This window comes from Oncorhynchus tshawytscha, linkage group LG13 (genome assembly GCF_018296145.1).
Source record: "Oncorhynchus tshawytscha isolate Ot180627B linkage group LG13, Otsh_v2.0, whole genome shotgun sequence".
Classification (NCBI taxonomy): Eukaryota; Metazoa; Chordata; class Actinopteri; order Salmoniformes; family Salmonidae; genus Oncorhynchus; species Oncorhynchus tshawytscha.
The window spans coordinates 53,327,962-53,388,909 of record NC_056441.1 but is presented as its reverse complement, the minus strand read 5'-3'; the positions used below and the strand labels follow the sequence as shown (position 1 = coordinate 53,388,909).

The window sequence follows — 60,948 nt, the reverse complement described above, 5'->3', positions numbered from 1 at the left end:
TGCTTTGTGACTTCTACCGCCTCCACCCTGGCGCTCCAGGTAGTCCGCCCGGTGGCGTTCGTCGGAGGGGGGGTACTGTCACGAATCCCGCTTCCTGAGTCTGTGTTTGCCTGTGTTTCTGTCCTGGAGTGTGTTTCCGGTGTCCTGGAACGCACCCTGTCTGGTTGCCGGGCGAATTAGCTTGTTGGGAGATCATGTTCACCCGCACCTGTATCCCATCAGTAATCTGCACACCTGTCCTGATCATCACCTCTCCCCTTCAAAAGCTCTGACCTGACATCCATTCCCTGCCGGATCGTTAGCCATGAACAGTATGTTGTGCCCACGAACCAGCCTCCAGTTTATAGAGTTTGTTTTGTTTTATTGTTTTGTACGTCTTGCTTGCCTTTAACTTACCGCCGTTTGTTTTGTCTACAGCCATTCACCCGGAACCCATACCCCATCCATGTCTGCTCGTCGCCAGTGTGTTGTTATCCATTGGATCTGCCTATCCACTCCCATCAACACACCTCCGCTGCCCGCTCCTCCACCCGGAACTATCTACCTCCACGTTCTCATTAATTAATAAATACTCACCATCTTTATACTCACCTTGTCCTGGTCTGCTTCTGGTTCCAATTCTGGTAAACCCTGACACAATTACAGGTACGTTTTACTTGATGCATCAAGAAAAGTGTCCTAAATTACATCAACTACAACTTCTGGCACTGTCTGTACTCATTAACCAAAACAGGAACAGTAACCAAAGGTATGAGTACTACAATGAGTCTCTGGTCAGGTGGTCACTGCGAGTCTGACATGATCTGCTGTGTTACAGGCTGGCTGGGCAGTTCCCAACAGATCCAGGTGTGTTAGGCACAGATAAAAACACAAGTTAAACAAGAAAATGGTGAGAGAGGGGGAAAAGGTATAGGCTCCCTCTGCCAGGTGTGACGTCACATACAGGGAAAGGACATGCATGCAGGGGAAATTTCCCCCTACTGAGGGGAATTGCGCCAGCTTTTATAGCCTTATGCCAGCAAGTGGGGTCTGACTCACCCTGTCATAAAAGAAAAAGTACGCAACAATGGAAGTCTCCATGGTAACCCCCCCTCCCCTCACCCATTTGCCACACTCACCTGTGCCTTTCACATTCATTAATTATCCCTCTGTCTGGTGACATCACCTCTGATATTCTGGGTATTTGATGTCTGGGTTCTCCTGCCCTCTACGCATGAACTCCATTTGACCCAATGGTTTGGAAATAAACATTCATGAGAACTTGAATCTACACCTCAAGGGCCACAGATTGACATTCATTCTCCTCCTACTCTGGATAGAGAGCAAATGTCAAGCCAAAAAGGAAAAGATGAGGACTTTTTCACTGTTTATAGGTGCAACAATAGCTGCCCGGACACCAATCCTAGGCTTTTAATAACACAAAGTCAACATTGTCTCCAGAGTGTACTTAGTATGCTTTTCATGCTTTTCATTTGGGCTGGACAGTCATACTGCTCCCACAAACAAGCAAGCTAATTGAGCTAGCATGTGCAAAGAGCCTATTGTAATAGTGTACACATTGCAGAGGCCACCTACATAAACCAGGTTACATGTACCACTGTGGAACCACCAAAAGGCAAAAATTTGACAGGTTTTTTTCTCTCCTGAGGTCAGTCAGAGATTTCTTTTGAAGCAGCTTTGCAAAGAGGGGTTTATTTGCCAGTAAAAAAAAAAAGTTTAATAAAGTGTCCTTTCATCTGTTAGGATATTGCATCAGTTATGGGGGGAGTTTGACAGTGGATGTGTTTCTTTTTAACTACACTGTTCTTGAGGAAGGTAGACAGTTTGAGCCTAATGGTTGAGTTTTAGTCTTCAGCCTAGATTATGGATATTTTTACATTGTGAGAAGGCATCCATCAAGTCAACTTTACCTAAACAACTGGATAACCATCTCTTGCAGAGAGGAACTAGTAATCTTCAGCAAATTCACCATCTCCATCCCTCCTCTTTCAGACTTTCTGGCACCATGTGGTTACAGTAGGTAGGCCTACTGTGGAAAGCCCAAACATATTTAGTGTCATATTAAGGGGTCCCACAGGGCTCTGTTCTGGGTCCATTCCTGTTCTCTATATACATGCTGCCACTCGGTATATTAATCATAGGATTTGGACTAAACCTTCATTTTTATGCTGATGACACACAAATATATGTGAGGACAAAAGGGGATACTGTAACGGTAACAACTAAACTGACAGACTCTCTAGATGCAATCAAGAGATGGATGCAGTTAAACTTCCTAAAACTTAATTGCAACACAACAGAGCGTGTGCTTATTGGCTCTAAGAGTGCACAGAGCAAGATGAGCACATTCTACCTTTCTAAAGGGTGATGCATCTAAATACATATGAGTGAACTATTCCCCAGCACACACACAATGATCATCAGACTCAAACAGCCTGGTTACACAAGCAACAAACCAGTGCAGCATGGGTGACAGAGCCTTCTCACATGTGGCCCCTCAGCTCTGGAATGCGCTACCTACACATGTAAGGGAGGCAACTTAATTTATATGTAATTTTTTGGTGTGACTCAACCAAATTCACATAGAAATCTAAGATATAGATCTACTTGAAAGCAAGTCACATAAGCGGTAGATCTGCTCTATGTGCGATATTTCTATGCTTTCAATTCTTAAGTTTAGTTTTTGCATACTTTCGGTTTGGTACACCAGCTACAAACAGCTGAAAATAAAGTATTTTGGGTTATTGAAAATATATTTCACAACGGTTAGATGGTACAATGATTCTCCACACTACGCCTTGCTTGTTTTGTCAGATAAACTGAAATTAGGCAAACTATTAGAAGTTTTACAACTAGTAAATGGCAAAGTTTATTTTGTATCAGTAGGTAGGTAATGGTTTGATGTATTGTGCTTGTTTTTTAATGTATAGTTGCTGAATTTAGTTTGAGTTTAGTTTTCTTCCTTATGCGCATTGGGTATGGGAAATGCACTTTACAAATAAAAATATATTATTAATATTAAATTGATTGGAAACAATACACCTCAGGATTAATTTGGTACATCATTGTTCTGATTTGTAAGCTACAATTTGTTATCTGAAAATAAACATCCTTTTGATCATAATAGGCCTTCACTTGTGCAAGTTGTGTTATTTTAATACCATGGGTCTGAATAACTGTACTGAAGGCCTACGAAATACATTCTTCCATCAGGAAGGAATTGGACAGGTAGGCTAAGCAGGTAAATCTCCCTTTACAATAGCAGGTGTTTGATATGGGTTAGGCTAGGCCCTAGGCTAGCCTACTTTGTAAAAAGTATGTCTTTCTAACCTGGAGTGAGTCTGGTTTGCCATTGGCTAAACAAATGTCAGGTCAACCCTTGAACGGGAAGTTATATCAGAATAGATAAGTCTAGTTTTGACACACAGACACAGTCAAAAACAGTAGGCACATTTTTTTTGGTGCCCGTTTTGGTGCCAGTCTCTGGGCTGTCATTAAAAAAAAATCCAAAATATTTGAATATATGACTTTTAACTTTTAACACAATAAAATGTATCTATTCTAAACCAATGATTAAAAACATTTTCATTAATACGTTTGCCTGGCAGTTAGCCTGCAAGGAAAAACGCAACGCAAGAAACAATAGGCTACATTATCAAACGTCACTTCCTTCAAATGCAAGTGATCATTATTTACTTATGCTTATTTATTTATAAATATATTTACTTTTTTATCGAAACATTTATAACTGGTCCAAGCGCAATCGAGTATATGGACCATGTCCATACCTACAGAATAGTTCATAGAGAAAGTAGAATTTCTTGGCATGACGGGAGGAGTTATTTATCGTATCCTGGATGAGCGACCGTTTCAGAGGAGTTATTCACCTGATCGTATCCTGGATGAGCGACAATTCCCGAGGGCCTCGCCCTTCAACGGCTGTCCCCTCCTTGGGGACGTTATTACCGCTTCGTTTTCCCGCACCTTGCCTCACAGCACTGAAAGACGCAGCAAATTACACAACACTTTATGATAAAATAAAGTAAACAGTGTGTGTGTGCGTATGTGTGATGATGATGTAGATTGTTATTTTTTTCCATTATTAGCATAAATATGCATATTGTTGATGATCAACATTAATCTGTGCTTGTTGGGGGTTTCTATCGGGTTTGTGACTAGGCTATGTGACAAAAATAAAAATACCTGCGCACATGACAGTGGGACTTCACTACAAAAGGGACTTACCCATTCATTGTAGGCCTGGGCATCACCTGCTTTTGGCATCAGTCACAGTATTTGTGGATTGTTACCATAATCAGTATAATCAGATCAAATTAATAAACCCAATAGGATTTGCTATGATCTTACAGCGCCCTCGTTTGGTTGTCAAACTACATGGCAAGTACAATGAGGGGCTTTTGGTTTGATGTAGCCATAGAGTATGATAGAAGCCTCCAGTGGCCCAAAGGCCATCTTAGCGTGGACAGCGCCATTGAAGGTCTTACACCATTTTTATTAATGTAGTCTCCGACATCGAGATGTACCGGTTTTCAGGGGAAATGGAAAGAGAGTCTGTGACGCGACTATCCGCTTTTGGCGTTAACGTCCATCTTAACTCCTCCACATTTACTGGATTGGTTAAACCGTGCAGAAGACAACCTCACTCGGCACTTTTGCATCCTTGTCAAGATCAGTATGTAAGGCATCTACTTTCAGGCGTTAGATGCGATGCCTCACATATGACGTTGGGTTGGATTCTCATTGGTTGTTTAGGCTTGGTCATATGACCACACGCTCGAGACGGCGTAGCCAATTTGTAAAGTATATGCTCTGGTATTTTTTCATTCTGGCAATTGCATTTTGTTTATCTACATTTAGTTGTTAAAAACAATAGCCTAATGTAACCGGTAAAAACATTAACGATAATTTACATTCGGTAATTTAATCCATGACGGATTTCACAAGACCTGGCCGCATGATTTCAGGTATGGATGTGAGTGTCTTGTTGTTTTACTCGCTTATATAGCCTTTGATCATCTAGGCACGCTCCAAACATCGAAACATTGTTGCAACCAGTGGTGGGAAAAGTACTAATTGTCATACTTGAGTAAAAGCAAAGATACTCTAATATAAAATTACTCAAGTAAAAGTGAAAGTCACCCAGTAAAATACTACTTGAGTAAAAGTCTAAAAGTGTTTAGTTTTAAATGTACTTAAGTATCAAACGTAAATGGAACTTCTAAAATGTACTTAAGTATCAAAAGTAAAAGTATAAAGCATTTCAAATTCAGTATATTAAGCAAACAAACCAGACAGCACAATTATTATTATTATTTTTTGACGGATAGCCAGGGGCACACTCCAACACTCAGACATAATTTACAAACGAAGCATTTGTGTGTAGTGAGTCAGCCAGATCAGAGGCATTAGGGATGACCAGGGATGTTCTCTTGATAAGTGTGTGAATTGGACCATTTTCCTGTCAAAATGTAATGAGTACTTTTGGGTGTCAGGGAAAATGTATGCAGTAAAAAGTACATTATTATCTTTATGGAATGTAGTAAAGTAAAAGTTGGCAAAAATGTATTTAGTAAAGTACATATACCCCCAAAAACTACATAAGTAGTACTTTAAAGTATTTTTAATTAAGTATTTAACTCCACTGGTTGCAACAATGTTATGGCTATAATGTAACCGCTGCAATACTCATGCAATATGATATCTAATTGATTGACAAGTTCAGCAAATAAAAACAGGAAATTGACTCATAGGCCTACTCTAGGTGTTCCACACAGAACACTTTCAATATGCATAGGCAATTGGTGGTTACGACACTCAATTTACTGACAAGGGAGAAAGAGGAACATAAACACAAAATCTGAAACGATATGTTTTATCAAGTCTTTATTTCACTGTACAATGGATATGGGGACCTACGCATAACTGTGTTTGTCTATGACTCAATGCCAATTACCATGGGGCAAGCTCCAAATGTAGCCATCTTATCTTCCATAATGACATGGTCATTGAAGATAACCATTTAAGGGTAAAGTTTGAAATAAGTAGCATTTTCTCTAACGCTGACTCGCCTCATAAGCATTCTTCCTCGTATTTACCCTACAAATGTAGTTATTCTTACAAAGAGATAGACTAGGCCAGCCACAAGACAATGTTTTGTGAGGCTCCTTGTTGAATTTAGCACTAACAATATGCCATTTGTTTGACTAAAAGCACTTGTTACTTGTGTCTTTGAGAACCAGTCATTAGCAAAGCAAACAATGGTCAACATGATTCTGTTAACGTCTTGCCTTTAAGTTCGTACAGCTTGATAGCCTATTCATAGTCACTAGAGCCCTGCCCTCAGTCGAGGCTTCCCACTCGTGACTTACAGCTCTGAAACAGCTCATTTAACTTCTCCTCAGAAACTGATATGTTTAAGCGTATCTAAGATGCTTCTGCTTTTCTGGAACATTTTGTCCAGAAATGGCGTATTATTTTATTGGAGTCATGAGCATAGGAAATGCGTACCACAAATTAAATGTCAAGCCACAAGATGTGCTCTGGAGTATCTCGTGCTGTTTGTCAAATGATACAGTGCATTCGGAAAGTATTCAGGCCTCCTGATTTTTTCCCCCCACATTTTGTTATGTTACGGCCTTATTATAAAATGGATTAAATTAATTTAATCTTCATCAATCTACACACAATACCCCATAATAACAAAGCAACAACAGGTTTAGACATTTTAGCAAATTTGTACAAATAAATAAATAATAATAAATGGAAATCACATTTTCATAAGGATTCAGACCCTTTACTCTGTACTTTGTTGAAGCACCTTTGGCAGCGGTTACAGCCTTGAGTCTTCTTGGGTATTACGCTACAAGCTTGGCACCTGTATTTGGGGAGTTTCTCCCATTCTTCTCTGCAGATCCTCTCAAGCTCTGTCAGATTGGATGGGCTTCGCTGTAGCGTCGCTGTACAGCTATTTTCAGGTCTCTCCAGAGATGTTCGATTGGGTTCAAGTCAAGGCTCTGGCTGGGCCATCAAGGAAATTCAGAGACTTGTACTGAAGCCACTCCTGCATTGTCTTGGCTGTGTGCTTAGCATCGCTGTCCTGTTGGAAGGTGAACCTTCGCCCCAGTCTGAGGTCCTGAGCACTCTGGAGCAGTTTTTCATCAAGGATCTCTCTGTACTTTGCTCCGTTCATCTTTCCCTCGATCCTGACTAGTCGCACAGTTGCTGCCACTGAAAAACATCCCTGAAGCATGATGCTGCATCCACCATGCTTCACTGTAGGGATGGTATTAAATCAATTAGTATAAACATTTCAAGGATGATTAATGGAAACAGGATACACCTGAGCTCAATTTCTTGTCTCATAGCAAAGGGTCTGAATACTTACGTAAATAAGGTTTTGCTGTTTTAAAACATGTATAAATTAGCAGACATTTCTAAAAACCTGCTTTGTCGTTATGGGGTATTGTGTTTAGATACATTTTATTTTTTAAATCCATTTTAGAATCAGGGGGTAACTTAACAAAATTTGGAAAATTCAAGGGCTCTGAATACTTTCTGCATGTACTGTATGTAAAGTGTGCACTGTATGTAAAGTGTGCACCATATAGGCCTGTGCATTATCTTGAACACCTGCCTGCAAACACTCCTGGCCTGTAGCTTTGAAGTCAGTCATTCTTCTATAGTGTTAATGACACCTTGAACTTTCTTTATTATGAATAGGTCTTGACAGAATTGGGGGTGGGGGGTGGGGGGCAGCAGAGGTAGTGTGGAGACGATAGTATGTCGTCGGTGGAATAACACTACTGACTGAGAGTACTGTATTCCACCATTCATTGTCATATAGGGGCTCAGTGAGTAAGGTCACTCATCAGGCACCATAGAGATACAGCTCAACACGTTTCCTGTCACTTCAACCACAAACAACAAGGCACTTATCCCTGATTGCTCCTGTAAGTCACTCTGGGTAAGAGCGTCTGCTAAAGGACTAGAATTAAAAACTATAGCTGGCTCTTAAATGATTTGATGTAATTTTCTTCTGTTCTGTTTAGAGCCTTTTCTGAGCTTCCTGAAGAACTTTGTCAAAAGAGACAGTACTCTGTAACCATGATTTCTGATATTCCCTACGAGAAGGTAAGGTTTTTGTCAGTACTGTTGTCATACGTTTTGACGGAATTTTGTGTCTCAGTTTTCAAACTCCTTAATATCTTCTTCTGGTGCAGATGTGTAATGTGGAGTCGAGGAGAGAAGAGTCCTGCAGGAAAGCACAGATGGTATCCAATATTAATGACATTTACCAAGCAACCTAATGAAAATGGTGTAAAAAGATGATTAGTCAGTGGCCAAGGTTGTGAGTTAAAAGGGAATGTACCCTTAATTAATTTTCATGTGTATTTCTAGTCATTCCACTACGCATATCATAATTTAGCATACAGTTGCATCATAGCTAACGAAACACCCCGTGTGTCAAAAAGTTGCATTTAACACTTTACACTTTTATCCTGCTCTTCTATGCCAGTGATTATTAGAAAGCAGCACAACTTACGTTGGGCATGTAATTCAAATGATCTTCTGTGACCAATGTTTAATAGAGCCCTGCCTGAGCCTTACCCATGCCTGCAACGTTCAGGCCCTACCCTCCCCAGGCCAGATTGCTTCTGCCTGAAATAATTATTAAAATCCATTAGCTGCTCCTCTCTCTATGTCACCCGCTCCCTGAGCACTGCTTGCTCTGCTCATGATGGCTCTGCGTGTGTCTGAGTATCCATAGCAACGGCTCTGCTTAGGCTGCTCATTGAAGAAACATGAGCGAGCACTGAGCATGGCTGTTAAGCTGCTTTTCTTCACTCTAAACTCCGACAAAACTCAAGGAACATTATTATTTTTTGAAGAGGTTGAAGCATTTTTGACACCTACACGTTGAACCAAGTTCAACCCACACGTCGTCCATTCCACCCAGTTAGAGAGAGGGGAATCTTGGGAGTTGTAGGAATTGACTCAAACTGGCAATTGGGAACATCAGGACTGGTCAGGACATTCAAAGCTAGATATCTACTCAGGCATAGTTTTGAAACTCAATTTTGTGTGTGAATGTGTCTACTAGGGACCACTGAAAATAACAACCACTGAATTACATGGGCAAAATAGTCCTTTAAACAGACAAACTCTCATGGGACTTATGGTGATTTCGATCACTAATGGCGCCGGAGGAGATGGCTGCTGTTTTACGGGCTCCGAACCAATTGTGCTATTGCGTGTGTTTTATTTTACGTTATTTGTAACTTATTTTGTACATAATGCTTCTGCCACTGTCTCTTATGACTGAAAATAACTTCTGGAAATAAGGGACGTAGGTCGGGGTGTCTTGTAAGGATCCGACGGCGAGTGGGTAATCCGCCTCTACCATCAGTCCTATTAGCCAACGTGTAATCATTGGATAATAAAATGTATGAGCTCCTATCAAGACTAACCTACCAACGAGACATTAAAAACTGTAATATCTTATGTTTCACCGAGTCATGGCTAAAAGACGACATGGATAACATACAGCTGACTGGGTTTTCCATGCATCGGCAAGATAGAACAGCTGCCTCCTGTAAGACAAGGGGTGGCAGTCTGTGTCTATTTGTAAATAACAGCTGGTGCACAAAATCTAATATGAAGAAAATATCAAGGTTTTGCTCGCCTGAGGTAGAGTATCTCATGATAAGCTGTAGACCACACTATTTACCAAGAGAGTTTTCATCTATATTTTTCGTAGCTGTCTATTTACCACCACAAACCAATGCTGGCACTAAGACATCACCCAACGAGCTGTGTAAATGCCATAAGCAAAGAAGAAAATGCTTGTCCAGAGGTGGAGCTCCTAGTGGCCAGAGACTTTAATACGGGCAAACTTAAATACATTTGACCTCATTTCTACCAGCATGTTACATGTGCAACCAGGTGAGAAAAAAACTCTAGACCACCTTTACTTCACACACAGAGATGCGTACAAAGCTCGCCCTCCATTTGGCAAATCTGACCATACCTCTATCCTCCTGATTCCTGCTTAAAAGCAAAAACTAAAGCAGGAAGTACCAGTGACTCGCTCAATACAGAAGTGGTCAGATGAAGCAGATTCTAAGCTACAGGACTGTTTTGCTAGCATAGACTGGAATATGTTCCGGGATTCTTCAGACGTCATCCCCACACTGACCGTACATACCCCAACTAGAAGCCATGGATTACAGGCAACATCCACACTTAGCCAAAGGGTAGAGCTGCCGCTTTCAAGGAGCGGGACTTTAACCCGGAAGCTTATAAGAAATCCCACTATGCCCTCCGATGAACCATCAAATTGGCAAAGTGTCAATACAGGAGTAAGATTTAATCCTACTACACCGGCTCCAACGCTCGTCGGATGTGTCAGGGCTTGCAAACTATTACGAACTACATAGGGAAGCACAGCCGCGAGCTGCCAAAGTAACACGAGCCTACAAGACGAGATAAATTACTTTTATGCTCGCTCCGAGGCAAGCAACACTGAAGCATGCATGAGAGCACCAGATGTTCCAGATGTTCCGTAGCCGATGTGAGTAAGACCTTTAAACAGGTCAACATACACAAGGCCGCAGGGCCAGACGGATTACCAGGATGTGTACTCCGAGGATGCGCTGACCAACTGGCAAGTGTCTTCACTGACATTTTCAACCTGTGCCTGACCGAGTCTATAATAACAACATGTTTCAAGCAGACGACCAAAGTCTCTGTGCCCAAGAACACCAAGGTAACCTGCCTAAATGACTACCAACCCGTAGCACTCATGTCTGTAGCCATGAAGTGCTTTGAAAGGCTGGTCATGGCTCACATCAACACCATTATCCCAGAAACCCAAGACCCACTCCAATTTGCATACCGCCCCAACAGATCCACAGATGACGCAATCTCTTTTGCACTCCACACTGCTCTTTCCCACCTGGACAAAAGGAACACCTACGTGAGAATGCTATTCCTTGACTACAGCTCAGAGTTCAACACCAGAGTACCCTCAATGCTCATCAATAAGCTAAGGACCTTGGGACTAAAGACCTTACTCTGCAACTGGATCCTGGACTTCCTGACAGGCTGCCCCCAGGTGGTAAGGGTAGGTAACAACACATCTGCCATGCTGATCATCAACATGGGGAGGACCCCTCAGAGGTGCGTTCTCAGTCCCCTCCTGTACTCCCTATTCACCCATGAATGCATGGCCAAACATGACTCCAACAGCATCATTAAGTTTGCCGATGACACAACAGTGGTAGGCCTGATCACCGACAATGATGAGACAGCCTATAGGAAGGAGGTCAGAGACCTGGCAGTGTGGTGCCAGGATAACAACCTCTCCCACAATGTGATGAAGACGAAGGAGATGATCGTGGACTACAGGAAAAGGAGGGCAGAGCACGCCCCCATTCTCATCGACTGGGCTGTAGTGGAGCAGGTTGAGAGCTTCAAGTTCCTTGGTGTCCACATCACCAACAAACTATCATGCTCCAAACACACCAAGACAGTCGTGAAGAGGGCACGACAACGCCTATTCCCCCTCAGGAGACTGAAAAGATTTGGCATGCGTCCTCAGATCCTCAAAAGGTTCTACAGCTGCACCATCGAGAGCATCCTAACTGGTTGCATGACCTCCTGGTATGGCAACTGCTCGGCCTCTGACCGCAAGGCACTACATAGGGTAGTGCGTACGGCCCAGTACATCACTGGGGCCAAGCTTCCTGCCATCCAGGACCTCTATACCAGGTGGTTTCAGAGGAAGGCCCTAAAAATTGCCAAAGACTCCAGCCACCCTAGTCATAGACTGTTGCTCTTTGATACCACACAGCAAGTGGTACCGGAGCGTGAAGTCTATGTCCAAAAGGCTTCATGACAGCTTCTCGCCCCAAGCCATAAGACTTCTGAACAGCTAATCAAATGGCTACCCGGACTATTTTCATTGACCCCCCCCCCTCCCATTTTTACGCTGTTGCTACTCTCTCTTTATTATCTATGCATAGTCACTTTACCTACATGTACATATTACCTCAATTACCTCCACGAACCTGTGCCCACGTAGACTCTGTACCTGTACCCCCTGTATATAGCCTCACTACTGTTCTTTTATTGTTGCTCTTTAATATATATATATTCATTCAACTTTATTATTTTTCAATGTGTATATATATTTATTTATGTTTTATGTCATTTTATTTTAGTAAGTACTGTCTTAACGCTTATTTTTCTTAACTGCATTGTTGGTTAAGGGCTTGTAAGTAAGCATTTCACTGTAAGGTCTACTGCACCTGTATTCGGTGCATGTGACAAACACAATTTGATTTGATTCTATTCAACCTCAGTTCCATAACCGTTATCTCATTCCTCTTTGGTCAGGATGGTCTGGTCAGGGTCACCTCTACATGACTATGCTCATGCCATCTCTGTGTGTAGTATTATAGGTGTCTGCTGGGTCTCACTGGGGTGGTCAGTCTGCTATTGGCTGCCGTGTTCCTCCAGACCCTGCTGCTTCCCGTGGTTAACTCCTCCCCAAACAAGCCCGGCTTCCAGCTCCCACTTCCTCTCACTGACACCTGCACCGACCCCTGCAAGTGAGTGGGCCTCTGTACAATGTCTAATTTCCCACTGTTTGGGTGCTCACTGTAAACATCTTATTCTGCTCATTCATTCTCTATCATTCTGCAGCTTTAACTCCTTTGTGGTTACGTGGTTAACCACCATTGTCATGTTTTGCAGAACAGGTGCTATCCTTAACTGTTCAAGGGTTTAGTAAAACAATGACGCTTCCTTTTTCTCTTCCAGAATCGTTCTATTGGAGAGCATCCCAGAGGGGTTAGAGTTCAATTCTAGTGTCACCAACCCATCCATCTACCAGGCTTGGCTAAACCTGATTAGTGAGGCTCGCAGTAGCGTGGACATTGCGTCTTTCTATTGGACGCTCACCAACAAAGACACAGGCTCTCATGAGCCAACGGCGGATAAGGTGAGTGTTTTCTGTGATTGGCAGGCAATGCGATGCAGTTCTAACCTGTGGGCAGTTGTGGCTTATTTTAGTCTAAACAGTTGTTTCGTCTATAGGGTGAGGATGTCCTGAATAGGCTAGCTCAGGTGTCTGGGAAGCTCTCTGTCCGCATCGCTGTAAATACACCAACAGAGTCCCAACATCACGAAGACCTCAATCTATTACAAAGTTCTGGTAAGGGGTTCTCTGACCGTGCATTTATGTTTTCAATTCCATTGAATTTGCATGAGTTAATTTGACCGCAATCAAGCTGCTAACTACAATTAAGGAAGTATTACTTTGTTTGCTTTTTGTGGTGATAATGGTAGCTCATTTTTTTAGGTGCTGATGTAAGAGCCGTGAACATGCGGGATTTGACCACTGGAGTACTTCACACCAAGTTCTGGGTGGTGGACAAGAAGCACATCTACATTGGCAGTGCCAACATGGACTGGAGGTCCCTTACCCAGGTGAGTCTCCTCTGTGCCTTCACACTCAGCCTCACCCCCATATTATTATTATTATTATTTTTTAAGTTAACAATAAAACAATGTGTTGTTCAAAAATGAAAATGTAACTACCGTAATTTCCAGACTATAAGCCGCTACTTTATTCCCACACTTTGAACCTCGCGGTTTCTACAATGAGGCGGCTAATTTATGGATTTTTCCCGCTTTCACAAGATTCATGCTGCCAAAAAACTGAGCACCGTCACATAATGTGACGTAAATCGAGCGCGCTCAAACATCCCATCATTCTGATTACGGTAGTAATTTTGTCACCCTCATCATGGTAAAGACACGGAGAAATGCATATGATGCCGCTTTCAAGTTGAAGGCGATAAATCTGGCTGTTGGAAAAGGAAATGGAGCTGCTGCATGGGAGCTTGGCCTTAATGAGTCGATGAAAGGACGTTGGAAACAGCAGCGTGAGGAACTGACTGCAGAAAGACAACAAAAGCTTTCAGAGGGAAGAAAAACAGATGGCCCAAAGTGTTTGCAGCCACTCGACATCAGTGTAAATCGTGCATTTAAGGTGGCGCTCCTTGTTCAGTGGGAGGCTTGGATGACAAGTGGGGAGAAATCCTTCACTAAAACGGGCCGCAGGCGAAGAGCATCCTCTGGTCAAGTCTGCCAGTGGGTCCTGACAGCGTGGAGTATTGTCAAAAAATCCACTATCATCAACGGGTTTCGAAAGGCTGGACTGCTGCGTGTTGAAGGGGCAGCATGAGCTCAGCGGGGTATTTGCCTCCGGATGAAAGTGACGAGAGCGACAATGAAAACGATCCAACATCGGATGAAGCAATTCTGAGGCTATTCAACTCCGACACCGAAGGAGATGACTTCAGTGGTTTCAGTGCACAGGAGGAGGAAGATATTGACCAATGACTTTCTTGGTAGGCTACTGTTTGAATTTTTGTTACAAGCCGTGTTTCGTTAAAGCCTATTTATTTTTGTTACAAGCCGTGTTTTGTTTAAAGGCTGTGTGAAGTTCATTTGTTTCAATGTACCGGTAGGCACCTGCGGCTTATAGACATGTGTGGCTTATTTATGTACAAAATACATATTTTTTAATAATTCAGTGGGTGCAGTTTATATTCAGGTGCACTTAATAGTCCAGCAATTACGGTATACAAGTTCCTTAAACTATGCGAAAAGTTATTCTTGTGTTTTTTTTGGAGGATGTAATCCTATTTCCTTGTTCTTTTAAAGTGTAAACATTATATTGCAAGTTTGGAGTGTCAGGGTATTGTCTAAAATGTACACATCAAGTGTTGGGAAAGTAGCTTTGGTTCGGTCTGTCCTCTGTTCTCCTGTTTAGGTGAAGGAGCTGGGGGCTGTGGTGTACAACTGCAGCTGCTTGGCTGCAGACCTGGGGAAGATCTTCGAGGCCTACTGGTACCTTGGGCAAAAAGACACACCCATCCCGTCCCCTTGGCCCAGCAGTTTCAACACTCTTTACAATAAGGACTCTCCCCTGCAGTTACCACTCAACGGCACAGCCTCCCACGTGTATCTGACGGTAAGAATTGACTCAACGTGCACATTTTCAATAATCCAATAATTTAATCATATAATACAAATTGTACCGGTTTGTGAAGTCTCGTTATGGAATTCCCCATCTTATTTTTCTCTGGTCCTATGTTAGACCAGACTAAAAACTATACTTAATTTGACTGTGCTGTACCTTCAGAGTTCTCCACCATCTTTCTGTGCTGCTGGGAGGACCGGAGACCTGCAGTCTATTCTCAGTGTGATGGAGGATGCACAGGAGTTTATCTACATCGCTGTCATGAACTACCTGCCCACCATGGAGTTCTCGCGACCCAAACGGTCAGCCTTCTATTTTAATGTATTAACCTCACCAAAGTTTACGATATGTATTCAGTTTATAATGAATAAAGCACACAAGGCTTAGAGCTCCCGAGTGGCGCAGCGGTCTAACGCACTGCATCTCAGTGTCAGAGGCGTTACTACAGTCCCTAGTTTGAATCCAGGCTGTATCACATCCGGACGTGATTGGGAGTCCCATAGGGAGGCGCACAATTGGCCCAGCATTGGATGGGTTTGGCTGGGGTAGGCCATCATTGTAAATAATAATTTGTTCTTAACTGACTTGCCTAGTTAAATAAAGATAACAATTTTCTACAAAAATAATAATTTGCCCATATGACTGGCCTAACCCTCTGTGTGGCGCCCTCTGCAGGTACTGGGCAGAAATTGACACTCAGATCAGACGTGTGGCATACGAGAAGCGGGTGAAGGTGCGTCTGCTCATCAGCTGTTGGGCCAGCACTTCGCCTGTCATGATCCCCTTCCTGAAAGCCTTGGATTCAATGCAGAAACCCAAGGCCAAGCTGGATGTCCAGGTGGTGAGTAGGACCTCTCGCTACTCATGCACTTTACTTATCATCATTGATATGGTAAGGTCCTCCACAAGAGCAATTGTTAAATATTAAACTCTTCTTCACTGTTTCACAGAAACTCTTTGTTGTGCCAGCCAATCCCAAGCAGAAAGAAATCCCCTTTGCCAGGGTCAACCATAACAAGTACATGGTGACGGACAAGGTCGCCTACATAGGTGATTCCACTCTCTCCTAGATAACACGTGCACCAGTCATGCTACTGTAAAATGCCAATCAACAATTGCTGATGTTAAAACCAGAGGTAACATCTCAGACGTTATGCACAACCTACAAAGTCAGATCCCATGCACTATAAAATGCAACGTTATTGTGTTTTCCATTGATCACCAGGTACCTCTAACTGGTCTGGAGACTATTTTGTGAACACTGCTGGATCGGCTCTGGTGGTGAACCAAACGGCTGCCCAGTCAGTGGAGCCTACGGTCCAGGCACAACTACAGGCCGTGTTCGAAAGGGACTGGGACTCCGGCTACAGCACCCCAATCCACCAGCACACCGACCTCAAAATGGTGTGTTAGATACAATACTACACTCTAGACCAGGGGTTCCCAACTCCAGTCCTGGAGTACCCCCCCAATAGCACACATTTTTGCTGTAGCCTCTGGTAAATTTGGGGGGGATTCAACTCCTTGAGGGCCTGATGATTAGTTGACAAGTTCAATCTGGTGTGCTTGTCTGGGGCTACAATACAAAAGTCTACTGTTTGAGATACTCGAAGCCTGGAGTTTGGAACCCCCACTCTAGAATGTTACAGGGCCTGTGTCCTCCAAGCCAGCATGGGGAGGAATGTATTCTAATCAGCAGGTGTTTCTGGGATGATTTCTTAAATTGCAGCACTTTAAAAAAATAAATAATTGCAGGAGTAGCAGGAGTTATGTACTGTAGCAGGTGTGTAAAACGATGCTGCCCTCTGCAGCGTCAATGGGTCTATCACATCAATGATCAAAAGACAAGCCTGTGTGTTAGCAATAAGGCATTATCAGCTTCAACTCCTCAGGAATAAATCCCAGTGAATCTCAGGGAGGTTGCTATATTACGTGTTGAATGTTTGGACTGATGTTTCTTGGCATGCTGGTTTGATCCTTTTATTCATTATAATGTATGTTTGGTGTGTTGTGCCTCGTTTTTCTATGCAGCCTAGACTCTAGGTTTTTTTAATTCAATCATTCTGAATCCTAGCTTTAAAACTAGTATGTTTCCCATAGGATTGTGCAGCAACTGATTTCATGTGTACAATTAAGTCCAGAATTTCTTTTTCTGGAATTTGCACTGCGTGGAGGGTCTAATATGAGTAGTACAGTGGAGAATGTTACAACAACTGTCAAAGTACTTAAGTGTTTAAAAGCACTGCACTGTGTATTATTTGGCGTGCACTGTTACTGTACAATATTGATCACATTTTGTACACACTTCTTCCTTTGTGGTAATGTCCCTAATAAATTGAATTTAAACAGTTGTCTGTCATTTCATTTTTAGCAGTTGTATACACAAGTGTTTAGAATAAGTAAGTCTATCCTCCCTCTCTATCTTATTTCATTACCATGAATAATGCATGCAGTCTTGCAAATTATACATTTATTTATCCACTGTGCAGTCAATATGAAACTCAAAATGACAACATTTTCAGAGGGCTGTTTTAAAAAGCGGGTCTACTTGTCTATTCAGGCCTGCTTTGCATTGGCAGAGTGTCTGTTTGCTGTATTGAGGAGATCACGTTGACCCCCTCCCACCAGGAGACTCAGTAGTGGAGGCATTGCTGCTGTGTATGGCTACAGCAGGCTGGGGGGCCGTAGCCCAGGTAGGAGGACACCTCTGGGTCCGTGGTCCACGCCGGCCACCATTGGCCACAATGACAGGTGTAGCCTTCAGGTTCAAAATTGAGAAACTGGATATCCTGTGGGAGAGTGGGACAGCAAAATGTAAAATGACAAAAATGTTCCAGAATTGTAAACCCCACACCATTTATACAGTATTATGCTTTGAATCTCTACTGACAATGATATTGTATCTCCAAAATGACATACTCTTACCTCCAAACCATAATCATGGGCTGCCTCCTTTGCCCCTGCCTGCTCCCTGGGCCCTGCAAGGTCCTGTTGGGTGGTGGGGTCCCTAGAAAAGAAACTGAAGCCTATGGGCTCACCTGCTTTGTCCACCTGGGGCACAGAGGTGTAGCTCAACCTGTGGGTAGGATCGGACCGCGAGGACCTGGCCACTGGCTGCCTCAGGCGCTGGCTCTCACACAGCCTGGTGAAATAGGACAGCATGGAGGCACTCTCTGGTTCCTCTCTGCTGGTGGAGCCTAAGTGAGGACAGTCTAGCTCAGTCTCCTGGAAGGCAATGCTTTCACTTGGTTGGAGGCCAGCTTGGAGATCTGAAGGTATCACAGAACTGGACGGATGGAAGGCACACTGGACATCCTTGTCCGCCCATACCCCCATGGTGGTCTCCAGGCTGGCCTCATCCACAATGCACAAGCTCTCCATCAGGTCTTCAATCAGTGCTGTGGGGGACTGAGGCACACTGGGGACTGGGGTCTGCTGGGAGAGAACCCCATTGTTACCTTGTAAACCCTCTGAGGATGGTGGATAGCCCTCCCGGTGGTCATGGTGATTTTGAACCCGTGGACATGACTGGTGGGCCTCCTTCTCCCTGGGGTACAGGAACCGCTGGCCCCTCTCTGCATTCAGATGGTGAGACCGACAGCTGTCTCCCTCTGGAGCTGTATCCTGAATCAGGGCTTCACGGAGAGCCTGAGCGGACTGCTCATAGTAGCGGTTGTAGTCTGGGTACATGCGTAAGTGGTGCATGTTGATAAAAGGATGGTGTAAGGCTGCATTGGGTAGGATCCTCTGGTGGGAGTCCAAGGTTAACATCCGCTTGAGGAGCTGCACCATGCTCCGGCGGTCCTCAACTTCTGCTGCCACGTCTTCGTTGCGGAGCTCTGGGTCGTGCTCCGTGAACTCCATGGTCTCCAGCTGGTCCAGGGAGGAGAGGATGTACTTCCTCCGATCTGTCGACCCCAGCTGCTTCCCCTGGGTACGGCCTTCTGTGCCTGAGGGGGGACGCCTCTTGTTGGGCTTGAGCTGCCATTTATTCTCTCCTCGACTGTTGGTGGTGAGCTTGAAGAAATTGTGAACCTTGCTGGCCATGTTGAGCAGATGGGCTTGCGGTAGTCCTTGCGTCTCGCAGATGTACCTTACTTGATCGAACTCTGAATCGCCGGGATACAGAGGCCATCCAAGGAACAACTCTGACATCACACAACCCAGAGACCACATGTCCACTTTCTCACAGAATGGAAGGCCCAGTAGGATTTCAGGAGACCTATAGAACCTGTGAGTTATTTGAAAAACAGGGTAAGTGCAAATTTAAGTAGTTATTTTCTTTCCCAAATGTTTTTTTTGTTTTTTGTGAAGTGATCATTTTGGGTTCACACATATACCCTGAATTTGTTTTAATGATCACAATCACAAATACAAGACATCACAAAGCATGTGGTGCAACATATGCTCTCTACCTGGATTGGATGTATGGCTCCTTAACAAAATGCACTTCACTGAAAATACTTGCAGAACCAAAATCAATCAACTTTACGCTGAAAGGATGGCGACAATGATCCACGATCATTATATTTTCCGGTTTCAGATCAGCATGAATGATGGCGAGTTCCTTCAGTTTGGCTAGTGCTTTTATCATCTGACACGTGATGGTCCTGATGTTGCGGACCGCCATCGGCTTGAAACCATTCTCTTTCTGAAGCTGATACAGGTTCTTCTCCAATAGTTCAAAAACCAGGTAATGGTTCGTTTGGTCACGGAAGGCCTCGTGAAATTGAACTATGTGGCTTGTCTTCAAATTATTCCGGGAAAGAGCACTTATAAGTTTTAATTCATTTTTTATCACTCGATTTCTGTGAACATCCATTTTCATCATTTTTACCGCCACTAATTCTCCGTCACTCCCTCTCCAGCATTTTGACACTTTTCCGAAGGTACCCTTTCCCACTACATCCAAAGTGTGGTAGACTTCAGTTTCAGAATAGATATCTCTCATTCTCAGCTTGCTTCCTGGTCTTTGTGGTGATTTTAATTTCAATTATAAACATATTGTCAATAGTTCTAAATCCATGGAACGTTCCCTGGGCGATCTAACAATTCTAAGCATTCTATTTCGAAAGTTTCATCAGAACTAAACTATTTGCAGAAGTTGCAATACCTTCACTTGTTTAAATGACCGAGATTTTGAGAAAATCACCATCATCATTATCATCATCATCCTCAACCATCATCGATTATATTAGTTGGCTAATACTGATAAGACTAAAAATGATAACAATATGCCTTTATGATAATACATGATGAACAAATAAGTATTACAGTATTATTAGTATTAAATGTATTATTATTATGACAATAATACATAGGCTAAATAAAGAAATACATTTGTTCACTGTTTTTGTTCCTGAAAAAAAATGACTTGGCCTAGCGAATGCATATATACAGTAGCCTATGCCCGTCTCTATGCAAAATCCTTGAGACTACAATTGAATTCTGATGTCAATGGCCTCCACCTATCCAACCTTTTCCACATCATCAGAAGAAGGAGGGGCATCTATTATGTCAACAGTTACTTTGGGACCGGGCGAAAATGACGGTATATAGGCCTATATCAAAAACAGTTACTTTTGCCCTACAGGTTGTAGTAAGATATCGCAGTCGTTTATTGTTTTTCTTTTTAGGAGTGGTTGGTAGGCTATAGAATTGTGCAGCTTATGCTCTATCCACGACAATCGTCCCGTTATCTAATGATGCCGGGCGCACGAACTGTGGAGCCCTTGGGTGAGGCTTCCGAAGTTTTTACAGATTGTATTTCGAACTTCTAGATCAGCGCCAAGTCATCCACCATAAAGATGAGGTAAGAGTACAAGTATTTCTGTTACAACTTTTATTTTATTGGTGATTTGGTAGCCTAAGTTTTTCACTAACCTTTTTGATCACACACACACACTTTCATATGAATGTATTAAATAATTCGAGATGTGACACTAATTTTAATTTATAAAATAATTTTCGATTGAAACATATAGGCTACTACAGGACTGAGTCTAAGACATAGTCATAGGCAAATTATAGGATGGATGTGGTTTGCTTTGACTTCATTGTAGACTCATCAATGACCTGCCAAGGTGACTTTGGGGTAGCCTAACATTGGTGGACTAAACATGCGCAGAACCAGTGTTGGGGAATAGTGAAGTACTAGTAATTTAACAACATTTTGCAATAGCTTGGTGGTTGTTGAATTAAATTCAAATCTAGGTAGTGTTATCAGTACTTAATAGCTTTGTTGCCATGTACCAATGTTTTTCTTAAGGGTAGGGTAGATTTTGTTAACAAGGAAATATTTTTGTTAAGATGGGCCGCGGCTTTTGTGGAGCGATGGGTAACGATGCTACTGTTACATTAACACGTAGGTATGTGTGTGGCAACATCCAAACTTTTTTCCAACAGATATTATCAATAAATCCATTCCAATAAGGCATAACATAAGGTATAGATACAACATCCTGCTGAAACAAGGTTCGTATCGCTCTGTTGTTGAATGGACCAAAAGATAAACAAATCTTTCCTACTAATCTTTCCCTGAGTCAACAGGGTCAATAGAAGGTAGGCTCTGAGGGTCAGGTCTTGACACGTTCCTGAATAACAGAGCACAAGGTTTTAATATTGTTCAGCTTTCCCCAATTTTAGTCCCGCCCAGTTCAGCTCCATCGCCCAATGCTCTCATCGCTCAATGGTCCCCCGCCCACTCGGCTTCTCTTGCTTTCCTTCCATTGAAAGTGAATGGCTTCCGATGTTTCACCGCGCGATGCCTCCTCCTGGTGTAAACTCACCGTTCGTGTCACTTCTTATTTTATAAAAAATGCTGATCAATCATGGCTAATCCCTTTTAATCTATGGAAATGATTTCCTTGCAGGTCCAGTTTTAACACCACGATTAGTCCTCATATCTCGCAGTGGAGCAGCTAATGGGGTTCTTAATACATACTAAATACTCCCAGAATTAAAGCTATGAGGTTGTCTTTTTCTCTCTCTGCGTTTATCACTTTCACAAGAAGTCATACTTTCTTTTCAAGTTTATTTAGGTTCATTTGAACCATTTCATCATTCAGTTTACTGCCTTGGATGACTGCTCCCAGTGCCAAGAGTAGAGCATTGCGATTGCAAATTATGGGCAGCTATTGTGTGCCGGCCATTTTAGACCCCCAGAAAGAAAATCTGTATGTTTTTTCCTTTGCTAGTTTGATCAATTACCTAATTGGCCATTCAGTATTTAGAGATTGAGATACATTTGAATGTTAAACATTAGTTTTAGTCCTATTAGTAGAGTGTATTGCAGTAGCAGCGTTTAAGCACTGGTGGGCAGCATTAAGGCAGTTTCCATAGCCGCAGTGATGTCACATGGCGTGCAGTGTTGCTTCACATTCTCATCAATCGCTCTAGGATACTAATCTCAGAGCCCTATCAGTCAGAATAAGGTATGCACTGGACTATGCCCATGATAAGGTACGGTATGCACTGGACTTTGTCGTGAACACACGTGTGTGTCACTCTCTATCACGATCAGATCGCAGAACAATTTCTGTAATGCCATGTAGTCAGGTGCAGAAGTATGCAAAGCATAGCCCAGAGTTTATTTTGGTTTCCCTGTGCCAGTGCCTCCACCCAGTGGGGAAGAGGAGGGAGAGTGGAGAGGTACTTGCCTACTGTCTACAGCCATGGTGGGCGTTTGGTGGCGCTGTCCTCTATCAGGACAGGATGCCTCTCTCTGAATGTCCTGTGTTGACAGAGGAGCTGCTGCTCCGAGCACCACCCTGGACACGCCCCCAGCCAGCCCACCCTCCTCACCCCTAATCACTCAGCCTACCCCCTACTTGCCTGCTCCCTGTCCCTTAGAGGGAGACAACTCTGCACTCTCCAACTTTCCCATCCAATGTGATATTGATTCTGTAGGGCTGAATACCTAACCACTGGTCTGGATGATATAGATGTCATATGGCTTTTCCCACACAGGTGCTGGTGTTACTGGACTCCTTAATGGAAAAGAAAGACCACAAAGGTGGCCTTTACATACCAGTAAGGAGGAAGGATCTTGGTTTGTGTGTAGGAACAGTAGCCTATATGTGTTTTCTTTTGACAGAAATGTTCCTACCAAAAGAACAAATGCACTTTAATTATAATCCTGTCGTGCCAGTGGGCAGGTGTGGTGACAAGGGTGTGTACAGTACTCATGGGCGTCACCCTCCTCCCTGCCTGGCTCTCCCCATGCCGGACCCAGGGCCTTTTGGAACTCCCTCACAACCCAGGGTGTCCACCCATCTGGGTGGTTCTATTTACCCAGGGGAGTATAGGCAAGGGGTGGGTTTGGGGCGTGCTCTTTCCAAATGGCCTGGAATGAGATCTCTATCTTAATTTATATCTAGCCATATACAGTAACATAGCATTAAGAAACCAAGCCTGATCTCTCCTCTTGACATCAATGAATGATTGCGTGTCCCTCTCTCTGGAAAGTGTACTGAGGAGTTACTGGACTGTAGTTTTTCACCCCATCTCTGTCTCTAATATTTTAGCTCTCATTTTCTACCCCTCTGATCCGCTCCGATCCTCTCCCTATCCAGATTCTTTAGGCTGGACCAGATGCAGACGAGGGGCATGCCTTTGCCGTGCTAGTGCCGCAGTCTGTGATGACTCCATCGGTGGTGTCTGGCTCTTCCGTGGGCAGCAGATGGCTTGAAGGTGGGTTCCTCTTCCACCGCAATTTGGCTTCCCTCTATCCCAACCCACAGGCCAGGAACCGCATCTCTCTTCCAGTTATGTCACTTAGTTCCAGTTACACAATTTCCAATCCACAACCTTAGACATGGTGGCTACATTTGGCCCCAATTGATTTGGGTTGTAGCCACAATGGTTTCTTTCATTATTTGATGAACTACTGTATGGTCATGGTTTGCTGCTTGCTGATGTTCCCTGCCCATTTTCACGTTTTCCTTAGTTGTGTATTCTGCTTTGTGACTATCCAATGCCGGTTATCTCATAACTGTAGGACCAGTGGCTGGAGGATCTGCAAGCAAGTGATGGCAGATGGAAACACCATCAAAGCGAGAGATGGCATGGCACTGCAGAGGACCCGATACCAAAGCCCTGGTCCAATCCTTTCTAACACGATGACCAGCTCAATCCATCATTGAGATGAGTAGCTCAGCTATTAAAAGTCAAAACACTATTAACAATGAATCCAGTTCATAGCAGTGAAAATGTTTACATTAGTTGTCATAAACAGATTGTTTTTGATCCGTTCTGGCACGTACAATATTAGTCATGATTATGGAAGTGCCAAAATCAAATCAAATCAAATTTTATTTGTCACATACACATGGTTAGCAGATGTTAATGCAAGTGTAGCGAAATGCTTGTGCTTCTAGTTCCGAGGTGAGTGCTATCAGAACTATGTATGACCCTTGGATTTGCTGCCAGGTTTATAATACACTGATGTGGGAAATAAAGTACTGTTTTGACCCTGAACTTCTGTTCCTTTTCTCCTCGTGCTTTTGAATGATATCATCCAATTAGGATACTTCCTTTTCACCACTTCAAGTGTTATTGGATTGTCTGTTGGCAGTTATGAATGGTCAGCGGCAACACTCAGATTTGATCACATTAAGGGGATAGTCTCATGACAGCAAATCAGGTAAGCGGTGGAATGGACTCTAACTCACTTCGAATTTTGATACCACCAGCTGAACGTTTCAGAGCTGATCAAGTGTGGATTTAAAAGCAATCTGCAATAGCCTTGTATTACTTCAAATGGATTCATTTTAGGGTGTAAAATAAATGTTATTACAGAATATTGGAATGTTTTTTACAAATGGTAATATACACAATTAGTGGATTCAGCTATTTCAGCCACACTCGTTTCTGACAGGTGTATAAAATCGAGCACACAGCCATGCAATTTCCATAGAGAAATATTGGCAGTGTAATTCCCAGTACTGAAGAGCTCAGGGACTTTCAACGTGGCAGCGCCATAAGATGCCACCTTTCCAAAAGTCAGTTTGTCAAATTTCTTCCCTGCTAGAGCTGCCCCGGTCAACTGTAAGTATAATGTGAAGTGAAAACATCTAGGAGCAACAACGGCTCAGCCGTGAAGTGGTAGGCTAAGTGGTAGGCCACACAAGCTCAACACTCACTACCGAGTTCCAAACTGCTTCTTGTCAGCACAAGAACTGTTCGTCGAGAGCTTCATGACATGGCCAAGCAGCCACACACAAGCCTAAGATCATTGGACTCTGGAGCAGTGGAAATGCGTTCTATGAAGTGATGAATCATGCTTCACCATCTGGTGAATCTGGGTTTGGCGGATGCCAGGAGAACGCTACCTGAATTGATTAATTCCTACGATGAAGCATGGTGGTGGCAGCATCATGCTGTGGGAATGTTTTTCAGCGTCAGGGACTGGGAGACCAGTCAGGATCGAGGGAAAGATGAACTGAACAAAGTACAGATAGATTGTTGATGAAAACCTACTTCAGAGAAGAAGAAAACAACTTCCAACCCGGACAACGACGCTAAGCACACAGCCAAAACAACACAAGAGTGGCTTTGGAACATGTCTCTGAATGTCCTTGAGTGGCTCAGACAGAGCCCAGACTTGAAACCGATCGAACATCTCTGGAGAGACCTGAAAATAGCTGTGCAGCAACTCTCCCCATCCAACATGACAGAACTTGAGAGGATCTGCAGAGAAGAATGTGAGAAACTCCCCAAATACAGGTGCGCCAAGCTTGTAGCGTCATACCCAAGAAGACTTGAGACTTTAATCGCTGCCACAGGTGCTTCAACAAGGTACTGAGTAAAGGGTCTGAGTACTTACAGTACCAGTCAAAAGTTTGGAAACACCTACTCATTCCAGTGTTTTTTGTTATGTTGACTACTTCCTACATTGTAGAATAATAGTGAAGACATCAAAACTATGAAATAACAAATATGGAATCATGTGGTAACCAAAGAAGTGTAAAAAAAATCTAAACATATTTTATATTTGAGATTCTTCAAAGTAGCCATCCTTTGCCTTGATGACAGCTTTGCAGACTCTTGGCATTCTCTCAACTAGCTTCATGAGGTAGTCACCTGGAATGCATTTCAATTAACAGGTGTGCCTTGTTAAAAGTTCCTTCTTAATGCATTTGAGCCAATCCGTTGTGTTGTGACAAGGAAGGGGTGGTATACAGAAGAGAGCCCTAGTCCATATTATGGCAAGAACAGCTCAAATAAGCAAAGACAAACGACAGTCCGTCATTACTGTAATGAAGGTCAGTCAATGCCTAACTTTTTTCAAGAACTTTGAAAGTTTCTTCATGTGCAGTCGCAAAAACCATCAAGCGCTATGACGAAATTGGCTCTCATGAGGACCGCCACAGGAAAGGAAGACCCAGATTTACCTCTGCTGCAGAGGATAAGTTCATTAGTTTACCAGCCTCAGAAATTGCAGCCCAAATAAATGCTTCACAGAGTTCAAGTAATAGACAAATTTCCACATCAACTGTTCAGAGGAGACTATGTTTATCAGGCCTTCATGGTCAAATTGCTGTAAAGAAACCACTACTAAAGGACACCAATAAGAAGAATAGACTTGCTTGGGCCAAGAAACACGAGCAATGGACATTAGACCGGTGGAAATATCTGTCCTTTGGTCTGATGAGTCCAAATTTGAGATGTTTGTTCCAACTGCTGTGTCTTTGTGAGATGCAGAGTAGGTGAACAGAAATAGAAAACATAGAACACAAAACATAGAATGCCCACCCCAACTCACACCCTGACCAAACCAAAATAGAGACATGAAAAGGATCTCTAAGGTCAGGGCGTGACAATTTCGAAGTGGCCCCAAACTTTTGAACGATACTATATCGCCAGCAAAAAGCGCCAGCAAATCAGCTCGAAGTGATTTTAGTTTTGGAAATCTGTTCCAAAGTATTCCCACGCAAAATAGAGAGATATTTGTGACCATATACAAAAGTAAGCAAGGTTTGAAATTATTATGTTTTAGTCAAATATTATATCTGTTTGGACTTCTTGCGGTCAATTTGCAGTCTACAAATTTGTTTGTGATTATTTTCAGGCCCCCTGACCATCCGCTCATGTAGAAATCTGCCCACGGGTGAATCTAGTTGATGATCCTTGGTCTACACCAAAGTAGAATAACTCAAACGGTGAATGTTGTGATGACATAGAATCAATGTGGGAAAATGGATTAGATTTGAAAAAAGTCATCAACCTAAGGGAGTTGAGTCTTCTTTTCACCAAGCTTTTAACCTAAATTCAATGACATTGTGCATTTTTTTTGTTAATTTTTACATGGAATAAGTTGACAACTCAACCAAATATACATTTTAAAAAAGAAGTTGAACTGACGTCTGTGCCCAGTGGGTATGCTTCAGATGACTTACATGATCAACAATGTGCTCGGGTAGTACTTCATTGCATTGATAAGTACTCTCGCTTCCACTGAAGTTATTACACTGTTTGGAATCAAGCATGAAAAAGATTGTTGAGCTCTTTCCCCAAGTTCTCAAGTTGTCCCTCAGCCTCAAAGCTCTGTTAGTAGTGGTAGTAGTGTGTGACTGACTGTACAGTACGATCATCTTACTACGATACCCGTTGGCCTGTTTACCACAGGCCAGGCAGGGGGAATGTGTTTTTCTTTTGATTATATTGTGGCTTGTTTTGAGGTCTGTCTGACACGGTGTCCATTGACCAGTTAACACTAAGCCTGCTCACAAGGCCGTGTTGGGCCGGCTAAAGCCGTCCCGCCACCGAACAAAAGAGCAGGGCTTTACCAGGGGGACACGCAAACTGCTGACTGTCAACTTGAGCTAATGCGGTCCCATTCTGTTCCGTCTCGGTCCTGTCGGCCTCCCTCCCTCCCTCCCTCCCTCCCTCCCTCCCTCCCTCCCTCCCTCCCTCCCTCCCTCCCTCCCTCCCTCCCTCCCTCCCTCCCTCCCTCCTCTCTCTCTCTCTCTCTCTCTCTCTCTCTCTCTCTCTCTCTCTTTCCCAGCCTGGGACCCTCTTTCTACACGCTAGCCCAGAAACAGCTAGGTCTTCCACCAGCCTACTGACAGACAAGAGTGCTAACCTTCAGATAATTATCTGTCCATCCAGTTGCACCCATCTCTCTTTTTTCCCCTTTTTTTCAGTGTGTCAAAGTGTGTTTGTGTGCATGTGCTCTGTGGTTTTGCGTCTCTTTGGACCATGTGTGAGTGTCTGCGTGGGATATTCAGAGTCACCTGGACACCCTCTTCCAATGCAGGTCAGTAGGGATGGGGGACGAGTGATGGGGGATCTGCTGTTCATTAGCCTTATTGTGGTTCCTAGTGATAGACATTGCTTTGTCGAGCTGCATTCAATAGATTCTGGAGACACAATATTGATGAGTAACAACATCATTGACTTTTTCTGTCTTGAATCAGATCTATTGGCAAATCCAATCCAATTTTATTGGGGGAAATGTGTGTTCCAAAGTGTCTTTTATTTCACAGGAACAGTTTTTTCGGAAGAGATTCAGCTCAAATCAGTTCTTAGTTTAAACCGTAGACTTGCTTCGATGCCATGCTACATGGTAGCACTAGCAACCCCTCCCACTCCAGTTGACCTCCCTGCTGAAACATGTCACAGACAAATTCCATCTCTCGCTCTTGTTATTTATGTTAAAGAGGGGTTCCCGACCAAGTCCCTTGACTATAAATACACCTAGACGGAGGGCCAGCTCAAGGCAAAATGAGAAGAGGATATGAGCATTGTTTAGCTGACAGTTGTGTTAAGTTAGTGTAACCTTTTCTGGCAGACATTCCTGGTATTATATGACGTCTGTGCTGGCTTATCTACTGTTTCCTCTTTGTGTCTTCCTGAACACTTGGATGTTGTTGTCCTGACCTGAGACAGGGATCCACAGTTGGAAGGGATGCTCAGTAGATTTATGTTTTCTGGTTGTCATGTTTCTACATTTCATTTAAACGGTCTGGGTTTCTGCCCTCACAAAGTGCGGTCATATTGGCTAACTTGAAGAAATGCTTTTCATCCCATCATCTACAGATGCTGGGCTTTTCTCTGCTCGGCCTCTGTTTCTTTTCAGTACGCACACACAAACTTACACGCGCACATGCCCACGCACACACACACACACACACACACACACACACACACACACACACACACACACACACACACACACACACACACACACACACACACACACACACACACACACACACACACACACACACACACACACACACACACACACACACACACACACACACACACACACACACACACACACACACACACACTGTCAAAGACCAGACAGCCATCATGTGACCACATGTGACCAACCTCTGGAGTCACAACAGCAGACAGTCAATACTATGGGCTGCAGCTGTCCCCAGAGCACAGCCCATCCCAGATCCCATTGGGGATGTTTTCCCCTGTAGCCCCCCGCAGCCAGCCTGCTCCAGTTTTCTGGCCCCTGGCACAGCGAACCGCTGACATGAGGGGATTGCTGGGCCACTGGGACACTCTGTCCCGTGCCAAGCCAGCTGCCCACCTCACCTCACCCCCCAATGCTCCGAGCCTCCCTGTCTAAATCCTAGTTTTGTGTCAGCGGCGGAATGCAACAATGACAGCGTTAACACAATGCAAGCGGCTTGATCTCCCTGGCAGCCTTCAGTGGCAGGCTTGTGTCCCTGGCCAGGGCTCGATGGGACCACCTGTGTGGCTCACATGGGGGTCCAGCTGGCAGAATGGGGATGGTATTACTCCATGTCTATGCAGGCATGGTGGTTATGAACCACCACAGCACTCACTTTAACTACCTCAGCTCTGCAAGCAGGGACGTTAATAACAGGCCATCGATACACACAGTACACTCAGTGTTAAGCTCACAACAACAGATGCTCTCCCCAGAAGAGTCACACTTTCTCTAAATTAAGACCCCAGGCCTGTTCTTATTTTGATCTCGAGGGATAAAAATAGCCACACAACATTAGCTCCGCTATCCCAGATCTGAAGATAATTCCTCTTGTTATTTCTCCACTTTGTTTGACTCCTCAGGGAATTTAAACAATGTCACCAGCAGCCAGCCAGGTAGGTAGTTTACATGTCGCTGAAGAAGAGTGGTCTCCAGTCTTTTTCTCAAATATGCAGCAGAAGAAAGCTCATGACAATCTGACTGAATCCTGTCAAAGTTTTTGGCCCCTTCCTCCTCCCCCCTATCTTGACAGTCCTGCCCCTCACCTTCCTAATATGGGGGCATCCCCTTGCCCTCGTCCAATCATTACTCTCGTTACGTCCCACCTAGAGATGCCATGGGGCTTGTCCAGATTTCCCAACTGAGGTTTCAGTGAAGGGACAGGCTGGCTGGTAACAGTGTGATCAGGAGAGAGTGAGTGAGTGAGAGTTTGACTGAGAGCAGTGTGTGATTTCAGATCTTCTACCAGGTGAATCTCTCACCCAGGGAGGTAGCACACTGTGACAGCGGTATCAACCAGGTAGGATTAGTCTCCATCTCACTACAGTGGAAATGTCTTAGATCAGACTCATTGTGACTTCTTAGATCTGAGAGTTTGTGGACAGTACATGTGGAAGAGTGGGATTGTTGTGGTGGGTAGGTGCGGTGGTGCATGTATCTCAGGTTAGGAGAGTGGCAGGACTTTTTTAACCTCGGTGTTATGGCTGTTCAACTGTTTGTACATAGTGCAGAATGGAATCAAGTCCACTGGTGATAATATACTTCAGTCTTGTTCATGTCATATCTGTAAATCTAGTTATCTGCATCGTTGTTTGAGAATGTTCTTTCACCCCCATTATTTTATTAAAAACATTTGTCTAACTGTGTTGTGCAGCATAGACTGACGTCTGGAGACACTGCACATTGCTAGGTATTGATAACGTAGCTATTATTTGTTGGATAAGTACACAGGCCGTATAGAAGGACAAACGCCACTGGTATTGTTGATAGCATAGGGCTATGTTACCATACAATATGCTCAACATGGTCCTTGTGGATTGCTGCTGTCTGCTGCTGTTCCTGCTAGCAAAGATTATTGATGAGGTAGTAGCAGCACGCGATTGTTTCAAACACTCCATCTTCATTTTACACACGGGCAACAGGATCTGAGTGTTGCACCCCAGCCCAATAGCTTGGTATGCCATGGCAAGTTGGGTAGAATGGTAAACTCGGTATGGAGGGCAAGACCCACCCAGAGTTAAGGCTAGGTTTGAATGACAGTAACAGGCATATAAGTATTACGTAAAAGTATAATCTAAAAGTTATTTTCAAGTTATTCTTCCTCCCTCTGGTTCTCAGGCCACTAGCGACCGTTTGCCTAGGAAAAATGTGAATGTGTTGGTCATTTTAGAGATGTTAATGTGTTCATTGGGAGTCTTTTTGTGTAGCTATTTAAAAAGCATCTTAAGGTTTAAAAACCTTAAAAACGTTAAGGTTATGCTTATTTTTGAATCTATCTCAGCCAATGAATGTAACAACTTACATGGCTGCTTGTTAGAATGTTCGGTAACAACTCCTATCTGATTTTGAACTGTGTGTGTTCCCATAGCCCTCTCCTCCCTTTGATGGCATGTGTTGAATGTCTGTGTGTGTGATCCCCCTGCCATTCCTCTGAGGACTGAGGGGTCAAACGTGTTAATGGGACACCAGCACCATCCACGGGGGTGGGAGGGGGGGGGGACAGTCTGCTCTGGAGTTATCATCACTGCAGGGACCTGTTATGAATGTTGTTGATAAACTATAGATAGATGTTTATGCCACTGCGTAGCAGAGTGTAATGCATGCAGCTCACCCTCCCCAAATCCAGTCTGAAATAGGCAGACTGTATCTGACCCCCTACAGACAAGCCAGAGGGTTATAGATACAGTGGGGCAAAAAAGTATTTAGTCAGCCACCAATTGTGCAAGTTCTCCCACTTAAAAAGATGAGAGAGGCCTGTAATTTTCATCATAGGTACACTTCAACTATGGCAGACAAAATTAGAAAAAAATGGGTGGTGGTCCGAATACTTATTTTCCACCATAATTTGCAAATAAATTCATAAACAATCCTACAATGTGATTTTCTGGATTTTTTTTCTCATCTTGTCTGTCATAGTTGAAGTGTACCTATGATGAAAATTACAGGCCTCTCTCATCTTTTTAAGTGGGGGAACTTGCACAATTGGTGGCTGACTAAATACTTTTTTGCCCCTCTGTATATCACAAGACTGATTTTTATGTAAATATGAGCGTTTATGGGAGTTTTTATTTACTGGGAAAGTGTAGGATACCAGGGTATAATATCATAGGAATCCTATTCTCTTTGAGCTGTAAGGTAGTGTGACAGAGTTAGTATGAATTCATGTGAATAAGAAAACAAATTATTACAGTTTCCTAGCGACAGGTTTCTTGAGCAGTGGTGCGGGTCGGTAGTAGACGAGGAAGTAACAGGGTCAAGAGGTGGTTGGGCGATTTGGAGGAAGCTGGGGAAGCTCAGAAGGAAACACAGTTAGACACAGGGAAAATGCCATCAAAATACACAGATAAAAACTGAATTTAAGATTAATGTCAGTGCTTTAAATACATTTATTCATCACCCAACAGTGATATATTTGACATTATTATGGGAGAAGGAGGGTTGTTTGTGTCTTGCCCTCCTTGTTGAGTATTTATCTCACAAAATATTTCGGTTTCCGGTTTATAAAGAGGCATTTCCTGTCCGCCTCAGGATGTGATTTTTCCATCTGAGCTTTCAAAGGACAAGAAGACCCTCTCTATCTCTAATCTTCAGTTCCCATAGTTCTCTTCAAAGACATATTCTGGATGAGGAGCCTTTATAAGTGTGACTGGCTAAAACAATCCCATATAATCCCATATTCAGTTCAATCCCATATTCAGTTCAATCTTAGTTTTGTGTATTCAGGTTGTGCATTACATGATTCCACCTTACAATTCTGAGGAGACTACAGACTCTGCAAAGACTCTAGTGTCTGATTCATGTTCAGGGAGCACGTGATGCTTTAGGAATCCAGGTTGGGTACTACCATGCTATGTCTCTCACCTGAGTCATGGGGCTGATTAACTCCATGCTTAGACCAGCTTCGAGTTCTTAGGAAACTATGCAGTATTTTGTTTTTTTAATGTATTATTTATTACATTGTTACCCCAGGAAATCTTAAGTCTTATTACATACAGCCGGGAAGAGCTATTGGATATAAGAGCAACGTCAATTTCCCAACATTACGACCAGGAGTACGACTTTCCTGAAGCGGATCCTCTGTTCGGACCACCACCCAGGACAATGGATCTAATCCCAGTAGCCAACCCAAAATATCGGCACCGCAGAAGGGGCAGACGGATCAGCCTCCTGGTCAGGCTCCGTAGATGTGCACATCACTCACCACTCCCGAGTATACTACTCGCCAACTACTCCAGTTTTCTTGACAACAAGGTAGACGAAATTCGAGCAAGGGTTCCCTTCCAGAGAAACATCAGAGATTGTAACATTCTCTGTTTCACAGAAACATGGCTCTCTCGGGATATGTTGTCGGAATCGATTCAGCCACCCGGCTTCTCCATGCATCGCACCGACAGAGATAAACACCTCTCTGGGAAGAGGATGGGCGGGGGTGGATGATTTATGATTAACGACTCATGGTGTAATCATAACAACATACAGGAACTCAGGTCCTTCTGCTCACCCGACCTACCAAGAGAATTCTCATCAGTTATAGTCACAGCTGTGTACATTCCCCCTCAAGCGAACACCAAGACAGCCCTCAAGGAACTTCACTGGACTCTATGTAAACTGTAAACTATATATCCAGAGGCTACATTTATTGTAGCTGGGGATTTTAACAAAGCAAATTTCAGAACAAGGCTACCTAAATTCTATTAGCACATTGATGGCACGACACACAGGGCTAATACTCTCAAACACTGCTACTCTAACTTCCGTGATGCATACAAAGCTCTCTCCTCTCTTCCCTTCGGCAAATCCGACCACGACGCCATCTTGCTCATACCGTATTATAAGCAGAAACTCAAACAGGATGTTCCAGTGACGAGAACCATTCAACGCTGGTCTGACCAATCGGAAGCCACCCTTCAAGATTGTTTTGATCACGCGGACTGGAATATGTTCTGGTCAGCCTCAGTGAACAACATTGACCAATACGCTGACTCGGTGAGTGCGTTTATAAAGAAGTGCATTGGAGATGTTGAACCCAATGTGACGATTAAAACCTACCCTAACCAGAAACTGTGGCTGGATGGCGGCATTCGCGCAAAACTGAAAGTGCGATCCACCGCATTTAACCATGGAAAGAGGTCTGGAATTATGGCTGAATATGAACAGTGTAGTTATTCCCTCCACAAGGCAATCAAACAAGCAAAATACTGGTACAGGGACATGGTGGAGTCACAATTCAACGGCTCAGATACGGACTACAAAAACCAAAACAGCCACGTCACGGACACCGACATCACGCTTCCAGACAAACTAAAATCCTTCTTCGCCAGCTTTGAGGATAATACAGTGCCACCATCGCGGCTCACAAACAAAGACTGCACCCTCCCCCTCTCCTTCTCCGTGGCTGACATGAGTAAAACATTTAAACGTGTTAACTCTCACAAGACTGCTGGCCCAGACAGGATCCCTAGCCGCGTCCTCAGAGCATGCGCAGACCAACTGGCTGGTGTGTTTACGGACATATTCAATCGCTCCCTATCCCAGGCTTTTGTCCCCACATGCTTCAAGATGCTACCATTGTTCCTGTACCCAAGAAGGCAAAGATAACTGAACTAAATGACCACCCCGTAGTCCTCACTTCTGTCATCATTGAGTGCTTTGAGAGGCTCGTCAAGGATCATATCACTGCCACCTTACTGGCCACCCTAGACCCATTTCAGTTTGCATACCGCATCAACAGGTCCACACATGACGCAATCACCATCACACTGCACATTGCCCTATCTCATCTTGACAAAAATAATACCTATGTAAGAATGCGGTTCATTGACTACAGCTCAGCATTCAACACCAAAGTACACTCCAAGCTCCTCGGGGTGGCAGGTAGCCTAGTGTTTAGAGTGTTGGACTAGTAACGAAAGGTTGCAAGATCGAATCCCCAAACTGACAAGGTAAAAATCTGTTGTTCTGCCCCTGAACAAGGCAGTTAACCCACTGTTCCTAGGCTGTCATTGAAATTAAGAATTTGTTCTTAACTGACTTGCCTAGTTAAATAAAGGTTAAAAAAAGCTGGAGTCTCTGGGTCTCAACTTCACCCTGTGCAATTGGGTTGTGGACTTTCTGATGGGACACCCCCAGGTGATGAAGGTAGGAAACAACATCTCCATTTCGCTGACCCTCAACACTGGGGCCTCACAAGGGTGTGTGGAGAAGGTGGAAAATGTTAAGTTCCTGGGTGGACCATTTCAGTTTGTCTGTGATGTGTACGCCCAGGAACTTAAAACTTTCCACCTTCTCCACTGCTGTCTCTTCGATATGGATAGGGGAGTGCTCCCTCTGCTGTTTCCTGAAGTCTACGATCATCTCCTTTGTTTTGTTTACGTTGACTGAAAGGTTGTTTTCCTGACACCACACTCCGAGTACCCTCACCTCCTCCCTGTTGGCTGTCTCGTTGTTGTTGGTGTTCACAGACAGTGTGGTGAAGAAGGCGCAACAGTGCCTCTTCAACCTCAGGAGGCTGAAGAAATTTGGCTTGTCACAAACTTTTACAGATGCACAATCGAGAACATCCTGTCGGGCTGTATCACCGCCTGGTACGGCAACTGCACCACCCTCAACCACAAGGCTCTCCAGAGGGTGGTGTGGTCTGCACAACGCATCACTGTGGCAAACTACCTGCCCTCCACGACACCTACAGCACCCAATGTCACAAGAAGGCCAAAAAGATCATCAAGGACAACAACCACCTGAGCCACGGCCTGTTCACACCGCTATCATCCAGAAGGCGAGGTCAGTACAGGTATGTCAAAGCTGGGACCAAGAGATTGAAAAACAGCTGTCTCAAGGCCATCAGACGGCTAAACAGCCATCACTAACTCAGAGAGGCTGCTGCCTATATTGAGACCCAATCACTGGACACTTTAATAAATGGATCACTAGTCACTTTAAACAATGCCACTTTAAATAATGCCACTTTAATTATGTTTACATATCTTACATTACTCATATCACATGTATATACTGTATTTTATACCATCTATTGCACCTTGCCTATGCCGCTTGGCCATCGCTCATCCACATACTTGTATGTACATATTCTCATTCACCCCTTTAGGTTTGTGTGTATTAATTAGTTGTTGGGGAATTGTTAGATTACTTGTTAGATATTACTGCACTGTCAGAACTAGAAGCACAAGCATTTCGCTATACTCGCATTAACATCTGCAACCATGTGTATGTGACCAATAAAATTTGATTTGAGTTATTCACAAGTCACACAGACACTGAAACCTGATTCTGTCCACATGCTGACCTATTAACAGTCCAAGGCAACTGTTAGTGAAGAATAGAATATACCGCAATTAGTTATAGATGTCTCTTGTTTCATAATGTACGGTTTTTAAATAGGATATTGTATCTGAGGTATATCTGTGTACCTTATGGTATAACAGTAGCACAGTTGGGTCCAAATGATCAGTTTAAAGCAGGAGTGGGCAGTAGTTTTGGCTCTAGGGTCACATTTCAAAATGCAGCAGAGGGCAGCGCAGATTTTTCTCTGGACCGATTTGTTCATCAAAAGCCATTTGCGGGCCAGAAAAAAAGCGCAGTTATTTGAAAACGTATAGTTCCATTATAATTTCTACATACTTTCAGTTTAGTTTTAGACATTCAAAAGTTGTCTGGAGTGGGGGTTTTTTAAACCAAAAATAATCTGTATGGTTTAAAGTCTGTGACATTTCTGGGAATGCCAGCTATGCCGAGTAGGGCTTTCCCTTCATTGGCCTGTTAAATAGGGAATTGACAACAACCAGCAGCGAAGATTGTGGAGTCTAACGTGGGTCTGTTTTGGACAGAGTTGGGGGAATACATTTAGGATTTTTTCACCACAACTCAAGCTGGCATAGGTCCCCTCTAGTAGAAGTAGTTCATCTTCATGGGAAAGTAGAGATCAATAACTGACGAAAACAGATGGGGGAATTTGGTAACACTAAAATCTATATGTAGCAGTTTTAGGAGGTCTCTTCATGATTCATAATGTGCCTCGGCATTGAACTGTTTGAATAAACTGTTTTTCAAATCCAATAGCTTTAGACTAACTTTATCCCTGAGTTGTACACAAACGTACCACTTTTTCTCTGTAAATCTTGATGCTATTTGGTAGATATATTTGCACGTCAACTTATTACCGGAATAGTATTGATTAACAAAGGTTCGTTGTACACAAAGGGTCCTTTCTCTTCGTCCTGGGTCTCATGACCCTCATCGAATTAGCACCAATCAGGTCAGCTTTCTCTACACAGCAGGTCTGTAGCTGCTAAGTGTGTGTCTTAATACTACATACTATGGCTGTACGTATGGGGTAACTTCTGGTAGACTGTCAATGTGATGGTTACAGTAGATGACTCTCCAACGTTCTCAGTCCAAGGGAAATAGATTTTTTTGCAACTTCAGACGACGCTCTTTTAGTTGCCTAGTTGCTAACCCAATTACTGTAACTTTCCAAATGATGGAGAAAAACAAACACAGTTGATCCTCTGCAGAATTCCATTAGTATATGGACATGGTGTCTATATGACTAGCCAAATCAGTGTCTAAAGTGACTGACCTGGAAGCCCCTAGGATTCAACTGCTGCAAAATATATACAGAGCAAACAAGACACACAGCGCTTTGTATCAAAGCTATGTTTACTGTATGTGGGGACATTTAAATATTCATAAGGTGAATATATTAGGCCCATTTCCTACTACATACTATACCCACACTGTGTATTTGTTGGCACGCTGTGAGTGAAACAGCCTGGTCTCCACTGCTGAAAGCATGTCCCTGAGACCTCTCTAGATCTGGTTGTTTGTTCTCTTTGCTTGTCGTTCTTTGCCTTGAACAATATTCTTGTTCAGAAATACAATTCCAGTATCAAACACTATGATAGAAAAGGGTAGGTCTATGTGTTCCGTTGTGCAGGAACCTGACTTCATAACCACTCCACAGTGTAGCCAAATAGAAACATATTCCAATTATAATTGAATAAGATATTGCTTCATTGGAGATTAGATAGCTCATATCACTATCGTTACTCTGGCATTGTTGTCGCTGTTGCACAATCCGCCAAAAACAAAGCCACACGTCACAAGATCCCATTCTTATCCCGTTTCTAACTAGGGTCCTGGCTGATACCCTGCGGAGACTGGGATCAGGCTGTTTGATGCTGGGAGAATGGTAGTGAACTGTCCTGTCCTTTCCCATATCCTAGTAGCAAATAGCTGACCACCAAGTCAAGGTCTGTTACTTCATTATCAAATCTAAAAGAGGGAAACCTAATCCCGTGAACCTTTTTTGACGAATTAGGTGCAATGTCTCAATGTATAGGACCAATGCATTTAAAAAGACATTGAGAACATTGAGGACACCAAATCTGACCAGCTGAACATATCACGAGAACAGACGCACGCAGACAGTACCATGTCCTTCTCCAACATTAATTCGTAACCTTTTCGTTTACCACAGAACGTCAATCCCAAAATGCGAAACGAAGCAGATGGGTTGCCAGATTGGAGGTTAGGTTGTTTTGCTGTGTTGGACTGTAGTCTGCAGCTCCCTCTAAGCTGAATGGAAGGGATCCAAGCCGTATAGATCAGTCAGTAGTAAGCATGCAGATGTGGGTCAGAGAGAGCTGGCTCTATATAAAGAAAGTGGTCTGACCTATGTGGAGCACTCACTGTGCAGAGCAGGGAGCACTCTTGGTCAGCTGCTTCTTTCACTCATACACATATTATGGTGGGGGAAGGGGGAGGGGCAGGGGGTCTCTAAATAATTCCAATTTAACCATTCGCCTATTTGTTTAAAATGCCATTTGTAGCCTACTGCTACAGTGTTAAATATTCAAGTAAAAGCTTATTCCAAATGAAACAAACACCCCCCACCTCTGTGTCATGGTTTTAAAAAGTATCATTTGAACAGTGCACTGTTTGGATGCTGGAATAATTTTAGAGTGGACAAACATGAGCAGGTAGCCTACTTTTGAAGTGATTTGTTTGACAATCAGATGAAAACATGCTGACTGGTTGTGTTCACGTGTTCATGCCACGTTAAAAGGTAATACAATTTCTTCCGCTAAGTGACGTCTTTACGATTCGGCCCATCAAAAAATGTCAAGCTCATGCACGCATACAGTAGGAGGTCACATGAAAAAAATAGAGACCTCCCCAAATGTCATGGTATAATTTGAACTCTGCTTTACCTGGATATTATGGATACAAGCTCTAAAGTATTTCATGTTTTTAAATCAGCTCAAAAAAGTTTGTTTAATTTAGCTATGTCGAGAAGTTAGAGCCATTTAGTTATTTCTTGATACCGGTATTAACATTGTACAGATCATAATAGATCAGATGCGTAACAGCCTTATTATTGCAATGTCCAGTACTCATGAAGCATACTATCCAAGGCGGGTGTCCCTGCTTTCACAACGTTTAGCCATCCTGGGCAGGAGCACTCTGAATGTCTGTAATTTGTTCTCGTGACGGCTGAGATACCCGACACTCTGACACCCGATAGAGGCATGAGAAATACGCTGATACTGAGTACTGGATCCCCCCACTTGACAAACACACACACACACATAAACACACATGCCAAGACTGATCAAAAAGCCATCGCATGAAACCAAAAGGGTAGGACACGCATGACATTGCTGGGGACCAGCAAAAAAGTCAAGTGCCTCCTGCCTATAAGTAGAGGGCTATTGAGGGGCTAGGGTGGTTGGTGCAGGGATATGCAAAACCATGGAAATAATTCCAAGAGTGCCATAGCAATGCACCGCAGTCTGAGAGGCCGGTCACTAAACCAAATGGTTGGAAATCCATGGGCATGCCGCAATACCTGCATCAAGCGAAAAAATATATATAAAATAGAGAAGGTATAATCTTACAGTATATGCATGTGTGTGTCCATGTGCTGTATCCATGACCTTATATCATGCCAATGTGTCAGTGGGGTCAAGTGATATAGTCTTGTTGACCTCTGCCCTCTTGTCAGTGCGTCACACGCCAACATTGACATAATCTCCTCCTGTTTGCAGACTCTGACAGAGAATTGGAAGAAAGTCATGTATCTACCCAGGCCAGAGAACCAGCCGTGAGTAGCCACTATCTGGCTTTCACTTGTTCCAGACACGCTATTTACCATACCTGAGGTGGTGTACTGCAGTGCTGTTTACTGACCTGTTGAACTTGGTATCTCCTCTACTGAGCCAGGTAAAAGACAAAAGGCGGTCTCCCCCTTCGGACAGGCCTCCCACCTCCCCCCACGCCAACCCTCACCACAGTGCCTCCCCAGAGGACCAGGAGAGCCCGGAGAGAGTGGTAAGTGGAGACTGTTTGGATATCCTAACACACTCAAGCCCTGTGCATTACACACTCAGCATAATGCATATTGCATGTTATCCCTGTCATGCATGCTGTACACTTCACATACAGTGCCTTCAGGCAGAAAGTATTCTGAAGGCAGGCCCCCTTGAACTAATTTTGCACGCCCAATTTTTCAGTTTTTGATTTGTTGGATAAAAAAGTTTGAAATATCCAATAAATGTCAGTTTCCACTTCATGATTGTGTCCCACTTGTTGTTGATTCTTCACTTGGGATGTTTAAAAAAATACAGTTTTATATCTTTATGTTTGAAGCCTGAAATGTGGCAAAAGGTCGCAAAGTTCAACTTCTGGAGAGAGGGCACTGAATACTTTCGCCCAATTTTTCAGTTTTTGATTTGTTAAAAAAGGCACTGTACATATTGTTGTCGCAAGGCACTGTACATAATACATATTGCACATTACCCCCACATTCTGTCCGTGGCGTACTAACCCAGCTCATTTTAAGATAGACATGGGAATGAAGGAGTGCTTAGACCTGTTCAGCTTACATGTAGGGATCCTATAGCGTCTGAGAGGAGGAGCTGATACTCTGAATTAGGTTCATGGGAGGGGTCTAAATACAAATAAGGAAAGCAAAACAATATATTGTGTGTTTATGGACATGCACTTACTGGTGTATAATATTTTCACGTCACTCGTATATCCTATAAAAAAAATGTTTGAACCATTTCAGACATATCCTCTAGTCCCCCAGCATATTTTTGAGGTGTGCTAACACAACAGGTCAATTGTTGTTGCCACTGTGCCCTGCCACATGCTGTATGAAGATGTGGTATCTCTGCTGAGCTTGGCTAAATGAATGGTTGTTTATGTTGACAGAAGCGGCCGGGGGAATGGAATGACCTCAGCAGGTTTTGATTGTGTCATTGTACTTCAGTCAGTGAGGTTGGGGTCAGGGCTGCAGCTAACACAGAGCTTATGGAGTATGTCAAAGCCCATGTGATGAGAGAAATAATGTCTCTAGTCTCAAGAGTGTGGCTATAATGAAGGTATTCTGTCAATCCCTAATAGATATTTTCTCTCCATATCCCAAAGCGTTCATTGGCTAATTCAGTTAGCGCAAGCACACACATATACACACACACCAAGCTCATTGGGTTTCAATCCCCTATGCTTACAAAGTCATTTACCTGCCAAATACTTGTATCTTACAGTTAACACACAATAACATATATTGTGTGTGGCCCATGCAGGATTTGAACCCATAAAGTAACTATTATTGTTACTATCATGGTCCAATCAACTGAGCCATCAACACAGACACAATGCATCCTTCTTTTTAGGTTCAGAAAGAGAAACTGCATGCAGAGCTGAAACAGGTGCTGAGTCTGAAGAGAAGTCACCTGAAAGAGTCGTCTCGTTTGGCCCAAGCAGAGATGGATTCCTCAGAGGCCCACGCAGTGGTAAAGAGCCAAGAAACCACTAATACTCATGAAACAGGAACATTTACACAGGCCTAGAAAACACTCAGAATCGCATGCCATTCTACTGTTCACATCTGAAGACGAGACCTTCATTGTATTTATTATTATTTATTTTAATTGAACCTTTATTTAACGAGGCAAGTCAGTTAAAAACTCATTCTTATTTACAATGACGGCCAACCGGGAGGCAAAAGGCCTCCCGTGGGGACGGGGACTGGCACTAAAAATAAAAAAATAAAATTAAAATATAGGACAAAACACACATCACGACAAGAGAGATACCACAACACTACATAAAGAGAGACCCGAGACAACAAAGCATGGCAGCAACACATGAAAACAGCATGGTAGCAACACAACATGACAATGGACTTTGTGAGGAAACGCTCTCCTCTGGTGTGTCTTTACAGGAGGAGACTGCATCTGAGGAGGTAGAGGTTGTGGTAGAGACAGAGGCTGAGGCTGGAGCCAGTGGCTACAGTGTCACAGGTGGAGGGGAGCGAGGCCTCTTCATTAAGGACGTCCTTAAAGACTCCACTGCAGCAAAGCATCTTAGCCTCCAGCAAGGTAACTGGACGGGGAGATTAGAGTCGCATGAATATAAAGCCATGAGACACAGCTGAGGTAAATTAGTTATGGACTAGTTTAATAGATAGAAATAGAAATGAGAATGTTAAACAGTAAACTATTCAAACATAAATTCATTCCATACATAGAAATAACTGAAAAAAATTCAATGTGGAAATCACCTTGTTTCTCCCCATCTGTATCCCTTCCCTGTGTAACTTCCATTAAGTGTAGTGTGTAATTTATTGCAAGTAAAGTCATTGATCAATCACCTGTTCTGACGTGCAAACGGTACATTATCTTGTGCGTATAAAATGTAAACATCAAAATGCCATGCCCTTTCACACCCTTCCTTTCATTGTCAAAAGCAAACCACAACTGTAAGACTTCCATATTTCCCCCTGTTCTCTTTATCTCATTTGTGCTGTGTGCACATTAACTTTTGTCTGGCTGATGATTGGTTTCCTTGCAGGAGATCAGTTGCTCAGTGCAAGAGTCTACTTTGACAATGTGAAGTATGAGGATGCCCTGAAGATCTTGCAGTGTGCAGAGCCTTACAAAGTCTCCTTTTTCCTGAAGAGGACCATCGCCGGCGCTGATGTCACCATGCACCCTGGCACCACCAGCTTGGAACTGAAAGGACCCAAAACCAAGATGCAGAAAATGGTACGGCTATGATCGTATTTGTAATTGCCAATTTGGCATTGAGATATAGAACTGGTTATTCCAGATTCATCAGGTTCATGTCCACCTAACTCATACTTGCATGTCTGTTGCAGAGTGTCAAGAGCATCAAACCTTTCAAAGCAAAGAAAAAGAGGGGAGGACGTTTTGGATTGAAAAGGCTGAAGGAAAACAAGAAAGGGAGCACTGGAGCAGAGTTGGAGATGGAGGGATCGCCTTCCAAAGTGGAGCTCAACCCCGTCGACGTGGAGTTTGCCTTCCCCAAGTTCAAGCTGAGGAAGGATGGGAAGGCAGAGGGAACTGAGCAGCATGGAGGAGTGGTCGCCACTGGCAGGAAGAAGAGGATGATAAGGTGTCCCAGGATGAACGCAAAGGGTGCTGAGGTGGCTACAGGAGAAGTTGACATGACGCAACCAGAGGGACAGGCTGACGTCTCCCTGCCAGACGTGCCTGGAGCTAAGGTCAAAGTCAAAGGAAAGGGCCACAGGTTCGGAATTCATTTCCCTAAAACAAAAAAGACAACATCGGACACTGCCTTGTCTGAAGGGTCTCTGGAGCTGAAACCTCCAGATGTCAAATTCACACCACCCTCAGTGGAATTCAGTTCGCCATCTGGAAACAAGGAAGTCAACTTACAGAAACCAGAAGTGAAAGTCAAGGAGGGGTCAAAGTTTATGCACCGAGAGGTAGAGCTTTCACTAGGACTCCCCTCAGCTCGACCCTCTGATGAAATTGATGGTGAGATAAAAGCAAAAGGTTTAGCTGAAGGAGTTGAAGGGTCAACAGGCCTGTCTGGCATTAAAATGCCAGCTATTGACATCTCTGCACCCAACATCGATCTGCAGCTGGACACCCGGAGTAGAGTGCCAGACGAGATAGAGGGACCCTTTTTTAAAGGGCCAAATATATCCATGCCAAAAACTGACATCTCACTACCAAAGATTGGATCATCTGATATGGATATTGAAGGTCCAGAAAAGGGTGGGAAAATGAGCCTACCAGCTGTTGACATTTCACTGCCAAAGATGACATCAGGAGAAGCAAATGTTGATGTGGAAGGACACATTGGAAAGGGAGGCAAGTTCAAAATGCCAACTTTTGATGTTTCTCTTCCAAAATTCAAGTCTTCAGAGGAGGACATGAATATAGAGGGGCCTGGCGTCAAAGGAGAGTTCAACATGCCAAAAGTTGACCTTTTACGCCCGAAAGGTAAAGCGGGAGGTGAGGTGGACATTGAAGGATATTTAGGAAAAGGAGGTACATTTCAGATGCCCACATTTGACAATTCTCTACCAAAAATTAAGTCATCAGGCAGAGAAATTAATGTAGAAAGACCTGAAGTGAAGTGTGGCAAAATTCAAATGCCCTATGCTGACATATCTCTCCCCGAAGGAAAAACAGAGGGGAAAATGAACATTGAGGGACATTCTGGAAAAGGGGGCAAGTTCAAAATGCCCTCGTGTGACGTTTCTCTTTCTAAAATGTTGGGCAATGCTAGTTTAGAGGGACCTGAATTGAAAGGGGGAAAGTTAGAAATGCCCACACTTGATATTTCCCTTGCCAGAGGAAAAGCAGAGGGTGAAGTCAATATTGATTCAAATATAGGAAAAGAAGGAATGCTCAAAACGCCCACAATTGACATTCCTCCTCCAAAAATGAGGTCGTCAGGAACAGAAGTTGATGTAAAAGGGCCTGATGTAAAAGGAGGAAAGTTCCACATGCCACAAGTAGACATTTCACTTCCCAAAGGAAAAAGCGAAATTGACATTGAGGGAAAGTCTGAAAAAATAGGGAAGATTCAAATGTCCTCATTTGATGTCTCACTTCCAAAAATAAAGTCAGCAGAGGGTGACATGAAAATAGAAGGATCTGATGTGAAAGGCATCACATTTCATATGCCCACCATAGATTGTTCACTTCCAACAGGAAAAACAGAAGTTGACATCAGCGTTGAAGGAGAAGCATCTAAAGGCGGAAAGTTTCACATGCCTTCGCTTGATATTTCTCCTCCGACAGTGAAGTTCCCAGAGGGTAAAGCGAAAGTAAAAGGCCCTGAAATCAAAAGGGGAAAGGTCGAGATAACAAATATCGATGTGTCCATTCCAAAAGGCAAAACGGCGGGAGAAGTTAATGTTGAAAGCCATGTCAGTAAAGGGGGAAAGTTTAAGATGCCCAAATTTGGCATTTCTTTCCCGAAATTTAAGTCACCAGAGGGTAAGGTCAACACAGAGGGACCTGAAGTCAAAGGAGGGAAGTTTCACATGCCTAAAATTGACATTTCAGTACCAAAAGTAAAAGCGGAAGGTGACATCAAAGTTGAAGGAGATTCTGACATTTCCCTTCCAAAAATGAAGTCACCAGAAGCAGATATCCTTTTAGAAGGACCAGACCTCAAAGGAGGAAAGTTTCAGATGCCAACAATTGACCTTTCCCTTCCAAAAGGAAAGGGAGAAATTGACACTGAAGAACATTCTGGAAAAGGAGGCAAGTTCCAAATGCCAGCATTTGATATATCACTTCCAAAAATGAAGACACCAGATGGTGAAGTCAGCCTAGAAGGCCCTGAAGTCAAAGGGGGGAACATTAATATGCCAACGATGAACATTTCTCTTCCAAAAGGAAAAATGGAAGGAGAAGCTAAGGAACATGCAATCAAAGGGGACAAGTTTCACATGCCCTCGGTTGACATTTCCCTTCCAAAAATGAAGTTGCCTGAAGGTGAAGTCAAAGTAGAAGGCCCTAAAGCCAAAGGGGGAAAGATTGAAATGCCATCGACTGATATTTCACTTCCCAAAGGAAAGATGGAGGGAGAAATTGACATTGAAGAACATTCAGGAAAAGGAGGACGATTTCATATGCCTACATTCAACGTTTCCCTTCCAAAAAGGAAGTCACTAGAAGAATATGTCAGTTTAGAAGGACCGAGTGTCAAAGGAGGGAAGTTTCATATGCCCACAATGGACTATTCCCTTCCCAAGGGAAAGGGTGAGATTGAAACTGAAGGACATTCTGGAAAAGGAGGAAAGTTTCATACGCCCAAGTTTGATGTATCGCTACCAAAAATGAAGTTCCCAGAGGGGGACATCAAACTAGAAGGACCGGAAGGCAAAGGCAGTAAAATACATATGCCTAACATTGATATTTCTCTTCCTGAAGGGAAAACTGAAAGAGATATTGAGGTTGAGGGGCATGGTGGCAAAGGGGGGAAGTTTCACATGCCCTCAATTGACATTTCCCTTCCAAAAATGAAGTTGCCTGAAGGTGAAGTCAAAGTAGAAGGCCCTAAAGCCAAAGGGGGAAAGATTGAAATGCCATCGACTGATATTTTACCACCCAAAGGAAAAATGGAGGGGGAAATTGACATTGAAGGACATTCTGGTAAAGGAGGACGATTTCATATGCCAACATTCAACGTTTCCCTTCCAAAAATAAAGTCACCAGAACCAGATGTCAGTTTCGAAAGACCAGACCTCAAAGGAGAAAACTTTCAAATGCCAAAAATGGACTTTTCCCTTCCCAAGGGAAAGGGTGAGATTGACACTGAAGGACATTCTGGAATAGGAGGCAAGTTCCAAATGCCAGCATTGGATATATCACTTCCAAAAATGAAGACACCAGAAGCGGAAGTCAGCCTAGAAGGCCCTGAGGTGAAAGGTGGAAAGTTTGAAATGCCAAAGATTGATATTTCACTTCCAAAAGGAAAAACAGAAGGGGAAATAGACATTGAAGGACATTCTGAGAAAAAGGAAAGTTTCACATGCCCACATTCGACATGTCCTTACCAAGAATGAAGTCAAAAGATGGTGACATTAAATTAGAGGGTCCAGAAGTGAAAGGCAGTAAAATACATATGCCTAATATTGACATTTCTCTTCCAAAGGTGAAGGCAGAAAGTGATATTGAGGTTGAGGGGGATGGTGGTAAAGGGAGAAAGTTTCACATGCCCTCACTTGACATTTCTCTTCCAAAAATGAAGTTACCTGAGGGTGAAGTCAAAGTAGAAGGCCCCGAAGCCAAAGGTGGAAAGTTTGAAATTCCAACAATTGATATTTCACTTCCAAAAGGAAAAGCAGAGGGAGAAACTGACATAGAAGGACATTCTGGAAAAGGAGGAAAGTTTCATACGCCCAAGTTTGATGTATCGCTACCAAAAATGAAGCTCCCAAAGGGGGACATCAAACTAGAAGGACCGGAAGGCAAAGGCAGTAAAATACATATGCCTAACATTGACATTTCTCTTCCCAAAGGGAAAACTGAAAGAGATATTCAGGTTGAGGGGCATGGTGGCAAAGGGGGGAAGTTTCACATGCCCTCAATTGACATTTCCCTTCCAAAAATGAAGTTGCCTGAAGGTGAAGTCAAAGTAGAAGGTCCAAAAGCCAAAGGGGGAAAGATTGAAATGCCAAAGATTGATATTTCACTTCCAAAAGGAAAAACAGAGGGAGAAACTGACATAGAAGGACATTCTGGTAAAGGAGGACGATTTCATATGCCAACATTCAACGTTTCCCTTCCAAAAATAAAGTCACCAGAACCAGATGTCAGTTTCGAAAGACCAGACCTCAAAGGAGAAAACTTTCAAATGCCAAAAATGGACTTTTCCCTTCCCAAGGGAAAGGGTGAGATTGACACTGAAGGACATTCTGGAATAGGAGGCAAGTTCCAAATGCCAGCATTGGATATATCACTTCCAAAAATGAAGACACCAGAAGCGGAAGTCAGCCTAGAAGGCCCTGAGGTGAAAGGTGGAAAGTTTGAAATGCCAAAGATTGATATTTCACTTCCAAAAGGAAAAACAGAAGGGGACATAGACATTGAAGGACATTCTGAGAAAAAAGGAAAGTTTCACATGCCCACATTCGACATGTCCTTACCAAGAATGAAGTCAAAAGATGGTGACATTAAATTAGAGGGTCCAGAAGTGAAAGGCAGTAAAATACATATGCCTAATATTGACATTTCTCTTCCAAAGGTGAAGGCAGAAAGTGATATTGAGGTTGAGGGGGATGGTGGTAAAGGGAGAAAGTTTCACATGCCCTCACTTGACATTTCTCTTCCAAAAATGAAGTTACCTGAGGGTGAAGTCAAAGTAGAAGGCCCCGAAGCCAAAGGTGGAAAGTTTGAAATTCCAACAATTGATATTTCACTTCCAAAAGGAAAAGCAGAGGGAGAAACTGACATAGAAGGACATTCTGGAAAAGGAGGAAAGTTTCATACGCCCAAGTTTGATGTATCGCTACCAAAAATGAAGCTCCCAAAGGGGGACATCAAACTAGAAGGACCGGAAGGCAAAGGCAGTAAAATACATATGCCTAACATTGACATTTCTCTTCCCAAAGGGAAAACTGAAAGAGATATTCAGGTTGAGGGCATGGTGGCAAAGGGGGAAGTTTCACATGCCCTCAATTGACATTTCCCTTCCAAAAATGAAGTTGCCTGAAGGTGAAGTCAAAGTAGAAGGTCCAAAAGCCAAAGGGGGAAAGATTGAAATGCCAAAGATTGATATTTCACTTCCAAAAGGAAAAACAGAAGGGGACATAGACATTGAAGGACATTCTGAGAAAAAGGAAAGTTTCACATGCCCACATTCGACATGTCCTTACCAAGAATGAAGTCAAAAGATGGTGACATTAAATTAGAGGGTCCAGAAGTGAAAGGCAGTAAAATACATATGCCTAATATTGACATTTCTCTTCCAAAGGTGAAGACAGAAAGTGATATTGAGGTTGAGGGGCATGGTGGCAAAGGGGGGAAGTTTCACATGCCCTCAATTGACATTTCCCTTCCAAAAATGAAGTTGCCTGAAGGTGAAGTCAAAGTAGAAGGTCCAAAAGCCAAAGGGGGAAAGATTGAAATGCCAAAGATTGATATTTCACTTCCAAAAGGAAAAACAGAGGGAGAAACTGACATAGAAGGACATTCTGGCAAAGGAGGAAAGTTTCAAATGCCCAAGTTTGATGTGTCACTACCAAAGATGAAGCACCCAGAGGGTGATGTCAAAGAAGGCCTTGAAGTCAAAGGTGGGAAGTTTGAAATGCCCAAAATTGAAGCAGAGGGTAGGAGTGGAGTCAAGTTACCAACTGTTAAACTGCCAACGGTAGACATATCTGCACCGAAGGTTGACTTAGACTTTGGGCTGTCAAAAGCTAAAGGAGATGATAGGGAAGAGATGGAGCTACTAAAAGCAGAGGGTGGTAGGCCATCCTCTGGGTCAAGTTTTGACATGCCAGATGTCTCTCTCAAAATGCCAAGATTTTCTCTCCCTAAATTTGGTAGAAAGTCTAGTGGAAATGTAAACCTAGAAGGATATGGCACAGAGGACGATATTGATATTAGCCCCCCACGAGTGGATGGTGAGGGCAGACCAGCATCAGTGGAAATAGGCGGAGATGGAAAAATAAAAGGTAAACTAAGGAAGCCCAAAATGAAAATGCCAACTTTTGGAATATCTAAGAAAGATGTATCAATACCCAGCCCTGATATGGAAATCAAGACAGAAAAGGGGAAAGTTGACATTCCAACGCCAGGGATCAGTGTAGAAAATCCAGCAGACAAAACAAATAGAAAATATAGACTAAAATTCCCAAAGTTTAAGAAGTCATCTCCTAAAGGTAAACTACCAGAGGGAGAGATAGATGCCTCATTGGATAGTGGAATGGAAGGGAAAGCTGGCTTTCATGCACCTGATGTTACAATCAAAATGCCCAAGTTCTCCATGCCAGGGTTTGGCTCAAAGGAGACAGACTTTGACAGGAGTGGGCCCAGTGCTGAACTAGAAGCTAAAGGAAAGGTCAAAATGCCATCAGTGGAGATATCCTTGCCAGCTGCCAAGACATCTGAGCAAGAAATGTTAATCCCAGATGTATCTGAGGCTGACATCAGTGGTTATGAAGGAAACCTGAAAATCCCTAAAAAGCCAACTATTGATGTATCAGCCCCCCATATTGATCTAGATGTAACTCTGCCTAAAGTCAAGCATGAAACAAACATTGACGGGGAGGGAGGCAAATTTAAAATGGCAAACATCAAAATGCCTGATATAGATGTATCACGTCCTATAGGAAAAACTGGTGACATTGATGCATCCAAAGTGAAACTTGAGGGAGGGGGTGGAAAATTCAAGATGCCTGGCATTAAAATGCCAAAGGTAGACATATCACTTCCAAAAGTAAAACATGGAGAAATTGATGTATCCACGGTGGAAATTGAAGGAGAATGTGGAAAATTCAAGAAGCCACATATGGAAATGCCAAATTTTGATATATCACTTCCCAAAGGAAAAAGTGGAGGGATTGAAGGGCCAAAGATGGAAATTGAAGGAGGGGGCGGAAATGTCAAAATGCCACATATGAAAATGCCAAAGATAGACTTCTCACTTCCGAAGGGAAACCATAGAGACATCAGTGCACCAGAAATGGAAGGAGAAGGTGGAAAATTCAAGATGCCATATATGAAAATGCCAAATATTGATATATCACTTCCGAAAGGAAAAATTGGAGACATTGAAGGACCACAAATGAAAATTGAAGGAGGGGATGGGAAATGTAAGATACCACATATGAAAATGCCAAATGTAGACATATCACTTCCAAAAGGAAAAAGTGGACATGTTAATGCACCTGTATTGGACATTGAAGGAGAAGGTGGAAAATTCAAGATGCCACATATGAAAATGCCAAATGTTGATATATCACTTCCCAAAGGAAAAACTGGTGATGTTAATGAACCTAATTTGGAAATTGAGGGAGAAGGAAGAAAATTCAAGATGCCACATATGAAAATACCAAAGGTAGACTTATCAATTCCAAAGGACAAGTCTGGAGACATCAGTGCACCAGAAATTGAAATGGAAGGAGAAGGAGGAACATTCAAGATGAAAATGCCAAATATTGATATATCACTTCCAAAAGGAAAAACTGGAGACATTGAAGGACCAGAAATGGAAATGGAAGGAAGAAAATTCAAGATGCCACATATGAAAATGCCAAATGTTGATATATCACTTCCAAAAGGAAAAAGTGTAGAAATTGAAGGACCAGGGATGGAAATTGGAGGAGGAGGTGGAAAATTCAAGATGCCACATATGAAAATGCCAAATGTTGATATATCACTTCCAAAAGGAAAAACTGGTGATGTTAATGAACCTAATTTGGAAATTGAGGGAGAAGGAAGAAAATTCAAGATGCCACATATGAAAATGCCAAATATTGATATATCACTTCCAAAAGGAAAAACTGGAGACATTGAAGGACCAGAAATGGAAATTCATGGAGAGGGAAGAAAATTCAAGATGCCACAAATTCAAATGCCAAAGGTAGACTTATCACTTCTGAAGGGAAAGTCTGGAGACATCAGTGCACCAGAAATGGAAATGGAAGGACGAAAATTCAAGATGCCACATATAAAAATGCCAAATGTTGATATATCACTTCCCAGAGGAAAAAGTGTAGAAATTGAAGGACCAGAGATGGACATTGAAGGAGAGGGTGGGAAATTCAAGATGCCACATATGACAACACCAAATATTGGTATATCACTTCCAAAAGGAAAAACTGGAGACATTGAAGGATCAGACATGGAAATTCATGGAGAGGGAGGAAAATTCACGATGCCACATATTCAAATGCCAAATATTGGTATATCACTTCCAAAAGGAAAAACTGGTGTTGTTCATGAACCTAATTTGGAAATTGAGGGAAATGGAGGAAAATTCAAGATGCCACATATGAAAATGCCAAAGGTAGACTTATCACTTACGAAGGGAAAGTCTGGAGAAATCAGTGCACCAGAAATGGAAATGGAAGGAGGTGGAAAATTTAAGATGTCACATATGAAAATGCCAAATGTTGATATATCACTTCCAAAAGTAAAAAGTGTAGAAATTGAAGGACCAGGGATGGAAATTGAAGGAGGGGGTGGAAGATTTAAGATGCCACATATGAAAATGCCAAATGTTGATATATCACTTCCAAAAGGAAAAAGTGTAGAAATTGAAGGACCAGGGATGGAAATTGAAGGAGGGAGTGGAAGATTTAAGATGCCACATATGAAAATGCCAAATGTTGATATATCACTTCCAAAAGGAAAATCTGGGGAAATTAGTGCACCAGAAATAGAAATGGAAGGAGGAGGAAAATTCAAGATACCATATATGAAAATGCCAATCATTGATATATCACTTCCCAAAGGAAAAGGTGGAGAAATTGAAGGACCAGAAATGGAAATTCGTGGAGAGGGAGGAAAATTCAAGATGCCACAAATTCAAATGCCAAAGGTAGACTTATCACTTCTGAAGGGAAAGTCTGGAGACATCAGTGCACCAGAAATGGAAATGGAAGGACGAAAATTCAAGATGCCACATATGAAAATGCCAAATGTTGATATATCACTTCCAAAAGGAAAAACTGGTGATGTTAATGAACCTAATTTGGAAATTGAGGGAGATGGAGGAAAATTCAAGATGCCACATATGAAAATGCCAAATATTGGTATATCACTTCCTAAAGGACAAGGTAGAGAAATTGAAGGACCAGAGATGGACATTGAAGGAGAGGGTGGGAAATTCAAGATGCCACATATGACAACACCAAATATTGGTATATCACTTCCAAAAGGAAAAACTGGAGACATTGAAGGATCAGACATGGAAATTCATGGAGAGGGAGGAAAATTCACGATGCCACATATTAAAATGCCAAATATTGGTATATCACTTCCAAAAGGAAAAACTGGTGTTGTTCATGAACCTAATTTGGAAATTGAGGGAAATGGAGGAAAATTCAAGATGCCACATATGAAAATGCCAAAGGTAGACTTATCACTTACGAAGGGAAAGTCTGGAGAAATCAGTGCACCAGAAATGGAAATGGAAGGAGGTGGAAAATTCAAGATACCATATATGAAAATGCCAAACATTGATATATCACTTCCCAAAGGAAAAACTGGAGAGATTAAAGCACCAGAGATGGAAATTCAGGCAGAGGGAGGAAAATTCAAAATGCCAAAGGTAGATATATCCCTTCCGAAAGGAACGTTTGGAGAAATTAGAGCACCAGAAATAGAAGTCGAAGGAGGAAAATTTGAGATGCCACATGTGAAAATGCCAAAGGTAGACATATCACGTCCAAAAGGAAAACGTGTAGATGTTAATGCACCTGAATTGGAAATTGAAGGTGAGGGTGGAAGATATAAGATGCCAGAAATCAAACTGCCAAATATAGATATTACATTGCCAAAGGGAAAATCTGCTGACATTGATGCTGAAATCAAAAAGCCCAACGCTGAGGCAGCAGCAAAGATTCAAATGCCTTCGATTGGCTTACCAAAGTTTACAACTCCCGACCTTGATTTGGACATGAATGTTGGAAAACCCAGCCATGGAGCTGAGGTTCATGAGAATAGTTCAGACAAAACTGGTTCCCATTCAAAGGGAGACCATAAGATGAAAATCAAAATGCCAACAATAGACATAGAGTGCCCAAAAGGAGATCTGGAGCTGGATATAGGCTTCCACAAAGTTGAGGGAGAGAAAGACAGAAAAATAATAGAGTTGCCTGACTTAGACCTTAAAACTTCTGGTACCAAATTTAAGGGGCCAAAAGTCAAAGGCACCAAATTCAAAATTGGAATGCCAAAAATGAAGAACACTGGAGATCAAGCATTAGATGCAGCCACAAAGAAGACTGAGATAGAGAATGATGGGGTCAGTGGTAGATTTATGATTAAGAGGACAAAGCTTGGCAAAGGTGCAGATGTGGAGGCAGATGTGGAGGCAGATGCGGAGGCAGGTTGTTCTGTGTTGCCAAACATCTTCCTCCCAGATGTGGGCTTCTCAGTATCCAAAGGAGCCAGCCAAGAGGGTGAACCTCATGGTCCAGAGATTAGTGCCAAATTTCCAAAATTCAAACTCCCTAATGTGGAGATCTTAGGTCCTTCAGTAGCAGGCCAAGGAGGAGCACAGATCAACAGCGGACAACAAGAAGACAAAGGTGGTATCAAGTTTCAAATGCCTGTGGGGCTGAAGAGTAAACAAGGCCCTGCCGAGTCCACTGGCACAGATGCCAGCACCGAGAATGGATTCACATTACCTAATCTTGGAATCAAATCCCCCAAAATACCAGATACAGACTTTGATATTGGAGCATCTCAAACTGGGGACCATGGGGCAGATACAAGTACGAGACAAAAAATGAAAATACCCAAGTTCGGGGTGGCTTTACCTGCTATTTCTTCACCTGGAGCCAGAGTACATTTGAAGGACCCAGATGTTGAGTATGAAGGCCCTAAAATGCCCAAAGTTAAAAAAGCTGTATTTGTTTTGGTGAATCCCCAAACAGACCACTCCACTATGTCCACCAGTGTAGAGTCTGGAGAGGCAAAAATCAAAATGCCAAAGATCAAAATGAAGCCATCGTTTGGAAAGTCAGGATCCAAGGAAAACAGTGCTGCTTTGAGCATTGAAGGAGATGTGGATGGAGATGACAAGTCAAAGGGAGCAAAGCTAAAAATGCCCAAAGTCACCTTCTCTCCGGGCAAAACAGGTTCATTTGATGTAACCCTAAAAAGTGAGGGATCTAGTTCCAGCCTCAATGGTGAGAAAGATCCAACATTCCAGAATGAATCCAAGGAGGATAAAGTTAAGTTAGGGAAGCTCAAGCCGGGATTTAAGAAGAAGACAGCAAAAGGAGAGGAGGAAACTCAAGACAATGTGGTGTCCTCATCGGCCAGGACAGAAATGCTAGATCGGGATAGTTCAGAATCCCAAACGCCCATGGTCTCCATTGGTTTTGTACCAGGGAAGTCTAGGGGGCAGGCAGTGGCTGAGAGCAGCAAAACGGAGATGGAGGAAGGAGAGCAGTCAACCTGGTTCAAGGCCCCCAAATTCAACCTGAAACCCCACTCAACAGGAATCCTCCACATTACACCAGAAGGTTCTCCCCAGGGTAGCAGATCCTCGCTCCAGTGCCAGGGTTTAGATGAAACTGCTGGTACCTTCCGGCTCCAGATGCCAAGCATGCGGTTCTCCACCCACGAGGTGTCTGAGGAGAATGTTACTACAACAAAGAAGGGAACAGTAACCGTGGTGACAAAGACAACAAAACATACGGTAACAGAGTCCAGAACTGGTCAAACCCACACATCGCTATCCCATTGTAATGACTAAAGTCCGAAGAGATGTGAGAGTAATATATTTTTCCTCTGCCCTGTTGTGACGACTGTTTTTGTGATTGTTCCGCCACGTTTTTCTCCCTTCTATTTTAGTCTTTATCATATTTGATGGTTTTACTGGTTTAAATCTGAATATCAATTAATTATGTATTGTTGTTCATATATTTTTGGGGGGCAAAAATACCACACATTTTAATTTCCAAAAGGAAATGTCTTTTTTTCAATGCCTTCCCATTTGATTTACCGACATTTACCTGGGCATGATTGTAGAATTAGACTGACAAAGAACACAAACCAATTTATCAAAAGCAATTTGTATGTAAATACAAAAACATGTCATTATTTTCATATTACCGATGATAGGAATAGTAACAAGGACATTAATGGTTTGTGTTAATGTATCTGAGGCTTGAGGATGGTGTGAGATTTGTGGTTTAATTATTTACTTTCTTAAGCTTGTTTTTTCTTTCTGATATATTAAGATTTTTGTAATTATACCATACATTGAAATGTAATATTAAAGGCTTCTACAGTGCAATACATTTCAACACTCTCTATGAGAATCAAGATAAAATAATAGGAAACTATCATCTGATATTAAGGTTAATGGTTTAAAGAAACAGAACATGTACTCTCTTTAATTGAAATATTTCAAAATGAATGCAAAACCTCTCAGACAAAACAATGTCTCAATGTCTCCATTGAGACAGTTTATTGTTCCTTTTCTTTTTTGGTGAATTAGAAAGTAGAAATTTAATGTGTGTGCTAAACTGCATTGGACGAGTCTCAGCAATCCTCTGTCAAACAAGTTTACAAGGTTTCATTAACCAGATTTAACATCTGTTGGAGCAAATAACCATATAGAAATAACCATATAGAATGGTACATGACAAGGAGAGAACATGACCAGATAACACAGTATTTATATGTATAGAGACATTTTTACAAATACCTTTGTGATTAGCATGTTTTCAGTGCATATGGTTTCACAATATGCAGTTTTCAAAGCAAAGTGTTATCAAGTGGCATTATAAATAATGTTGTTAAGAGATCATATTATTAATAAACCTTAATATTCCTAAGAAAAATTTTAAAAAAGTTGTATTGTCTTCCATTTTATTGTCTTTCTAGGCGAACAGCGCCCTCTCCTGTCAAATACAGCAGACAATTTGAACGTACTTCAACGCATTGTCACACCATAGTCACGGGCCTTTTATCAATTAGACTTGCTCACCTCCTCAGTCCTCTCTTGCCTCCTTTTGAAAAACGTCAAATTTAATTGAGGAGAGTCAGCGAGGAGAGTAAACATGGATAGAAATGTGCTTGCTTGAAATGAGATTGTCCTTCTCCACCAGCCTGGTTTCATAGACTAGACGTAACATAGTAAACGTAAATCCGGGACACTTAAATGAATAGGATATGTTACATTTGGTATGGTTAAATAATACAGAAGGTTACTTAACTCAAAAATGAGGGAGGGAGGGGCGGGGCGTAACATGAATGTCTAGCAACCGAAAAACAACTTTTGGATTTGAGCAACTTTGCAACTACTTACCACTTTGTAGCTACTTTGCAACTACTTAGTATGTTAGTGAACCCTTCCCCTAACCATTCCCCTAAACCTAACCCTAACTGTCTTGTTTTGCACAGTTTGTATAAAAATAATAAATGCAGGATGACAGGATCTTTATAAAACGTATCTCCTTCTGCGGTGCGGACGTGATACAACCGACCGTTCAGTGTCAGCAGGTTGGATGACGACTGCTGGTTTCCAGTAGCCATGCTCCTGGATTCTGATTGACTCTCCATCGTGCAGTGGTGGCAGTGGTCTTGCTGACCTGTCATAGTACCCCTTTTCTGTTGCGGTCTCTGTGCACATTTTGCATGCACTTCCTTGTACTGTAGCTGACGCCCAGTGGAGGCTGCTGAAGGGAGGACGGCTCATAATAATGTCTGGAACGGAATGAATGAAACGGCATCAAACACACGGAAACCATATGTTTGATTTATTTGACATCATTCCACTCGTTCTGCTCCAGCCATTACCATGAGCCCGTCCTCCCCAATTAAGGTGTTATCAACCTCCTGTGCTGACGACCTCGGGCTGTAGCTGCTGGTTGGTGTTGGGAAGGATTGAGCAAAGTCTGCTGCTCATCAACGCTGGGCTGGTGACTTGAATTTGTCAACTGGAGTGTTGCGATACTCAAGAAGACTGAGGTAGGGGTCTCTCTTGTCTGCTATTGCTTTGTCCATGAGTGACTTAGCAATCTAATCCGATTTCTCAGCAAGGCTTTGAGACGTAGAGACGCATCGTAGAGACTTTAATATTTGACAATGACCCCTGTTAAAAATTCACAGGAGTTTGAATCCTTCTCAAACGCATGGGAATTCAAACGCATGGGAATTCAGGATTCAAACTCCTGTGAATTTGTAACAGGGGTCATTGTCAAATATTAAAGTCTCTACGATGCCATGCCTGGCAAAGGCTGCTTTCAGCTTGTGGATCACAGCTGTGGATGTGGTGCTGTGAAGATTGTTGAGTTCAAAGTCCTCATTGTTCCAGGTAAACAGGACAGTTGCCATGACCTGCCAGGGTCTGTCTGGGATACGGTGAGGTATCATGGGTGCTTTGGTGTTTGAGGGACGTCATTGAAGACAGGTTGGGCATTTTCCAACAATGTCCTCTATATGTTTGCAAAAACAAAATATCCTGTGATCTGTTTGCACTTTTCCATGCCCATGTGTCCAGCATGGATCTTTACCAACATCTCTTCTCTGAGAGTGGCAGGAATGATGATTTTCTCTCCCTTGAAAACAATTCCATTGATCTGACAGTTCATCAAAATGGTTCCAGAACTGTAAGATGCTCTGAGGGAATTTTCTCCTCTCAGGCCATCTATCCTGTATGGCTTTCCTCAGCTGTGTGAATTGTATGTCCCTTTCTGTTTCTGCTCGGATCTGCCTCAGTTTTGTGTCACTAACAGGTAAGATCCTGTACATAGTGTGCATCTACATGTCCACGCCTTCACTGAGGCTGCTGTCATTGTAGGTAAGAGACTTCTACACGCATGCTACAGGCATGTCTTTGCTTGGACTGTGAATGATTATGAAGTCATACTTAAAGGATCATTCTATGTAGCCTTGGTGGACATGCTGCTAGCAGTTTCCTCGTGATTGAGGGTTTGGGGTTTGTGGTCGGATTTGTGGTCGGATTCCACAATGGCTTGTCATCCATAGACATACTAATGGAAACACTTACGTCTAGGGTTGGGTGGTATACCGTATACCGGGGTATTTGGAAATAGACACAGGATGTTTTTTCAAAACCGTCAATACCGTTTAAAACTGTCAGGTAAATATCTGCAGTCAACTTCTGCAATACGTTAGGAGATAAAGAAAATCTCTTCACCTGTCACAATGTTTCATTATGAAGTTTTCCTGTAGTCCCCAGTCAAGTGGTGTTTGTTAACAAGCGACTGGAGCCTTGTGAGTCACTCACTGTTGTGCAGTACATGCCAGGTGATCTAGTTACTGTATGGAATTCACAACTAAATGTTTGCAAGGTAACTGATAACTATTAAGTTAACTGATTTAAATGTGCTAAATGCCCTGCAATTGGGCATTTGGTTTGCTAATTTAGTAGCTAGTTAGCTATCTAGCTAAGTGGTTAGCTTCTTCCAAAATCAAGCTTTGCTGGGTAATAGCAAAGAATCCCCTCCTAGATTTATTTATTTAACTAGGCAAGTCAGTTAAGAACAAATTCTTATTTACAATGACGGCCTAGGAATAGTGGATTAACTGCCTTGTTCAGAGACAGAATGACAGATTTCTACCTTGTCAGCTCGGGGATTCGATCTAGCAACCTTTCAGTACTGGCCCATCGCTCTAACCACTATGTTACCTGCTGCCCCAGGACCAAGAGCCTTGCTGTCTAATATTTGTTTGTGCGTGCAGCAAACTGTGAGTAGCATTCTTTAGTTACTGGTAAAACATTATGAGCTGGGTTGTCTGTCTGGCAAATATTTAAGGTTCAGCAACTGTATAAAAGGTTTGCAATGCACTCGTTAGCATTCTCTATGGGATTTTGCATGAACTTGTTAGCATTGCTAACCTTCGGATTACAGAGACTCGGTGGGGTTAGATAGTGGCGCCCCTTGTGTTCAGTGCCGGTATTACCGAATCTCTTGGTATGGCACAAAGTCGGTATGAAGGTGTGACAATCTGGATATCGCCCAAGCCTACTTAAATCCGAACAGAATAGAGTACAGCTCCTTTTACATTTGAGCGTAGTTGATTTCACAGTCTGTGAGAGATTTCAAAGCATAGCCATTGGGCATTCCTTCTTGCAGTAGAAATGCACTTAGTCCATACTTTGACGCGTCCACTTGGAGTCCGAGCACTTTGTTGGGGTTGTAGTAGGCAAGGATTGGTCCTAGTTCTCTTGTGATCAAGTCTTTCACTTTCTGGAAATCAATGTCATGTTGCTTGTCCCAGAGTAACTCACTGGACTGCTTCAGCAGCTGACGGAGCTGTGCGTTGGCGTCGGAGAGGCTAGGGGCAAGTAGCTGACCATGCCAAGCACTGTTTCCAGCACGGCGCGGTTCTTTGGTAGCTCAATCTCCTTCACGGCTGAGATCTTCTGTGGATCTGGTTTGATCCCATCCACTGTGAGATGATGTCCGAAGTAGCTGACCTCGGTGGTGCCGACTTTGCTCTTCACAGGGTTGAGCTATGCTCCCCCCTCGCGGGACCTTTGCAGCATTGCGTGGAGATTTCTGTCATGTCCCTCTTTGGTTTGACCATAGATGAGGATTTCATCAACAATCGCCACGACTCCATCGAGGCCTTCATATGTTTTCGTCAATCTTTCGCTTAATGGTGTGTTGAACGTTGTGAGCTTGGATGAGTCTTCTGTGAGCTTGACAGACCAGTAGCCTGATCTGGCAGCCATGACACTGAAGTAGTGTGCTCCCGCTAGCTTGTGTGTGATATCATGTAGCGTCGGTAAGGGGTAGTGGGGGCGTTTGATGTCCTTGTTAAAGTCTCTGTGTGGAGACATACTCTGAGCTTGCCTGTGCATGGTTTCTCCACCATCAAATCTGCCAGTTCTGTAACCTTGGTGATGATGTCAGAATGCTCCATGCTCTCCAACTCTTTCTTCAGACGGGTGTGGAGAGCAAGGGGAATCTTTCCCGGTGGGTATTCCACAGGAGTTGCGTCTGGGTCAAGGTGAATGGTGCTTTCTCCAGTCCTAGTCTCCACTGGTGCTGTCACTGATAACACTAGCTTGATGAGGTCCATGTCTAAACTTATTTGAAGAACCTTAACCCTAACCTTAACCGCTAACCCCTAGCCACTTAGCTTACATTAGCCACAACAAATTGTAATTTGTAAGATACACTACATGGCGAAAAGTATGTGGA

At 43.0% G+C, this 60,948-nt stretch overlaps 4 protein-coding genes and 2 long non-coding RNA genes across 19 annotated transcripts; 5 read left to right on the top strand and 1 right to left on the bottom strand.

Moving 5' to 3' along the window:
- The first annotated feature begins 270 nt into the window (after positions 1-270).
- Positions 271-584, top strand: LOC121839090. Its single transcript, XR_006078660.1, has 2 exons — positions 271-311; positions 418-584. It is a non-coding gene; the product is annotated as an uncharacterized LOC121839090 (long non-coding RNA).
- A 4,041-nt stretch (positions 585-4,625) lies between these two features.
- Positions 4,626-17,421, top strand: LOC112265125 (5'-3' exonuclease PLD3). 11 transcript variants are annotated; one of them, XR_006078659.1, is made up of 13 exons: positions 4,626-4,985; positions 7,865-7,970; positions 8,070-8,151; positions 8,241-8,291; positions 12,475-12,632; positions 12,844-13,024; positions 13,120-13,237; positions 13,385-13,512; positions 14,864-15,064; positions 15,236-15,375; positions 15,749-15,914; positions 16,024-16,209; positions 16,299-16,438. XR_006078659.1 is itself a non-coding variant. In XM_024442185.2 (13 exons), exons 3-13 carry the CDS (start codon positions 8,125-8,127, stop codon positions 16,484-16,486), a joined length of 1,458 nt encoding a protein of 485 aa, XP_024297953.1. In that variant the 5' UTR covers positions 4,631-4,985; positions 7,865-7,970; positions 8,070-8,124; the 3' UTR covers positions 16,487-17,421. The 11 variants fall into 11 exon arrangements, 10 of the variants coding, with proteins under 10 accessions (XP_024297953.1, XP_042151841.1, XP_042151842.1 ...); XM_024442185.2 differs by having other exon boundaries at positions 4,631-4,985; positions 16,024-16,123; positions 16,299-17,421; XM_042295907.1 differs by having other exon boundaries at positions 4,631-4,985; positions 7,865-7,984; positions 16,024-16,123; positions 16,299-17,421.
- A 285-nt stretch (positions 17,422-17,706) lies between these two features.
- On the bottom strand, positions 17,707-20,205 carry LOC112266062 (homeodomain-interacting protein kinase 4-like). The gene is made up of 3 exons (XM_024443551.2): positions 19,489-20,205; positions 17,999-19,304; positions 17,707-17,862 (listed from the first exon to the last, which is right to left on the bottom strand). Exons 1-3 carry the CDS (start codon positions 20,022-20,024, stop codon positions 17,707-17,709), a joined length of 1,998 nt encoding a protein of 665 aa, XP_024299319.2. The 5' UTR covers positions 20,025-20,205.
- A 269-nt stretch (positions 20,206-20,474) lies between these two features.
- LOC112265946 lies at positions 20,475-24,538 on the top strand. Its single transcript, XR_002955859.2, has 3 exons — positions 20,475-20,885; positions 23,647-23,764; positions 24,072-24,538. It is a non-coding gene; the product is annotated as an uncharacterized LOC112265946 (long non-coding RNA).
- A 5,899-nt stretch (positions 24,539-30,437) lies between these two features.
- On the top strand, positions 30,438-47,460 carry LOC112265124 (periaxin). Of its 2 annotated transcripts, XM_024442181.2 has the most exons (7): positions 30,438-30,567; positions 40,334-40,389; positions 40,509-40,616; positions 41,966-42,085; positions 42,517-42,673; positions 43,146-43,339; positions 43,453-47,460. In XM_024442181.2, the coding sequence occupies exons 4-7, from the start codon at positions 42,059-42,061 to the stop codon at positions 47,146-47,148; spliced, it is 4,074 nt and encodes a 1,357-aa protein (XP_024297949.2). In that variant the 5' UTR covers positions 30,438-30,567; positions 40,334-40,389; positions 40,509-40,616; positions 41,966-42,058; the 3' UTR covers positions 47,149-47,460. The 2 variants fall into 2 exon arrangements, with proteins under 2 accessions (XP_024297949.2, XP_024297952.1); XM_024442184.1 differs by lacking the exon at positions 43,453-47,460 and having other exon boundaries at positions 43,146-43,351.
- A 1,464-nt stretch (positions 47,461-48,924) lies between these two features.
- On the top strand, positions 48,925-56,617 carry LOC121839088 (neuroblast differentiation-associated protein AHNAK-like). Of its 3 annotated transcripts, XM_042295904.1 has the most exons (3): positions 48,925-51,323; positions 51,432-51,477; positions 51,796-56,617. In XM_042295904.1, the coding sequence occupies exons 1-3, from the start codon at positions 48,936-48,938 to the stop codon at positions 55,518-55,520; spliced, it is 6,159 nt and encodes a 2,052-aa protein (XP_042151838.1). In that variant the 5' UTR covers positions 48,925-48,935; the 3' UTR covers positions 55,521-56,617. The 3 variants fall into 3 exon arrangements, with proteins under 3 accessions (XP_042151838.1, XP_042151837.1, XP_042151839.1); XM_042295903.1 differs by having other exon boundaries at positions 48,925-51,131; positions 51,231-56,617; XM_042295905.1 differs by having other exon boundaries at positions 48,925-51,438; positions 52,717-56,617.
- Positions 56,618-60,948: the final 4,331 nt, after the last annotated feature.

Bases quoted from the DNA above. Each gene is read 5' to 3' on its own strand.
- LOC121839088 (XM_042295903.1), top strand. From the start codon at position 48,936: ATGCCCACATTCGACATGTCCTTACCAAGAATGAAGTCAAAAGATGGT. The intron at 51,132-51,230 runs ATGAAAATACCA...GGAACATTCAAG, and splicing joins GAAAATTCAAGATGCCACAT to ATGAAAATGCCAAATATTGA.
- LOC112266062 (XM_024443551.2), bottom strand. From the start codon at position 20,024: ATGAGAGATATCTATTCTGAAACTGAAGTCTACCACACTTTGGATGTA. The intron at 19,305-19,488 runs GTAGAGAGCATA...AATAACTCACAG, and splicing joins GAGCCATACATCCAATCCAG to GTTCTATAGGTCTCCTGAAA. The intron at 17,863-17,998 runs GTAAGAGTATGT...ACTCTCCCACAG, and splicing joins CCCATGATTATGGTTTGGAG to GATATCCAGTTTCTCAATTT.
- LOC112265125 (XM_042295909.1), top strand. From the start codon at position 8,125: ATGATTTCTGATATTCCCTACGAGAAG. The intron at 8,292-12,474 runs GTATCCAATATT...CTCTGTGTGTAG, and splicing joins CCTGCAGGAAAGCACAGATG to TATTATAGGTGTCTGCTGGG. The intron at 13,513-14,863 runs GTGAGTCTCCTC...TCTCCTGTTTAG, and splicing joins ACTGGAGGTCCCTTACCCAG to GTGAAGGAGCTGGGGGCTGT.
- LOC112265124 (XM_024442181.2), top strand. From the start codon at position 42,059: ATGGATTCCTCAGAGGCCCACGCAGTG. The intron at 42,674-43,145 runs GTAACTGGACGG...GTTTCCTTGCAG, and splicing joins GCATCTTAGCCTCCAGCAAG to GAGATCAGTTGCTCAGTGCA. The intron at 43,340-43,452 runs GTACGGCTATGA...TGTCTGTTGCAG, and splicing joins AAACCAAGATGCAGAAAATG to AGTGTCAAGAGCATCAAACC.